At 36.7% G+C, this 72,089-nt stretch overlaps 1 protein-coding gene and 1 non-coding gene across 2 annotated transcripts; both read left to right on the plus strand.

Annotated features, from left to right (window-relative positions):
* Positions 1-13,212: 13,212 nt before the first annotated feature.
* On the plus strand, positions 13,213-42,328 carry LOC107637838 (RHOMBOID-like protein 2). Its single transcript, XM_016341124.3, has 6 exons — positions 13,213-13,764; positions 14,468-14,631; positions 17,674-17,837; positions 18,454-18,722; positions 41,645-41,780; positions 42,098-42,328. The coding sequence occupies exons 1-6, from the start codon at positions 13,451-13,453 to the stop codon at positions 42,218-42,220; spliced, it is 1,170 nt and encodes a 389-aa protein (XP_016196610.1). The 5' UTR covers positions 13,213-13,450; the 3' UTR covers positions 42,221-42,328.
* On the plus strand, positions 34,934-35,037 carry LOC148568375 (small nucleolar RNA R71). The gene has a single exon (XR_015882055.1). It is a non-coding gene; the product is annotated as a small nucleolar RNA R71 (small nucleolar RNA).
* Positions 42,329-72,089: the final 29,761 nt, after the last annotated feature.

Raw genomic sequence — 72,089 nt, forward strand, 5'->3', positions numbered from 1 at the left:
ACTTTCGGTCATCTCTCGGGAAAATGATCCAATGCCCTGTCACGGCACGGCTAATCGTCTGGAGGCATCACCCTTGTCAATGGCTTCATCTTATCCTCTCAGTGAAAATGGTCAACGCACCCTGTCACGGCACGACTATTCATCTGTCAGTTCTCGATCATGCTGGAATAGGATTTACTATCCTTTTGCGTCTGTCACTAACGCCCTGCAATCGCGAGTTTGGAGCTCGTCACGGTCATTCATTCATTGAATCCTACTCGGAATACCACAGACAAGGTTTAGACTTTCCGGATTCTCTTGAATGCCGCCATCATTCTAGCTTACGCCACGAAGATTCTGATTAAGAGATCTAAGAGATACTCATTCAGTCTAAGGTAGAACGGAAGTGGTTGTCAGGCACGCGTTCATAGGGAATGATGATGATTGTCACGTTCATCACATTCAGATTGAAGTGCGAATGAATATCTTAGAAGCGAATTAAGATGAATTGAATAGAAAACAGTAGTACTTTGCATTAATCTTTGAGGAACAGCAGAGCTCCACACCTTAATCTATGGAGTGTAAAAACTCTACCGTTAAAATTACATAAGTGAAAGGTCCAGGCATGACCGAATGGCCAGCCCCTCTAATCTAAGAACCAGGCATCCAAAGATGTCTAATACAGTAGTAAAAGGTCCTATTTATAATAAACTAGTCACTAGGGTTTACAGAAATAAGTAATTGATGCATAAATCCACTTCCGGGTCCCACTTGGTGTGTGCTTGGGCTGAGCTTGAGTGTTGCACGTGTAGAGGTCCTTCTTGGAGTTGAACGCCAGTTTTTGTGCCAGTTTGGGCGTTCAACTATGGTTTTGGATCCTTTTCTGGCGCTGGACGCCAGATTTGGGCAGAGAGCTGGCGTTGAACGCCAGTTTGAGTCGTCTAAACTTGGCCAAAGTATGGACTATTATATATTGCTGGAAAGCCCTGGATGTCTACTTTCCAACGCAATTGGAAGCGCGCCATTTCGAGTTCCGTAGCTCTAGAAAATCCATTTTGAGTGCAGGGAGGTCAGAATCCAACAGCATCAGCAGTCCTTCTTCAACCTCTGAATCTGATTTCCGCTCAAGTCCCTCAATTTCAGTCAGAAAATACCTGAAATCACAGAAAAACACACAATCTCATAGTAAAGTCCAGAAATGTGAATTTGACATAAAAACTAATGAAAACATCCCTAAAAGTAACTAGATCCTTCTAAAAACATACTAAAAACAATGTCAAAAAGCATATAAATTATCCGCTCATCAGTGTCCGACTTGTCATATCTGATTTTTGCGTGGTCTAGAAATTTGCGGATAAATCCTCGTTGCAAGTATAGTTTCTAAACCTTCAAAAGTCCTTTCATACAAACGTTTTGGTTGTCACAAGTAATAAACCCCTTTAAAATTGATAACCGAGTATTTTAAACCTCGGGTCGTCTTCTCAAGGAATTGCAGGGAAGTATGTTCTTATTATTGGTTATGAGTTTGTAAATTGAGGTTTTGGAAGTAAGGTGGGAATATGTTATATGACAAGTAAAATAAAATAATAATAATAAAAATAAACTCTTGGCAAGGTATTAGAACTGGAGGTCCTATCCTTATCAATTGTAATGAGAATTAGATTTTTCTCCCACTTTGTTAACCTCTAACTATGAAGGTAAATTAAGTGGATGAATTAATTTTTATTCCTCAGGTCCTAGTCTTTCTTTGGGAAAGACTAGAGTTATTGGAATTTGAATTAATGAAATGAAGAAATCCAATTTTCAATCAACAATGAGTTTGCCAAAAGGAAGAAAATATCTAAATTAAAAAGCATCAATATAAATAAAGCAAAGCAAAATTAAATCTGAGAATACCTCGATTAAAATACATTCAAAGTAGTAAAATCTAACATGGAAAAGTTCATAAGCCAATTGGGCAACATAAATCAAATACAAATAAAAGCATGAGGTATCTGAAAGTAAAAGAGAAATAAAAAGTAAAAGGAATATTAAACCTGGATCGAGAGTTACTCCTAAAACTAAGAGAAATCCTAAATCCTAATCCTAAGAGAGAGGAGAGAACCTCTCTCTCTAAAAACTACATCTAAAATATAAAAAGTGAATTATGAGAGCGTCCCTATGAATGGATGCAATCCCCCACTTTATAGCCTCTAATCTGTGTTTTCTGGGCCGCGAACTAGGTCGAAAACAGTCCAGAATTCGCTGGTTTCGAATTTTGCCACGCTGGTTTTTCGTTACTGCGACGCGGCCGCATGGATCACGCGGTCGCGTCGCATAGTGTCAGAGGAACCATAGCATATTATATATCAAATCGAAGCCCCGGATGTTAGCTTTCCAACGCAACTGGAACCGCATCATTTGGACCTCTGTAGCTAAAGTTATAGCCATTTGAGTGCGAAGAGGTCAGGCTGGACAGCTTAGCAATTTCTCTAACTTCTTGTATTCCTTCCACTTTTGCATGCTTCCTTTTCATCCTCTGAGCCATTCCTGCCCTGTAATCTCTGAAATCACTTATCACACATATCAAGGCATCTAATGGTAATAAGAGAGGATTTAATATTAGCAAATATAAGATCAAAGAAGCATGTTTTCCATCAAAGCACATAATTAGGAAGGAAATATAAAACCATGCAAATATTATGAATAAGTGGGTAAAGAGTTGATAAAATCCACTCAATTGAGCACAAGATAAACCATGAAATAGTGGTTTATCAACCTCCCCACACTTAAACACTAGCATGTCCTCATGCTAAGCTCAAGAGAAGCTATAAAGATGAAGAGGAATGGTAGAAAGTATGAAATGCAATCCTATCTATATGAATGCAGCTAAATGTGAAATGCTTCTACCTACTTGGTTTAAAAGTAAATAAATTCTCCAAGAATAAATATGAACTGGATTTCACTAATTCAAATCATAAAAATGAAGTACAAATAGACTTGCAAGAAGAAAATAGCTTATGAAAGCAGGGAACAAGGAATTGAGCATCGAACCCTTACTGGAAGTGTATACACTCTAATCACTCATGTGTTTAAGGTTCGATTGTCTCAATTCTCTACTATCCTTGCTTTCTAAGGCTTGCTCTTCATCTAACAATCGACAAAAATTTAATGCACCAATACACATATCAAGAGGTCTTTTAAGGGTTGTAATGGGGTTAGGGTCAAGGTAGGATTGTATTTGGTCAAGTGGACTAAAATCTGAATCCTTAATTAATCTTAAACTTTCCACCTAACTTTAGACAATCCATGTAATCATAATGCCACATCTAACTATCCATTAACCATGTTTTCCACATATTCATGCATTCTAATTTTAAGTACAACTCATATGCATTGCTTTCACCACTTACTTTGGGGCATTTTGTCCCCTTTTATTTGCTCTTTTTCTTTTCTTTTTCTCCTTTATTTTTCTTCTCTTTTTTTTTTCAAAGCATATGATTAAAGTATTGAATGCATGAACATATTCTCAACATTCTTTCACATTTTCAGAAAATTCTAACATACTCAATTCTCAAACCAATATGCTTCCAAACCCACTTTTCCCCACACTTAATTCATGAGCACTCTCACTAGTCTAAGCTAACCAAGGATTCAAATTTAAGGACATTATTGTTTTTCGCTTAGAGTTAATGATGTGCTAAAGTAAAGAACAAAGGGGTATAATAGGCTCAAATTGGTTTGCAAGGGATAATGAAGGGTTAAGGCCATATGGGTATGTAAGCTCAGTGAAACAAAGGCCTCAATCATATAAGTGTATGCATACATCAAACCATGGAAATATAGAATCAAGCAAGACAAAGATCACAATTTTAGAGAGAAAAACACACTAAAACAAAATATTGGTTGGTAAAATGCAACCAATTCAAATAGGCTCAAAGATCTCACAGGTTTTGTGTGTTCGAGCTCTAAACCATGTTCCAATATAATATTTCTTCAAACAAGTGTAACAAAAAATTTTATTCAAATTAGTGAAATACTTTAAAAGGTTTCTTGAAAAAGAAAATATTACTTTAACCAAGTGGTAAAATATGCAAAAAAAAAAATCAAATAAATATGCAATTAAATATGCAAATGCAACAACTAGCAAGAAAAAATAAACCGTTGGTGTTTGAGATAGGAAGGTACTAACCCACGGAGATCGGTATCGACCTCCCCACACTTAAAGATTGCATCGTCCTCGGTGCATGCTGAGATTTGCAAGTGGATGGGGGTTGTGGTTCCTCAGCTGGGGCTCTTTTTGTTCCTTTCCTTGCCGGTAGTTTGGGAGTAGCTTTCTCTTTACCTTTCTTGGTGGCCATCCTGAAAAAGGGAAGAGAAAGTAAATTAAATTCAAAGAGATATATATAGCAAGGAAGAGAACGGAAAAGGTGGTGATGGATGCACATTAAGATATAACTGACATTAACACATGCTCGCGAGTACATGTGAAAAAGCCATCAATGGAAAATAGCTAGTGCATATAAGGACAAGTGAATGCAAGGTGTTTATTGGCATGCAGGCAAAGGCATGAGTAGCATAGATCAAGCATTCAATGTCCAAGTTAGATTACCAAGTCTTTCAAACTAGCAACATGTTTGTAATGACAATTATAATGAATGAATATGATATGAAAAAGGGTTTTGTGAAAAACAGGCATTCAGAGTAGTAGGATAAAAGATACTGAAAAGCAGTGCATAATGCCATACGGGCGTTTTCACAAACACATAGCATGCATGGTAAATAATCTAATGAAAATAATAAATTGAACATACAAGCAACCCTTTAAAAAATAAATATATATAATTGTCAAATAATTCCTCTAATAATCCACAAGTAAAATATAGAAATAATGACCCAAATAAATTTCTAACACCAATGAAAATAATGCAATGAATGAAAGTATGCAAATAAATTAAAATGAAATAAAAAGAAAAATAAGAAGAACGAGAAGGGAAAGAAGATAAGAAAGGAAGAAGAAAGAAATAAGAAAAGATAAGAAAAATAAGGATTAGAGAAGAAAAGATAAGAAAGCTGGCTAATCTGGATATGTTGTGCGACGATGGCGACGCGGTCGCGGGGGTGACGCGGTCGCGTGGTGCGCGATAAGGTTGGGTGACGCGGACGCGTGGGGCATGCGATCGCGTGACTCGATTTGTGCTAGTGGTGCGAGTGCAGCCTCGCGGTCGCACAACTCTCTGTCCAAAACTCAGTATTGCCAAAATCCAGGGGGACGCGGTCGCGTGGTCGACGCGATCGCGCGGGTGGCCTTATTTCCAATATGATGCGGGCGCGTGGGTGACGCGTTCGCGTGGCAGGGCTTGTGCTACTAGCACGGGTCCAGCCTAATTCCAGCTCAACTTTCGGCCATACACCCTTTTTACGCCGATTTCAGGTCACGCGGCCGCGTGGGTGACGCGGTCGCGTGGGAGGCCATTATTCCCATATGACGCGGTCGCGTTAGCAATGCGGTCGCGTGGGGTGATTTGTGCCATTGGCACGCCTCCAGCGCTGCTCCTGCGAAACTCTCTGTTCATTTATTTTTTTCTTCACTCCCCTTGCGACGCGGACGCGTCGCTGATGCGATCGCGTAGCGAAATTTTTTTTTTAATGCAATATGCAGATGCAAATGCAGTGCTTAAAGTGAATGCTATGCATGATTCCAGGTTCAACAAAATAAAATAAATCTCAAAAACAAACAAAACTAAATAAAATTAAAATTGCAAAATGAACGATCATACCATGGTGGGTTGTCTCCCACCTAGCACTTTTAGTTATAGTCCTTAAGTTGGACATTTGATGAGCTTCCTGCTATGGTGGCTTGTGCTTGTACTGATCCAGGAATTTTCACCAGTGTTTGTGATTCCAGTAACCTCCGGGGTCCCAAACTAGGCATGTAAAACCCTTGAGCAGCTTCAAAAAGATTCTTAGGCTCCCGGGGTGTTGGATGTCAGAACAGATTCCAAGATCCCAAATCTTGCTTTTACACCCATCTTTGTCGGGATCTGTATTTTTCCAGCCGGGTGATAAGTAATTTGAATTCTCACTGCAGCTACCAAACAGCTTCCTAGACTCATTCAATTGAGCTCTACACCAACCTTTGCGTTTAAACTTAAAGCTTCCAACCATAATGAACCTTGCAGGACAATTCTTACCACTGGCCATCTTCCTCTTACTCTTAATGTCACAAAGAGTTCTAAGTTGACCATCCGTCTCCAGTAGCCCATATTCAAGTGGGATTAGAAAGCTATGGGATATGAATTTTACCCACTTGAATGTTGTGAAGGATGATGGCAACTTAGGGGGAGGGGTTTCCAACAACTTTGGCAAGGTGATTTCAAGCTCCACTCCCTTGTGCTCTTTGACTACTTCCACCTCTTTGCAAGCTTCTTCAATTTCAACCTCTTCCTCTTGGTAGCTTTCTTCCAATTCAATCTCTTCTTCATTGCTCACCAAGGGCATGGGAGGTTGTGCTTCTTCTTCTTTAATCTCCATCACTTGATCAACCTCTACAAAGTCTTCAACCATGATCTCTTCAACATCAACATCAAACACCATGGAAAGAGGCTCTGTGACTGGACTTTCCAATGGAGGTACAGCATCTCTTAAGTCTGCAACCACTTCTTCCTTTTTAATAATTGCTGCCTTGTCCAGTTGTTTAAGGATAAAATCGTACTCATCCTCGATGATTTTCTTTCCATGACAACTCCTTTCAACTATTCTTTCATCTTCAAGGGTCTCTCCTACCCTTACCCGTAGGGCCTCCTCTAGCTCTTTATGAAGTATGGATTCGCGAAGATGATTCCTTCTTTCCTGTTCCATATCAATAGCATAATTGGGATCATCTTGCTCTTGGATTGATGGATGTGGGTGCTCTTCCATGGATGGTGGTGATGGGATGGAGAGATTATTCTGTGGTTGACAAGAAAGTGCACTAGAGCTTGAGGGTTGATTGTTGAAGGTATTTGGTGGTCTGATTTGGGTGAAGAGAGCTTGTATAGTAGAGTTTAGATCGGCAAGTGCTTTCTCCATGGAGGTTTGGGGTAGATAGGAGGGTTCATTTGGTTCATAAGGTGGTTGGTATGGTGGATGAGGGTTAGGGTCATATGGAGGTGAGTGGCGGAAAGGGGCTTGTGAGTGTGGTGGTCCAAAGTCATGTTGAGGAAAGGGTTCATAGGCATATGGGGGTGGTTGTTGATAGTCCATTGGAGGTGGTTGTTGCCATGAGGGTTGATTAAATCCTTGTGGCTCCTCCCATCTTTGATTGTTCCAACCTTGATGCCTGTTCTCATTGTAATTTCTTCTTCCTGCAACATTATTGTAACCAGACTCATAGCCAAAGGGGTGAGAGTTCATAGTAGTAAATAAAAATTAAAAATAAAAATAAAAATAAATTTAAATTAAAAGTTTATTTAAATTTTGAATTTGAAAATTAAATTTTGAAATTTGAAATTTGAAATTTTGAATTTTGAATTTTGAATTTTGAAAATTTTTGAATTTGAATTTTGAAAAAAAAATTTTAAATTTAAATTTTTGAAAATTGATTTTTGAAATAAGATAAGATAAAATAAAAATTTTAAAATAAAAACCAATAACCTCTTAACTTAAGAAAAAGCAAAAATAAAAATAAAAACAAACAAACAAGCAAAAATAAAATATTTACAATAACCAATAATAAGGCATACGTTTGCAATTCCCCGGCAATGGTGCCATTTTGATGAGAGAACTTTTGCGTGGTCTAGAAATTTGCGGATAAATCCTCGTTGCAAGTATAGTTTCTAAACCTTCAAAAGTCCTTTCATACAAACGTTTTGGTTGTCACAAGTAACAAACCCCTTTAAAATTGATAACCGAGTATTTTAAACCTCGGGTCGTCTTCTCAAGGAATTGCAAGGAAGTATGTTCTTATTATTGGTTATGAGTTTGTAAATTGGGGTTTTGGAAGTAAGGTGGGAATATGTTATATGACAAGTAAAATAAAATAATAAAAATAAAAATAAACTCTTGGCAAGGTATTAGAACTGGAGGTCCTATCCTTATCAATTGTAATGAGAATTGGATTTTTCTCCCACTTTGTTAACCTCTAACTATGAAGGTAAGTTAAGTGGATGAATTAATTTTTATTCCTCAGGTCCTAGTCTTTGTTTGGGAAAGACTAGAGTTATTGGAATTTGAATTAATGAAATGAAGAAATCCAATTTTCAATCAACAATGAGTTTGCCAAAAGGAAGAAAATATCTAAATTAAAAAGCATCAATATAAATAAAGCAAAGCAAAATTAAATCTGAGAATACCTCGAATAAAATACATTCAAAGTAGTAAAATCTAACATGGAAAATTTCATAAGCCAATTGGGCAACATAAATCAAATACAAATAAAAGCATGAGGTATCTGAAAGTAAAAGAGAAATAAAAAGTAAAAGGAATATTAAACCTGGATCGAGAGTTACTCCTAAAACTAAGAGAAATCCTAAATCCTAATCCTAAGAGAGAGGAGAGAACCTCTCTCTCTAAAAACTACATCTAAAATATAAAAAGTGAATTATGAGAGCGTCCCTATGAATGGATGCAATCCCCCACTTTATAGCCTCTAATCCGTCTTCTGTAGAATATGTTTCATGGGTTGATTAGTTCGGGCCTTTATAATGTGAGCTTAAAAATAAGGTCAAAGCCTTCTACAAGTGATGATAAGGGCGTATGTGAACTTTCCTATCTTTTGATAGTTTAGTTTTACCCCATGTAAGGCTTTGCTCACAAAGTAGATGGGTTATTATGTGTGTTCATCTTCTCGGAATAAGGCTGAAGCTATAGTCCGAGTTATTACTACTAGGTAGAGGATAAGCTCCTCCCCTGGGAGAGGTCCGGTAAGTATTGAGGGTTGGCTTAAGAATGTTTTAAAATTTTGGAAGACTTGTTCGCATTTCTGGGTCCATTCAAATTGGTTCCCTTTTTTAAGTATTGAGAACAAAGGTAGAGACTTCAGAGCTGATCCTACTAGGAACCTGGACAACGTTGCCAACCTTCCTTTTAGTTGTTGGACTTCCTTGAGGCAAGTCGGGCTTTTCATCTCTAATATGGATGTGCACTTATCTGAGTTAGCCTCAATACCTCTTTGAGTGAGCATAAAGTCTAAGAACTTCCCGGCCTCTACTGCAAAGGTGCATTTTGAAGGATTCAATGTCATCTCATGCTTTTTTATTGTGGAGAAATGGTGCGTATTTTGAGAATATCCATAACTGAATCGGCAAGTGCACCGGGTCGTCCAAATAATACCTCAGGTAAGTGAGGGTCTATCCCACAAGGACTGAGGAACTGAGCAACAATGGTCAACTGATTGGCTTAGTCAGGCGAATAGAAAAAAGTTAGTTTTGTGGGTTTTCAAAAGCATTGAACAATAAATCAAGAGTCAAGAATGCAAATAATGAGTTTGGTGTAAAAATCAATAAAAAAACAGTTAAGGTATCGGAGATGTTTACTTTTCCAGATTAAGTTTTCTTACCAACTATTTTAATCATGTAAGATTCATTTCATGGCAAACTGTAATTGACTAAACCCTAATCTCTTAGTAATTTAGTCTCCTTTAATCTTCATCAACCGCCAATCTCTTGGTCACTTGATTCTGATTAGAGGGTTGAGTTCAAATCTAGTTTATGGCCACAAAAACCCTAATTATTCAAAGTTAAACGGATTATATGTCACGTATCCAGATTATTTCAAGCAATTAGTAATTTAGGAGGAATTTACTTTTAAGCTGTGTTCAGGTGAGGGACCTCTCCTAAGGGTCATAAGAACGCATCTAGAATAAGGGTCATACTCTCGTATCACCCAGATTCATAAAATTAAGAATAAAAGTAATCTTTGAAATTGAATCAATACATTAATTAAAATAGAAGAATAATAGTCTTAATCTATAGAAATAAACAGAGCTCCTAACCTTAACCAAAGAGGTTTAATGGCTCATGACTTATAGAGAAAACAACGATTCTGAAAAGTGCCGAAGAGAGGAGTCCCTAAAGGGTGAATCTTTTCCCTTTTATATCTAACCTAATTTGATTTGAAAATTAAATAAAATAATAAATCCTATAACTAAAAGATATTATTTGTAAATAAAAATTACAAAAATAAAATAAAACATAACTAATAAAAGCTAAATCCAACTAGAGATGCTCCAAGAGTGGGCTTTAATTCGGATTGCTTAGCGCTAAATGCCAGTTGGGCGCAAAAGGGTTGCTTCAATTCTTCTCCTTTTCATACAAAACTCTGCCAACTTACTCCAAATTTCACCTGAAATCATAAAAACACTAAAATAACTCAAAGTAGCACCCAAAGAGAATTTTTGCACTAAAATAGTATAAAACTTAATAAATTCTAACTAAAACTAACTAGAAAATAAGGGAAAAATAGGTACAAGATACTCACGCATCAAGAACACCTTGGACAAGTCGGTCAAAAGTGCAAGGTCGTCTCGGGTCTTGACGAGCATATCGTCCAGATATACCTCCTTAAGATATCTTTTACGTGAGGACTTACTAACTCCTCCTCCTGAAAATCCTCCGTTTATCTTGTGTATGTGCCTATTAGGAGTTTGTGGTGGCTGATCTTGCCGACTTCCATCTTCATTTCCTCTCTTCCTTTTTCCTAGGTTGTCTGATCTTTCAGCGAGGCACCTCTCTAGCCGACCTTCTCTGGCCAACTTTTCTATAACATTTTTCAGATTATAACAGTCATTGGTAAAATGTCGTATAGCTTGTGATATTCACAATATTCTGTCCGACTTCCGGATTTTTTGTGTTTAATGGGACGAGGAGGTAGAAGTTTTTAGTGTGACAGATCCTCTTGTAGATATCAACAAGAGAAACTCAGAGTGGGTGTAGTTATGGTACCTTCGTGGCTTCTCCGAGTTATACTCCTCTTTTTCTTTGTCTCCTTCTCCTTCCCCTTATCAACAAGAGAAACTCAGGTTTGGCCTTGGGGTTGGATTTCTGAGTCTGGAGTTCTCTTCTATGTTGATATACTTATCTTCCCGCTCCTGTACTTCATACAAGGAAGTCGGGTGTCACTTGGATATAGATTGGAAAAACGTCCCTTCTTTAAGACCGTTAACCTACTTCATTATCACTGCTTCAGGAGGTAAGTTTTGTATTTTCAAGCAAGCTTTGTTGAATCTTTCTATATAATCTCGGAGTATTTTTCCGACTTCTTGTTTGACCCCTAAGAGACTTGGAGCATGTTTTACTTTATCCTTTTGGACTAAAAATCGGGTAAAAAACTTCTTTGCCAGGTCATCAAAGCAATTCACCTATCTGGGTGGTAAGTTATCAAACCACTTCATCGCCGCTTTGGTCAGTGTTGTTGGGAAGGCCTTGCAGCGAGTTGCATTGGACGCATCAGCCAGGTACATCTGACTTTTAAAATTGTTAAGGTGATATCTCGGGTCGATCATTCCATCATAGAGATCCATGTCGGAACTTTTAAAGTTTCTGGGAACCCTAGCTTGCATGATTTCTTCAATGAACGGATCTTCCCCTCTGAGAGGACTTTCCTCCTGATCCGTCCAATTTCTCTGACTTCGAAGGTCGGCCTCTAACTTTGAGAGCTTTTTTTTCAACTCTCTTCGTTGTCGTTCTTCTTTTGTAATTCTTTTTCTGCTTCTCACTATCGTTTAACCTCCTGCTCGAGTTGTTCCAATCGGCCACAGTGCCCGTGTACGAGCCCCAGTGTCTTGTAGGATGAGGAGGCTCTTTTGTCCTCATGTGAATGTACCTCCGACTGTAGTTGTCGGGTGTAAAGATTTCGCGATGTTCCTTCCCCATTAGGATTGCTTGTTCCTTCTTGTCGCGGGGGTACAATAAGGGCTCATTCGTCGTTGTAGGGTTCTGGCTCGGACTAGGATATGGTGCGTCCGTCTTCAAATTGCTCGTCCGTCATGGTGAGGTGTAGACTTTCAGGTCCCCGACAACGGCGCCAATGTTCCGGGTTACCTGAAATGGTGTTGTAGGCCTGAACGTGAGGGCCAGACTCTCCTTCTGAGGTAGCGTCCGACTTGTGCTGATGCCGGTGTGCCACTATCCGAGTTCCTCGTGAGGTGGTAGGGGGTGGCACCTACAGGAGACTCCGATGTTTAAGTTAACAAAGGCTTTAGACAGATTTTTAGTAGATTGGGTTCTGAATATATCTGAGGGTGTTTAGTATATTTATAGCATATAGGATAGCCACCTTTCAAAGTAGTTCCACCTTTAATGGTGGATAACTATTTTCTTTTCCTAAGAAAGTTGTTGAGATCTCCCTTCTTGATGGATAGGAGATATCTTAAAAAGTAGTTACTTGATCAGATATGTAGGTTTTGGTACAACTGTTCATACACCCAACCTCTAAAAAGTCGGATAGGTACGAAGGAAGCCTGACCTCTTGAGTGAGCCTCTATTCTTTTTAAGCCTAACTTTATTTTTTGGATTAGGGTATGAACAATTATTATGGGGCAAAAACACATTACATTAAAGACATTATATATATATATATATATTTTTTTTTTTTTCTAGAAACTCAATGAGCACAAATGATCTTAATGAGTAGGTTTGTGTGGGATGATATGTTGGTAGATTAATTATATATGTTGGGTCTTTTTTATTTATTTAGTTAGATTTTCCCTATATCTATCCTACTCTTGATAAAATGTTGAAAAGAGTAAGTAGTTTTATTGGTGATTTTATTTTCCCCATTTTTGAGTCGAACTCGTTCTGAACCATCTAAAAACAAAATATTTAAATTTTTAGACAATAAAATGACAATCCTACATATTTTTTCAATAACACTTTTGGTTAAGTCAGACCCGATGTTGTTAAAAAAAAATTGAAGTTGTTTACACAGCATATCTCTTTAATTAAATACTGGTTTAAATTTCAGCCAATCTAGTTACCCTAAATTAATAATTACCTCTACGTCATGTACCCCCAAAACTTTTGTTTGTTATGGCTGGATTCATGGAATCAACCACATTCAAAATTCACCTCTTTCTCTGTATCTTATATATGTCATGTAATCCAGTGATAATGATTCTGTTTTTGTCTCTAAACTTTAAGCATCCAAATGTCAATTTGATTAAAAACAATGCCATTAATTATTAATTATTTTGTTCATTGTTTACTTGTTCCAACAACCATATAGCATGAAACATTGTTATATATGTTGGAAAACGCTCTGTTCATTTCTCAGCGAAGAAAAACTCCAACCACAACCCAACAAAACCGCTCTAACAAAGTGTGCAACAAGATAAAAGTTGCCCATTAACGTTTGACTTCACAAATTATCAATCATCTTTAATTTCTTCGTTCATTCATTGCCTTATTACCATTTTGCTATAATGCAAGCTATGTCTAGAGTTCAATCATAATTGGTCTGAATAGTAGTTCAATTACTTGGATTTCTTTTTAACTGAAGAGTTTCATTATTGTGTATGGAGGAAGAGGCACCACCATCTCTAAGTGTAAACTCTAGGAGGAGCAGGACTATGGTGCTCCCTGTGGAGATAGACCCACCTATGCCTTCAAAAGAAGCAGTTACAGTTGAAAACAAGGAAGTGAAGCATTTCATGAAATGGGTTTCTTGGTTGATACCAACCTTTGTCATTGCAAATGTGTTTGTGTTCATCATCACCATGTATGTCAACAATTGTCCCAAGAATTCATATTCCTGCATTGCCAGGTTCCTTGGCCGTTTCTGCTTTCAGTCCTTGGATGAGAATCCCCTTCTTGGGCCTTCCAGATTCACGTGAGCTTTCGGTCATGCTTCTTTGATTTGTTCTTTTGAATACTTGATCTGCTTTGAATTGAATTAAGAGAAAATACAGGAATCAACTTTTAGTTAGTTAATATTAATTAATTTTTTCTTTTTCAACTCTAAAATTTCTTTCATTTTTCAAAATTTAGAATTTAGAATTAACTCAATTAAGAGTTTATTATTTAGGGTCTTGAATTTGAATTTGAGATAAATATAATAATTTTAAAAAAATTAATTAACGTTTATTGGAAAAAAATTGGCTCTCTAACACTTGTCTTAAATCAAATTATTGTTATTTGGGACATTTTAATTTGTTTTGTTTTCACAATATTGTCATTCTTATTTGTTTTATACAAAATGTTTTATTGAATTATCAATTATAACCTTAAATTAATATCAAGTTAATGTAAATTACCATGATGTATTTTCCATATTTAAGATGTTTATTTTTAAAATAAGAATAGTTTGTAAATTTAACATGTTTTGATTTTAGATTTTTTAACATGTGTAATTAGATAAAATGACAGATAACTTGAGAATAGACTAATAACATTTAGTTTTATAAAATTGTGTTTGGTAGTGTTTCAAAACATAAAATAGAGAGATATTGAAATGCTATTGGAAAAAATATGGGATAAATATTCAGAAAAGATATAATTTGTATATTGTGACTAAACTACTAGTTGATTTTCAGGCTAGATAAAATGGGGGCTTTGGACGTGCAAAAAGTGGTTTACAGAAAGCAGGTTTGGCGCCTCATCACATGCATATGGTTACATGGAGGGGTGTTCCACTTATTGGCAAATATGTTTGGCATTATAATCATTGGAGTTCGGCTTGAGCAAGAGTTTGGGTTTGGTACGTGTGAATAATTAAAAATGAATTAAAAAACATATATGTATTGAGTGATTTGGTGGCTGATATTTTTATTTACATAACATTTTTGAATCACCACAATATAATTTGATTAGTTAAGTAAAATGAACTTACTCAAGTTAGTGACTAACACTTTGTAAAGCTTTCTAAAAAAGTGCAAAAGAACAAAATTTTTATTTTTGTATTTGGTAAATAAAAACAATTATTATGTGTTTATATTTGTATTTTTTAAAAAATAAATGTATTTTTAAAAGTATTTAAGATAAAACTTTTCAATATTAGATTATGTTTATCAAAATTAAAAAGTCTAAATAACTCCATATATTAATTAATTTTTAAATTTAGCTCATACATTTTGATGGTAATCAGTGGCTAAGAGAATGGAGTGTTGAATTTTAGCTCATTTTTTGCTGAATATTAATTTCTGTTTTTTCAAAGAAACTTCAAGAGATATTTCTGCTTTTGTCTTATAACAAGTCAAGAGACATATTCTTTTTGTCTCGTAACGGGTTAGGAGATATTTTTCATTTTTGTCTCCAACGCAACAGAAACAAAATAGGAGTAGAAGAGAAAGAGAGAATCACACCCAATATATCCTGGTTCAGCTGCTAAGTGCAATGCAGGCTACATTCAGTCTCCATCACAACAGTGACGGAATTTCACTATAATCATCAAATTACAAACACCAATTCTTCCTTAGGATCTACTCAATCCTATTTGGGACAAATCCATATTCTATCCCCAAATTTGAACTTGACTTGGACTCTTACCAAGCTTTCAACCGCAAAGTGCTAACCCAACTTGCAAGAAAATCCCACAGGAACATGAAACACAACAAACAAATGTACAAAGAAACTCTGAGACATCTATGGCTTTTTCTCTAATATTGATCACTGTCTTTTTCTTACAAACCTCACCATATTTGCCTTTTACCATGAGACTCAGACAAACAATACTAAGAAAAAGAAACTAAAATGAAACTCATTGAAGGAGTAGAAGAACTCAGGAAGCTTGGGTAGCTATGAGAACTTTGTGCTTTCACTTTTTCTCCTTAATTCCAACTCTTGGCCGTTCACCCTTAATATAGAAGGGGAAGCTTCCAAGGTTGAAACCAGTTCAACCAACCCAGCAACATCTTATCCAACAAACAACCGCGGTTCGGACAAAGAGAAGAGAGAGGAAAAACCAAAAACCAACATGCATATACCTCTCTCAACCCTTTTCATTAACCTTTTTCAATCTGAACCCTTGATCTTGACTTTGACTCCAAGAAAGAACTTCGACCCTTGATGAACCTGTGACCCAAGACAGCTTCTTGCTTTCCATATTTGCTTCTTCCTACGTGTAGCTCGGTGGCTACCTTCTTTCTTTGATGAACAAAAATGGAAATGAACTTTTGCAACTGAGATCTTCCTCTTTGATAGAGGCAGATACTTTCTTTTTTTGGTATGAAAAATCTTAAAGCTTTTCTTCAAATCTTGCCTTCAATGGCAAAAATCTTGCTAGGCCTTACTTCAGATCTTCCTTCTTCATAACCTTTTTTTCATAGGCTTCTCTGTTATTTTACTTTTTCTTCTGATAACTTCAATCTTCTTTTTCCTCTTATGGATGTGATCGAAAGACAAGAGAGAGGAGAGAGAAGAGAAAGAATGGTGAAGCTTTTGGTGGAAGCTTTGAAGGAAATTAAACTCAATTTAATTTCTAGTTCCAATTACCAAGACATGAAGACTTTTGCAAATTGAACCCCTTTTCTTGTGATCACCGAATGAGTTTCTAAAGTTTTGGGCCAATTTGATTTTCTTCCTTTTAATTGTTCAGCCACTGTTTTTCTTCTTTCTTCTTATTTGAATGAGTGATGTGATTGAAGCAAGAGAGAGGAGAGAGAGAAGAGACAAAACTTTTAATGTAATATTAAACCCAATTTAATTTTGAGTTTCGATTACCTATGCATGCAATTAATCAATTTGAATTTTGAATTCCATTCCACCATGTAGTAGGTAACCGTGGCTTACTTTGAGAACCTTTGGATTCCTTCTTTTGATCATTCAATATTGTTTAGTGGGCTTATGATATGGGTCTCTTTGGATCCTCTTTCTCTTTTAATATTCAGTCACTTGAAGTGATCAATTATTATTAGGCTAAATATATTTAGTAACCAAGCTAGGCTTTCATCACTTGGGCCAAGGAACAATTTTATTTTCTTCCTGCACACTAACAAATATATCAACCAAACAATTGGACGCCAATAATAATTTAATTTTCTAATCAATATTTAATAATGTTTAATCATCTAATTTGATACAAGTTTTCCAAACTCAACACATTTATATCTATTATAATAATATTTTTAAATTTTAAAATCTATTTTACTAAATGTAATTATATTATTGCTATTTGTATTTATTGAAAATTATTTTTAATTTAATTTATTAAATATAAATATTATAACTTTTAAAAAATTATCTTTTATAAATTACTTTAAAAAACTAAAAATTTTGCCAAACTAAATCTAAGAGTAAGAAGGTTACACCTGCAGTTTTAAAAAAAAATGTATCTTATTCAGATGTCTATGACTTAATTAGAATGAATTGATAAACATGGTATTCTCTAGGATTATTTTTTTAAATAATTTTTGTATTTCTTTTATAAGAAGTGAAGTATTTAAGTAGGTTAAATATTGATATATTCTACTAAGATCAAGATATATTTTTAAACTCCAAAAATACTTTAAAAAATTAATATATCATCTATTAAAATAATTCTCATATTAGCGATAAAAATCAGACATCCTCATTTAAATATAAGACAATTTTTTACTAATTATGATATGCTTAGTAAAAATTTTAAATAATGACATCCAAAATCTGATTTGAGCAGTGATATGTGTCATCAATGATCAAAATTCCATCAAAGATTATTTTGATTTCCTTTCTGATATAGAAGGAATTATTATATTTATTTGACAGTTTTGCTCCAAACTCATTTCTAATGCTAGCATGGTTGAATGTATCTGTATATTTGCAGTGCTCATTGGGTTGCTATATGTCATTTCTGGATTCGGGGGTAGTTTGGTCTCTTCACTTTTTATTCAACAAAACATTGCAGTTGGTGCTTCTGGTGCACTTTTTGGCTTGCTGGGTGGCATGCTCTCAGAACTCATTACTAATTGGTCTATATATGATAAGAAGGTGCTTACTATACATATATATTATGGAATGAAACACTTAAAATAAAATGTTTGGTCTCTAATATTATATGTTGGTTCTTAATTAAATTTGTTTACATATGTCTTATGCAAATTGTTACAAGCCACAACGATTTAGCCATGAGAGTGCACATTATATAAATCATTGCACCAAAATACGATATACAAAAATATTAAAATAATATAATGTAGTAATGTACACGTTTATTACTAAATCATTGTAGTTTATAACAATTTACATAAAACATGTATGTAACCGAATTTAATTCAGAATAAACATATAATATTAAAATCCAAACATTTTATTTAGGTGTTTACCCTTTAAAATGAAAACAATTTATTTTTCTTTCAAATATGTACCAATTTTTTAAAATTCTATTATTTTGTCAAAAAAATCAGGTGATATTTTCTTTTCCAGTAATTCCCATGTAAAATGAAAATAAACAGAGGAAAAGTGCGAAAAAATAGTAAATGAAAAATGAATATGAAAAGAGAAAAGTTGATGAGGATAACCGGATAAGTTTGAATACTTAAATTTTTCAATAACATTTTCAGTTTATATAATTAATTAAATTTGGATCCTTATTTGATATGTGCAGATAGGAGCTGTGTTGACCCTTGTGTTTGTGATTGTTATAAATCTAGCAATGGGGCTTCTGCCACATGTGGACAATTTTGCTCATATTGGAGGCTTCCTTTCAGGGTTTCTTCTGGGATTCGTGTTCTTGATCCGCCCCCAATCGGCATGGGTTAAGCAACAATACGCTCTCTCATCGTCAGCAAATTCTCCGCTATCTATTAAAAAACCTAAATTCAAGAAATATCAATGCTGCTTGTGGGTTCTTTCCTTGCTCCTCCTAATTGTTGGGTAAGCTCAAGTATAATATAACATGTTTTAAGGATTTAAATGTTTAATTGAAATTCAACCAATCTTAAATAAAATGTGATAAAATAAAAATATATATATATAAAATATATTTTTTAAACTGATTTTTCTAAAAAAAAAAAAAAAAACACAACCAATTCATTAGCTTTTTCGGTTTTTGACTGACTTTTCGTAATCCGTTTTTACATTAAATCAGATCAAACAATTGCTCAATACCTAATTAATCTAATCGAATGACCTAGTCTAGTTCATTAATTTTCCATATACGAATTTTTTTTTTTTTTTTTTTGGTTTTATTTTCCTATACTTGAGCTAGCAACATATGTTAACCTTGGTTGATTTTTCTATCTTAAGCCAGAATCTAAAAGCATGTTAAACCTACCAACATCTCATTTAAGGGAGCATTTGAAAAAAAGAGATGAAAATAGAAAAGTTTCAATCCCTAAACAAGAATTGAATGATGTCGTAGTTATCAAGTATCACTACAAGAAAACAACTCTATTGCCACGTTTTTAAAGCGTGACGAAAAGTTGAAAAAAAGTGTGGCAATAGTTTTTTGCCACGCTTTTTGAGCTACTGCTACGCTTTTGAAAGGGTTACGTCTGAAAGAGTGGCGGTTGCTCTATCGCCACGTTTTTTGAGCCTATCACCACGCTTTTTACAAATTGCCACTTTTAAAAGCGTGGATTTAAGTGGGAGATATGACCACGCTTTTAAAGCGTGACCGTATGTGGAGGATAAGGCCACGCTTTAGAAGCGTGGCAATAGATAAAGATATGGCTACGTTTAAAAAGCGTGGCAATAGACAAAGATATGGCCACGTAAAAGATGGTCAGTAACCTAATTATTCTTTTTAATCTTCATAAATAAAACCTTACATAAATTCGTAGATAATTTTATAATTTAGTCAATGACCAATAATTTTAAATTAAGTAATCCAACTTTTATAAAGTTGTCACTAAAATAAGTGTGTGATCACATAACAACATGCTCTAATAAAATACCAAAAATCAAAGTCATAACAACTACTCATGAATTTCTAATACATGAATTAAAATTCCTAATCAAAGTCATAACATCTACTTCTTGTACTTCATTACAAGATATAAAAACTTTATGTATCATTCATTGCAAGCGAAATTGTTTTTACCACTATCCTACAAAATAAAAAACACAAATGAACACCTACAAATAAAAAATAGATGATGTAGTAAACTAAACTAATATTACAAGCCAAAGAACAAAGAACCATTTGTGAGCTATGGAACAGTAAACTAGTATTACCCGCAACAAGTTCTTTTCATTATTGATGATTTTCAGCATATATATATATATACCCACAACAAGTTATTATTATAATTAGTTAAAGAAGAAAATTTTGAGCATTATATATCTACCTAAAGCGGCTTCACCCTAATCATCAGCTTGATTTATATACAATATATACAGCATAAACTTTCTCCACTTTATCACTTTATATATATATCTTGTGCATTCAGCCTTCATTAGAATATTAATACATAAATAAATAAAAGCATTCTAACAATCAGATTTAATTTGTTTGGTTTTCTTTTGTATTTTGGATGAAAGGACTTAGATATTTGCAATGATGATGCAGCAAAAATTGAATTTTCCAACACATTGCATGACAAATTTCCCGTAAACGTTACGATCTTAAGGATTACACTGCCACTGCTTACTATTTGCTATATATAATTATACCTTTTTTGGTATATCAACACACTAGTTTGTTGGCGTGGCTGTTCAAATGATTTTAAATAAATGAGGAATTCTCAACCATACTATTAATTTAAGGAAAAGTTAAGGTAGCTTTGATTTGAGTAATTTTTCATACTTTACTGTTACTTGTACTAAACGTTTTTGATACGGGTTGTAAGATGGATTGGGGACTTGCAAGTCGAGACGGTTGCTTGGTCGTCTTCTTGGAGTGGCGGGGGATGGTACCTGTAAAGACACTTCGATGCTCAATTCAAAATGAATCTGAGAGGTATAAGGTGTGTAGAATGAATGACGTACCTGAGGGGGCCTCTGGCTCCCTTTTTATATAGTTGGTGGTAATTATCTCATCTTATCTTAACTGGCTAAGATAAGGGAGGTACTTAAATTCAAATATTGGTTAGAGGATGTGAGTCCGTTTTTGGGATTTCTAGAGGAAAAAGGGGGCCGACCTCGGGTATCCGGGTCGAAGGTCGTTCCGGTGCGGGTCCCGAGGATCGGGTCCATAACAGTTGCCCCCGCAGCAAGAAAATGAGCAAGGTCGGTCTCATCGCTGGAAGATTTTTCTAGCCATTGTGGCTTTATTAGGGTTTTGGGCTCACTAAAAAAAAGAAGGGGCTCAAGCCTGAGTAGCCGGTCTAGAGGCCGTTCCAATGAGGGATCCGGGGACCAGGTCCATCAGCAAGAGTGAGTGTGCTTGGTGCTCGGGCTCGTAATCCGGATTCGTCAGTCGAGGTTGGGAGCCGCGAGAGTTTCCTGGCTACTTTACGGTTTACAACGTGGGAGACCGGTTCGGATCTTTGGTCAGTTTGGGCATCTTATCATGTACCCATAATTCTTTTCGAAGGGGAGCCTGTCAGTCGAGTTTCCTAAGATGTCATAATGGCATTAAATGTGAGGGAGCATTTTGGTCTTTTCCTCTATTTTTGCCTTTTGTCTCTTCATTTTTTTAAAAAATGTTTGGTAACTGCTTTCACTTCTTCTTTTTATTTCCCTCGCTTCTGGGTTTATCTCTTTATTAGAGCCGTTTCACATTCTTCTCTCAGTGGCTTTGAATTTTTTTGGATCGTTCGTGCATTTGTCATGTGCCTTTGCATTTTTGGCTTTGCTTCAATATTCATCACGTTGGTGTTTTTCCTCTTTCTTTATTCAATTGCTTTGCTTTCTACTTGATTTTGCGTTTCCACATTCTTCGTGCTGGGATTGTGTTTTGGGTAGGAGTAGCGAGCTACTAGTGGGGATGAGCACCACTGTTCTTGGGTGTGGCTTTAGCTAGTAGTAGATGGTAGATTTTGGTGTTTTGTGATTTTCCACCGTATGGTTCTGGTGGGTTGATGGTGGTGCTCCACTCTTTTTTTTAGGTATGTCACGGCGGAGGAGTGAGGGTGTTGGTGCTCCAGTAGTCCCATCCGGTGGCGTCCCCTCGACGTATTACTAGGTGACTTCCGACTTTTGGGGGACGCTGCCTCAGATGACGGAGGCCGATCTCCAGTGACTCCGCGATCACGGGCGATTTGCGGAGGCGGCGACGCCGAGCATCAGTATGATCTCGCGCTCTCCGAGATTGACGAGAGGGTTTGTTACATAAACCATGACTCCCCCACCGTGCCGGATTGGATATAGGTATATGAGTCGATGTTTACTCGACTCGGCATGCGATTTCCTTTCTCTAATTTTGTTTAGCCGCTGCTGAATTGGTGTTCCATGGTGCCGTCTCAATTACATCCAAACAGCTGGGCAGCCATTCGGACTTTCGAGCTCGTATGCGAGTATTTGGAGCTCCCAACTTCATTTGATGTCTTTTTATTCTTTTTCTTGTGCACCCTGCCAACCAAGGAGGGGAAGCACAAGAAGGGATATGTGCCGTTTAGGGCCCAGCCTAACCGGCGCATATTCAGTTTGTTCGAGGACTCTTTTTGCAGATTTAAGCGAGAGTACTTCAAGGTGTGCCCAGCTGGGGGACACCATCCCTTTTGGTTGACTATAGAGGGGGAGCGTTGCTTTGCGATGTATTGAAATTTTGGTGCCGGGGTGTCGTATCTGACGTGGGTTACTTATGAAGGGTTGTCCCCGGAGAATAAGGATATCACTGATGTCCTATGGCATGTCTTTGGGGAGTGTCCATTGAACCCTCGGGACATTATGGGGGATCTGGCGACGTGCCAGACTTATATCGGTGTGTAACTCTTCCTTTGTGTTTCTTTATTTTCCCGGGCTTGTGACTTACGTTTTTCCTTTGGTTCTTTCAGTTCAAATGGCTGGCGGCTTGAGTACTTTGGTGAGGTTGAAGGCCGCCTGGATCAGGAGTCAAGTTCGGATGCTTCTCCTTCCACTCCTCTATATCAACCTTAAGCAGACTCTCTGACGTCGGCAAGCTGAAGGAAAAATTGGAAGTGGCGGAGACAGCTAGACTGAAGGCCATCAAGGACGCCGAGGATGCAGAGGCCGAGCTGCTCCATTTATCCGAGGTCAAAACTTTGCTTTTGTCCCAGCTGGGGGCGAGCGTAAGTGGGCCTCAGATGCTTAGTCTCAAGCTGCCGTTCTCCTTGCCAGGGTTGATGCTTTAAGAGCTGAGGTGGCAAGCTTAAAGAAGCAGAAGGAGGAGTTGCTGGCGGACGTGAAGGGGGCGATTTCTGCTACCGAGGAGGCGATGAGGGCCCAGGCTTTGGTTCTTGCGCTGTGTGCGGATGTGTCCATGATGGGGGCGTTCAAGACTGTGCAAGATGGCCAAATCGTCGATTTAGAGTAGATTTCCTTTTTTTGATATTTGTCAGTTTGAAGGCCGATTTTAAGACTTGTCTTATTTGCGATGGGGCCATCTAGGCCGTTACTTTGCTTACTTTGTGATGGGGCCATTTAGGCTGTTTTCTCTAAGCCGTTTTCCTGACTTTGTTTGTTTTTATGGGGCCGTTTGGGCCATTTTATGCCGTTTTTGTGACTTTGGGTCTTTCTAGTGGATCATTTGTAACATACCCTTTGTGGGTCGTCTTGGTTTAACATTTTTTGTGGATATCCGTGTTCAAAGGCCTCGGGGTTGATCGGTTCCGGGGGATAACCGTGCGTAGTTTGTGTCATCGGTTGAGGTAGTATTTATGAGAAAAGAAAAATGAATAATTTTTTTAAGATGTTGGGCCTCGTTAAAACCTCCAGAAGTGGGTAGGAAATAGTACCCGATGATGATAAATGCAAGAATAGGCAAATAGAAAAATTAAAAGGAAATGCAAAGGAATTTTAAACACGATGTTTCCCGGTTTGGGGTGATTTTTACTTCCCCGGGAGTAGGGGGACCGGTGTTGTTTCATCGTAAGACGAGGTCATCGGGTCCGAAGTCCCGCCGGATCAAGCCGCAATTGTATCTTAGGCTTATTCTCTGTTTTAGGGCTAGCTCTCATAGGTGGGTTATGCTTCTGACCTCGTCAGTGAGGTCCCACTCTACTTCTCCGTCATTACCTCCGACGGTTCTTCATGAGCTGGAGTTTCCGACTTCCACCAGAATGATGGCTTCTAGGTCGTAAGTAAGCCGAAAGGGGGTTTCTCCTGTGGTGGTTTGGAGGGGGGTCTGTATGACCAGAGGATTGACCCGAGTTCGTCGGCCTAAAGTCCTTTGGCTTCATCGAGCCTTTTCTTAAGGCCTTTCACTATTATCTTGTTGGCCTATTTAACTTGTCCATTTGTCTGTGGGTGCTCCACTGAACTGAACTGGTGAGAGATGTGTAGTCTGTCTAGAAATTCTCTGAACCGCTTGTCCGCGAATTGCATCCCGTTGTCCGTGATTACGACCTCGGAAATCCCAAATTGGGTCACGATGTGTCTCTAGAAGAACTTCCGACATTTGGTGGCCGTGATGGAGGCCAAGGGTTCGGCTTCGATCCACTTAGTGTAGTAGTTGATGGTGACAATGAGGTATCGGAGCTATCCGGGAGCCGTAGGGAAGGGGCCAACGAGGTCGAGTGGAAGTCAGAGTGGATTTGGCACTTGCCGCAACTTTTGACTAGTTGGAGGGAGTCCTGTATGATGGAAGGCCAGAAGTAGCCTACTCGGATGACTTTTTGGGCCAAGGTTTCCCTCCTACATGGTGGCTACAACATCCTTCATAGATTTCACAGAGTATGTAGTCTATTTCGTTGGGTTTTATGCACTTGAGGAAGGGTGGTGAGAGTTCACACTTATAAAGCTGTCCCACTATTGTGGTGTAGTTCGAGGCTTCCCGTTTCAGGCATTTTGCTTCCTTGAGATCCTCGGGTAATGTTCCATTCATGAGGTATTGAAGTATTGGGGAGGTCCATGAGTTTCAACTTGAGATCGGAAGGTCGACCGCGGTCGTGACCGAGATGGACGGTGTTTTGATGGCCTCTTGGATCAGTGAACGATTTCCCTAGCCTGGCTTAGTGCTCGCTAGTTTTGAGAGTAAGTCTGCCCTTGTGTCCGTTCTATGAGAACGTGTTGGACGGTTACTTGCTCGAACTTAGCCATCAGTTCTTTTACTTTTGCTAGGTATTGTTGTAGCAGGGGGTCCCATGTTTATTTGTCCCCGTTAATTTGGGAGCTGCTTGGGAGTCGCTGAAAATTTCTAGAGCTCTTATCCCAACTTCCTTGGTTAATGTTAGTTTGGCCAGGAGAGCCTCGTATTTTGCTTGATTGTTGGATATCGGGAATTTGTATCAAAAGGACTGTTCAATGATGATTCTGTTCTTGTTTTCTAGTATCACCCTGCTCCTCCCAAGCTGGTGTTAGATGAGCCATCCACATGTAGCTTCCAAGCTTCTATGGGTTCATTTTCCAAGGTGATTTCGGCGAGAAAGTCTTCCATAGCTTGTGCCTTGATGGCCTTCCTAGACTCGAATCCGATATGGTATTGTGATAGTTCGACAGACCATGTGAGCATTCTTCCTACCAGGTCCGGCTTTTGCAGCACCTGCCTAACCACCTGGTCGATTTGAACCGTAATGGGGTGGGCCTAGAGGAATTGTTGAAGGCGTCATGAGCCCATGAGTAGCACAAAGGCGAGTTTTTTAAATCAGAAGAGGGCAGATAGTCATCCAGTTAGTCTTTGGACGTCCTTGAGATTTACCGGACTGCTCATCTCAATGATGGCTCTACAATTTTCTAGATTTGCTTCAACCCCCGTTGGGTAATCATGAAGCCCAAGAATTTTTCTGCTTCCATTCCGAACGTGCATTTTGTTGGGTTGAGGTGCATTCGATGTTCCCTTAAGGTATTCAGCACAAGTTCGAGGTCACTGATGAGCTCTTCGCTGTTTTAGGTTTTGGCAAGCATGTCATCGATGTAGACCTCCAACTTGGTTCCAGAGAAGTGTTGAAAAATCTTGGTGACGAGTTTCTGGTAGGTGGCTCCTGCATTTTTTAGTCCGAATGGAATGACTATGTAACAGTACGTGCTGTTGGGAGTTACAAAGGTTGTCTTGTCCCTGTCGGGTCGATGCATAGGTATTTGGTTATACCCCGAGTAGGCATCCATGAAGCTAAGGTATTGGTGCCCAGATGTGGCGTCGACAAGTCTATCAATGCTTGGAAGGGGGAAGGTGTCTTTGGGACAAGCTTTGTTCAAGTCTGTGTAATCGACACACATTCGCCACTTGCCGTTTGCTTTCTTGACTAATACGATGTTTGCTAACCAGGTTGCGTAAGATATCTCCTGGATGAAGCCTGCTTCGAGAAAGGATTTGACTTGTTTCCTGACTTCAGCAGCTCGATCTAGTGACATTTTCCTTCTTCTTTGGGTGACGGGCTTGGCTTTTGGATCGATGGCCAAGCAGTGGGACCCTATGCCCGGCATGTCGGTCGGGGTAAATGCAAACAGGTTCATGTTTCGCTTTAGGAGTTCTATTAGGTACCCTTTCAGGTCGTAGGGCAAGCTCTTGTTGATGAACATGTATTCTTCCTTGGTTTGCCTTATTTGTAATTTTTTCATGTCCCCTACTGGTTTTGGTCGGGGCTGGCCATCCTGATGTGCGTCGAGGTCGGCAAGGAAGATGTCGGCTGCGTCGTGGGACCTCTTACGGAGGGCCAGACTTCTATTGTCACATTCTACCGCGACTTTCCAGTCCCCGTGTATTGTTCCAATGGTGCCGTTATTAGCTTGGAACTTCATGAGGAGGAATTTGGTGAAGATGACAGCGGAAAGGTCATTGATTGTTTTTCTTTCGAGGATAATATTGTAGGCAGTGGAGTCTTTGAGGACCACAAAATCAGAGAGGATGGTCTTCCTCTGGCTCCCGGTCTCGATGGTGAGTGGTAACACTATGGAACCGTTTGGTTTGAGGAAGTAGTCCCCGAGTTTGGTTGCCCCGTGGCGGTGGGTGGTGCACGAAACTGGCTCCATAGAATTCGCACAGATAGACCGGCAAGTATACCAGGTCGACCAAGTAATACCTGAGGTGAGTCAGGGTCGATTCCATGAGGATTGTTGTTTTGAGCAAGCAGTGAACACCTTGTAGATCTTAGTTGGCGGAATGAAAAGATGAGTGTTGTTGGAAAATGCATAAAATAAATAAAGATAGAAATACCGGATGAATTTGTGAAAACAGTGATGGACGAACAATTAAGGCTTCAGAGATGCTTGGTCTTTTCGGATTAACTTTACTTACTGTCTATCCCAATAGCTTTTTGATTTATTCAACGGTAGCTGTAAGTGATTAACTCATGTCCTCTCATCAAGCCACCTCTAGGTTTCTCACTGTAGCAGAAGATGAAGCTCTGAGCAAGCCACTCCCCTTCGCGATCCTACTTAAGGTGCCACAGACAAGGCAGATCTTCCGGATCAGAGAGGATTGCTTCTTTGACTCTTGCCTTAGCGCCACAAAGACGTTACGCACCCGTAGACAACGGGATTATATGTCACATATCTAAAGTTGCTCAGATGCTCTATATGAATCCGCAATGTAAACTCTAGCTTTAGTTCAACACTATCCAAGCCAGGAATCGCATGGAACCCAAGTAGAACAAGAGTGATTGTCATGGGTCACTCTCATTCATGAGATGAAGAACGAGTGTGCATAAGAGAATAGAATCAGAATTGTATTGAAAATAGAACAGTAATATTATTAATCCATGAAACTCAACAGAGCTCCTAACCCTAACTTAGGAGGTTAGTGACTCATACTGTACATAATAGTGTTCGAAAATAATGGGGGAGGAAGAAGATCCTAAACATGAGTGATCTTCTCCTATATATACTACTCTAGTGACTAAGGATTATAGAAATAAGATAAACTAAGTTGATAGTGCGAAAATCCACTTCTGGAGCCCACTTGGTGTTTGTTTGGGCTGAGCTTGAGTGTCTCCCACGTGCTAATGTCCCTTACGGGCATTGAACACTGGCTAGGGACCCCCTTTTGGGCGTTGAACTCCAGTTGCTCCCCTGTGGGTGCTGGACGTCAGGAATGGGGCTGGTGGCTGGTGTTGAACGCCAGTTTTGAGCCTTCATTTCTAAAACACAGTATGAACTATTATATATTTCTGGAAAGCCCTAGATGTTAGCTTTCCATAGCCATTAAGAGCGCGCCATGTGAACTTCTGTAGCTCTAGAAAAGCTCCTTTGAGTGCACGGAGGTTAGATCCTGACAGCATCTGTAGTCCTTTCTCTGCTTCTGAATTAGACTTCTGCTCAAGCCCCTCAATTTCAGCCAGAAAATACCTGAAATCACCATAAAACACACAAACTTAAATTACAATCCAAAAATGTGAAATTTGCACTAAAACCTATGAAAACTTAATAAAACTTAAACAAAACATAATGAAAACTATATGAAAACAATGCCAAAAAGCGTATAAAATATCCTCTCATCAAAACACCAAACTTAACTGTTGCTTGTCTCCAAGCAACCAAAAATAAAGTAGGATAAAAAGAAGAGAAGAATACAATAAATCTCAGAGTTTTCAATGAAGCTCAGTTTCGATTAGATGAGTGGGACTTAATAGCTTTTTGCTTCTGAACAGTTTTGGCATCTCACTTTCGATTGAAGCTAAGAGTGATTAGCATCTTTAGGAAATGAAAATCCAGATGATATTATTGATTATCCTAGTTAAGTTCTTTTTAATTCTTGAACATATCTTCTTTAGAGTCTTGGCCGTGACCGTAAGCACTTTGTTTTCCAATATTACCACCGAATACATAAATGCCACAGACACTTTAACTAGGTGAACCCTTTTGGATTGTGACTCAACTTTGCTAGAATCTCCAGCCAGTGGTGTCTAGAGTTCTTAAGCACACTCGTTTGCTTTGGATCACGACTTTAACTGCTTAGTCTCAAGTTTTTCACTTGACACCTTCACACCACAAGCATATAGTTAGGGAACCAGCTCAATTGAACTGTTTAGGCTATGATATTTCTTGTAGGCCCTCCTAACCATTGATGCTCAATGCCTTGGATCCTTGCTCTTACCGTTTGGTTTAAAGAGCTATTGGTTTTTTGCTCTTGCCTTTTGGTTTTAAGAGCTATTGGCTTTTTCTGCTTGTTTTTTTTTTCTTCTTTTTTTCACATAAGCATATATATTTTTTCTTTTATTGCTTTTTGCTGCTTTTTCTTGTTTCAAGAATCAATTTTTGGAGATTTTTCATATTACCAACAATATTTCACTTTTATCATCATTCTTTCAAGTGCTAACTTTCTTTACTCCAATATCAAATATGCACTGTTCATTCATACATTCAGAAAACAAAAGCAATGCCACCACATCAACTAATTGAACTATTCCTAATATAAAACTTGAAATTCATACATCTTACTTTTCTCTCAATTAAAATAATTTTTCTTTTTAAGCAAGGTGAGAGATGCATGGAATATTTCGTAGCTTTAAGACATAAAAACAGATGATCATGCACTAGAAACAGACAATAAAAATAAAATACATGGAAAAAATATAAGCAACAGGGGAGTAAAGAGAACGAATCCACCTTAGTGATTTTGAAGAACTGAAGATTGATGGTTTAGAAGTTATAGTAAATACTCGTTGCAAGTATAGTTACTAAACCAAGCAATCAACCTTTCTTACAAAAGTTTTGGTTGTCACAAGTAACAAACCCCTTTGAAATTGATAACCGAGTATTCAAACCTCGGGTCGTCTTCTCAAGGAATTGTAGGGAAGTATGTTCTTATTATTGGTTATGGAGATTGTAAATTTGGGGTTTTAAGAAGTAAGGTGGGAATATGTTATATGACAAGTAAAATAAAATAATACTAATAAAATCTCTTGGCAAGATATGAAGAACTGGAAGTCCTATCCTTATCAATTGTGATGAGAATTGGATTTTAATCCCACTTTGTTAACGTTTACTAAACAAAGGAAAGTTAAGTGGACTGATTAGCTTGATTCTCAAGTCCTAGTCAACTCTTGTGGAGAGACTAGCTTTAGAGCAATCCTAGTGCAATCAGAATCTGCCAATTTCAACCACTGTTTTATTTGACAGCTCAAGTGTTACCAATTACTTGACCCAAGCCAAAAAGGGGGAAAATATCTAAATTATTTATAAAAGAAAGCAATCATAAATCTGAAATACCTCAATTAACTCTAATAAAGATATCAAATATAACATGGAAGAGTTCATAAAATTAGGAAAATAAATAAAAATAAAGAACCTGGGATTGAGAGTCACTCATAAAACTAAGAGAAGTCCTAAATCCTAATCCTAAGAGTGAGGAAAGAACCTCTCTCTCTAAAAACTACATCTACTCCTAAAATTGTGAATATGAGAGCCTCCCTTATGAATGGATGCGTTCTCCCACTTTATAGCCTCTAATCTGTGTTTTCTGGTCCACAAACTGGGTCAGAAATAGCCCAGAATTCGCTGGTCTCGAATTCAACCACGCTGGATTTCCGTCACTGCGACGCGGCCGCATGGATCACGTGGTCACGTCGCTAGCGTCAGGGGAACTATAGCATATTATATATCAAATCGAAACCCCGAACGTTAGCTTTCCAATGCAACTGGAACCGCATCGTTTGGACCTCTGTAGCTAAAGTTATAGCCGTTTGAGTGCGAAGAGGTCAGGCTGGACAGCTTAGCAATTTCTCCAACTTCTTGTATTCTTTCCACTTTTGCATGCTTCCTTTCTACCCTCTGAGCCATTCCTGCCCTGTAATCTCTGAAATTACTTAACACACATATCAAGGCATCTAATGGTAATAAGAGAGGATTTAATATTAGAAAATATAAGGCCAAAGAAACATGTTTTCAATTAAAGCACATAATTAGGAAGGCAAATGTAAAACCATGCAAATAGTATGAATAAGTGGGTAAAGAATAGATAAAAACCACTCAATTAAGCACAAGATAAACCATAAAATAGTGGTTTATCAGTGATGGCGGCTACTACTCCTTCTGGAGGATCCAATGGAGTGCTTGATCTCTTCTATGTCACACCCCTGCCTCTGTTGTTCTTCCCTCATGACTCTTTGATCTTCTCTTATGTCATGGAGGATGGTGGAGTGTTCTTGATGTTCCATCCTTAGTTGACCCATGCTAGAGCTCGGTTCTCCTAAAGAAGTGTGAAATTGGTCCCAATAGCCTTGGGGAAAAAATGTATCCCTTGAGGTATCTCAGGGTTTTCTTGTTGAGGCATCTCCACATGCTCTTGTTGAGGTGCACGTGTGGGCTCTCTAGTTTGCTCCATCCTCTTCTTGGTGATAGGCTTGTCCTCCTCAATGGAGATGTCTCCTTCTATGACAATTCCAGCTGAATTGCACAGATGACAGATAAGGTGGAGGAAAGTCAACCTTGCTAAGGTGGAAGGCTTGTCAGCTACCTTGTACAGTTCTTGAGGTATTACCTCATGTACCTCCACCTCACTTCTAAGCATGATACAGTGAATCATTATGGCTTGGTTAATGATCACTTCTGACCAGTTGATAGTAGGGATGATAGAGCATTGGATAAATTATAACCATCCTCTAGCTATGGGCTTGAGGTCAAGCCTTATCAGTTGGACAGGCTTGCCTTGAGCATCCTTCTTCCACTGAGCTCCTTCCACACAAATGTCTGAAAGGACTTGGTCCAGCCTTGGTCAAAATTGACTCTCCTAGTGTAAGGATGTGGGTCTCCTTGCATCATTGGAAATTGGAGCACTAACCTTACACTTTTCGAGCTGAAATCCAAAAGTCACCCTCGGACCATGGTGTGCCAATTTTTGGGACTGGGGTTTACGCTAGTGTCATGGTTTTTAGTAACCTATGCATTAGCATAGAACTCTTGCACCATTAATATTCCAACTTCCGAAATAAGATTGGTTAGGACTTTGCAACCTCTCCTCTGGATTTGTCTTTGGATCTCTGGATACTCATTCTTTATGAGCTTAAAGGGGACTTTAGGAATCACCCTTTTCTTTACCACTACTTCATAGAAGTGGTCTTGATAGGCTTTGGTGATGAATCTCTCCATCTTCCAAAATTCGGAGGTAGAAGCAACTACTTTTCCTTTCCTCTTTCTAGAGGATTCTCCGACTTTGGATGCCATAAGTGGGAATGGAAAGCAAAAAGCAAGGCTTTTCCAACACCAAAATTAAAAGCTTTGCTCATCCTCGAGCAAAATATGAAGAAAAGAGTAGAAGAAGAAGAGAATTGGTAGAGAAAGGAGGAGAGGAGGATTCGGCCAAGGGGGCTTTAGTGTATGAATGGTGTGTGTATGAAGGGTATAAAGAAAGGGTATTTATAGGGGTGGGATAGGGTAGGGTTCAGTTATGGGAAGGGTAAATAGAAGGGAAAGTTTGAATTTGAAGTGGGTGAAGATTGGTGAGAGTTATGATGATTTTGGGAAGAGGTATGGACGTGATTGGGTTAGGGTTTATAGGGAAGAGTGTGTAAGGAAGAGTGAAAGTAAGAGAGTGAAGAATGTGGGGTAGGTGGAGATTCTGCGGGACCCACTGGTCCTGAGAGGCTAGGAAAGTCAAGTTCCCTACCCCTTCTGGCGTTGAACGCCTAGCTCTTGCTCCTGGCTGGCGTTCAACGCCAGCTATGTACCTCTTATTGGGCGTCGAACGCCTTTGAGGGCAATCCTGCCTGGCGTTCAACGCTAGGTCTATGCCTCTGTTGGGGCGTTGAACGCCCATGGCTGCCCCCTGACTGGTGTTCAATGCTAGCTTCAGATTCCCTGGCTGGTGTTCAACTTCAACAATATGCTCCCTGGCTGGCGTTCAACGCTAGCAATGCACTCCCTGGTAGGCGTTGAACGCCAGCAAGGTCTTTGCTTCAAGGTGTTCTATTTCCAGCTCCAATGGTTTCTGTTTTGTTCTAACTACTGCCCATGATCACAAGCTTAAACAAAAATGAAAATTAAACTGAAATAACTTAAATAAACTTAAAGAAAAATAAGAAAAACATTAATTATTGATGTGTTGCTTCCCAACAAGCGCTTCTTTAACGTCTCTACCTTGACGGTTAGCTCCTTACAGAGATGGATAAGGGCCCAGAATTTTGCTCCTTATAGTGAACTTCTTGCCTGTGCTCTCATGGATAAGTTCCACATGTTCTAGAGACAGGATTCTATTCACAGTGTATGAAATGACAGGATTGTCAGTGAAGATAACTCTCATGCCAGGTGAGAGGCCTTCAGTGGGAATTTTCTTATCCCTTCAGCCTTTAGGTACTTTCTTCTTAGTACCTTTGTTCTCAGTGCTTGATAATGGCTGCCCAACACCAAACTTAGAATTGGTGTCTGTGGGCTCTGTATAACTCTGCACTGAGAGAAAAAGTTGAAGCACTTCATGTTTATGAATAGTGCTTCTTTCAATTGAGGTAGAATTAGGTTTATGAACCTTGAATACAAGACAGTCCTCATCTAATTGAAGGATAGTTCTCCTCTATCTATATCAATCACAGCCTTGGCTATAGCTAGAAAGGGTCTTCCAAGGATGATGGATTCATCCTCTTCCTCCCCAATATCCAGGATTATGAAGTCAGCAGGGATGTAAAGTCTTCAACCTTCACGAAGACATCCTCTACTAGTCTATAAGCCTTTTTCATGGACTTGTTTGCCATCTTTAGAGAGATTCTTGCAGCTTGTACCTCAAAGATTCCCAACCTCTCCATTACAGAGAGAAGCATGAGGTTTATGCTTGACCCTAGGTCACACAGAGCCTTATCAAAGGTCATGGTACCTATGGTGCAAGGGATTAAGAAGCATCCAAGATCTAGCTTCTTCTGAGGTAACTTATGCTGAACCAAGGTATTGAGTTCCTTGGTGAGCACCGGAGGTTCTTCCTCCAGTGTCTCTATACCAAATAGCTTGGCATTCAGCTTCATCAGAATTCTTAGGTACTGAGCAACTTTCTCTTCTCTAGTTTCCTTTTCCTCATCAGAGGAGGAGTACTCTGTAGATTCTATGATCTTCAACCAAGCATTCAAGAGAACTTCAATTGGCTCCTCATGAACCTTTGGTTCCATCAACTCTTTAATAGGGAAGTTCTCAGTGGGCTGAGGGTTGCCAACTATCCCTATTGTGGCGTTCAATGCGAGAATCTGTGTTTCTTTGGGAGTTAAACGCCCATCATGCATCCCTTCACTGGCGTTCAACACCAGTGGTTGTGCCTTTTTGGGCGTTGAATGCCCAGTAAGGTCCTCCTTACTGGCGTTCAACGCCAGTGATGGTGCCTTTGTGGGCGTTGAACGCCCTGTAAGGTCTTCCTTACTGGCGTTCAATACCAAATCATCTCCTTCAGATTTGGCCTCAATGTCCATTGTGATGGCCTTGCACTCTTCTCTTCGTTTACTTTAGTTTTACTAGGAAGAGTGTTAGAAGGAATTTCAGGGATTTTCTTGCTCAGTTGACCAACTTGTACCTCCAGATTTCTAATGGAGGACCTTGTTTTAGTTATGAAACTATGAGTGGTGTTAGAGAGGTTGGAGACTGTTGCGACTAAGTCAGAAAGGTTCTGCCTAGGAGTCTCCATATGTTCCTGAAAAGATGGGAATGGTGGTCTGTTGTTGAACCTATTTTGGTTTCTTTCACCTTGATTATTGTTGAAGCCTTATTGAGACTTCTGTTGATCCTTCCATGAAAAGTTAGGATGATTCCTCCATGATGGATTGTAGGTGTTTCCATAGGGTTCTCCCATGTAATTCACCTCTTCCATTGTAGGTTGATCTGGATCATAAACTTTTCATTCATAGGAGGCTTTGTGAGTGCTGCCAGTTGCAGCTTGTGATCCAGTCAAATGATGAAAGATCATATTGACCTGCTGGGTCAAGATCTTGTTCTGAGTCAATATGGTATTTAGAGTGTCAACCTCTAGAACTCCTTTATTCTGAGCTACCCCATTGTTCACAGGGTTTCTCTCAGAAGTGTAGATGAATTGGTTGTTTGCAACCATTTCAATGAGTTCCTGTGCCTCTTTAGGCGTTTTCTTCATGTGGAGTGATCCACCAGCAGAATAGTCTAAGGACATCTTAGAAAGCTCAGATAGGCAATCATAGAAGATTCCTAGGATAGACCACTTTGAGAGCATGTCAGGAGGGCACCTCCAGATTAGTTTCTTGTATCTTTCCCAAGCTTCATAGAGGGTTTCACCCTCCTTTTGTCTGAATGTTTGAACTTCCACCCTGAGCTTGCTCATCTTTTGAGGTGGAAAGAACTTGGCCAAAAAAGTATTGACCAACTTTTTCCAAGAGTCTAGGCTTTCTTTAGGTTGAGAATCCAACCATATCCTAGCTTTTTCTCTAACAGCAAAGGAAAAAAGCATAGTCTGTAGACCTCAGGATCCACTCCATTGTTCTTAACAGTATCACAGATTTTAAAGAATTCAGATAAGAACTGATGTGGATCTTCTAGTGGAAGTCCATGGAACTTGCAATTCTGTTGCATTAGAGAGACTAACTGAGGCTTTAGCTCAAAGTTATTAGCTCTAATGGCAGGTATAGAGATACTTCTGCCATAGAGGTCAGAAGTTGGTGCAATGAAGTCACCAAGAACCTTCCTTACATCTCCTCCATTATTCGGTTCAGCTGTCATATTTGTGTTTTCAGTTTCTTATTCGAATAGTTCTGTGAGGTTTCCTCCGGAGTGTTGTGCTTTAGCTTGTTGCAAACGCTTCCTTAGGATCCTCTCAGGTTCAGGATCAAGATCAAAGAAAGGTTCTTTATCCTTATTCGTGCTCATAAACAAGAAAAGGAAAACAAGAAAGAGGAAGAACGGAAGTCTCTATGTCACAGTATAGAGAATTCCTTGTGAGATGTGAAGAATAAAGAAGAATGAAGATAGAGAAGAGAGAGAAAGAATTCGGCTATGAGGGGAATAAGAATTCGAAAATTAAGAAGTAAAAAGAGAAACTAGAATTAAAATATCTTTTTATTTTTATTTTATTTATTAATTGAATTCGAAAATAAAAGCTAATTAAATAAAAATATTTGAAAATTAAATGATGAATTTCAAAAAAAGAAGAGAGAGAAATAGAAGGAAAGTTTTCGAAAATAGAGAGAGAGGAATTAATTAGGAAGTTTTGAAAAAGAAAGAAAGAGAAAACAAGAAACTAATTAAGAAAGATTTGAAATTAAGATAAGATAGAAGATTAGAAAAAGATTTGATTTTAAAATTTGAAATTATGAAAGATAAGATAAGAATTGAAGAGATTTGATTTTGAAAATTTTGAAATTAAAATTTAAAAGAAGATAAGATAGAAAAAGTTTTAAATTAAAAAGATATGACAAGATTTGAAAAGGATTTGAATTTTAAAATTTTAAAGAAAGATAAGATAAGATAGTGATTTGAAATTAAAATATGAAAAATCTTTGGAATTTTCGGAAATTAAGATAAAAAAGATGTTTTTTTTTAATTAATGAAGAGAGAGAAAAACAACCAAAAAACACCAAACTTAAAATTTTTAGATCAAGACACTAAAGTTTTCGAAAATTCAAAAAGAAAAATACCAAAAGACATGAAACTTAAAAATTTTAAGATCAAAACAAGAAAAGAAACAAGAACAACTTGAACACCAAGAAAGAACACAAAGAACACTTTTCAAAAATTCAAAGCAAATAAAGAATAATCAAAGGACACCAAATTTAAAAATTTTGAAAATCAAGGATAGTAATTTCGAAAATTTTAAAGGAAAATACTCAAAGACACCAAACTTAAGAATTTTGAAATCAAAGACTCTAATTTTAGAAAAGAAAAGAAAAGAAACTTAGAGACTCAAGATGACTCAAAAAGACACCAAACTTAAAGATTGATACAAGACTCAAACAAAAGACACTATTTTTGAAAATTTTTGGAAAGAAAGTAAGAAAATTCGAAACTTTAACAAGAACAAGAACGAAAGACTCAAACAAAAAGATACAGATAAAAAAGAAAAGGTTTTGAAAAATTTTTTATTTTTTTCGAAAAAGAAAGTAAAAAGACTCAAACAAAATAGTAAAAAGTACCTAATTTAAGCAACAAGATAATCTGGTTGTTTGTCAAATCTGAACAATCCCCAGCAACGGCACCAAAAACTTGGTGGACAAAACTGGCTCCGCAGAATTCGCACAGATAGACTGGCAAGTATACCGGGTCGACCAAGTAATACCTGAGGTGAGTCAGGGTTGATCCCACGAGGATTGTTGTTTTGAGCAAGCAGTCGACACCTTGTAGATCTTAGTCAGGCGGAATGAAAAGATGAGTGTTGTTGGAAAACGCATAAAATAAATAAAGATAAAAATACCGGATTTATTTGTGAAAATAGTGATGGACGAACAGTTAATGCTTCGGAGATGCTTTGTCTTTCCGGATTAACTTTTCTTATTGTCTATCCCAATAGCTTTCTGATTTATTCAATGGCAACCGTAAGTGATTAACTCATGTCCTCTTATCAAGTTAACTTCCGCTACTACAGCAATCCACCATGTTGAAGTGACTCATGTCCTCTCATCAAGCCACCTCTAGGTTTCTCACTGTAGTAGAAGATGAAGCTCTAAGCAAGCCACTCCCCTTCGCGATCCTACTCAAGGTACCACAGACAAGGCAGATCTTCCGGATCAGAGAGGGTTGCTTCTCTGATTCTAGCCTTAGCACCATAGAGACCTCAGACACCCATAGACAACGGGATTATATGTCACATATCCAAAGTTGCTCAGATGCTCTATACGAATCCGCAATGCAAACTCTAGCTTTAGTTCAACGCTATCCGGGTCAGGAATCGCACGGAACCCAAGTAGAACAAGAGTGATTGTCACGGGTCACTCTCATTCATGAGATGGAGAACGAGTGTGCATAAGAGAATAGAATCAGAATTGTATTGAAAATAGAACAGTAATATTATTAATCCATGAAACTCAGCAGAGCTCCTAACCCTAACTTAGGAGGTTAGTGACTTATATTGCATATAATAGTGTTCAAAAATAATGGGGGAGGAAGAAGATCTTAAACATGGGTGATCTTCTCCTATATATACTACTCTAGTGAGTAAGGATTACAGAAATAACATACTAAGTTGATAGTACAAAAATCCACTTCTGGAGCCCACTTGGTGAGTGTTTGGGCTGAGCTTGAGTGTTTTCCACGTGCTAATGTCCCTTAGGGGCTTTGAACGCTGTTTAGGGACCCCCTTTTGGGCGTTGAACTCCAGTTGCTCCCCTGTGGGCGCTGGATGCCAGAAATGGAGCTAGTTACTGGCGTTGAACGCCAGTTTTGGGCCTTCATTTCTGAAACAAATTATAAAAAATTATATATTTCTAGAAAGCCCTGGATGTTAGCTTTCCATAGCCATTGCGAGAACGCCATTCGGACTTCTGTAACTCTAGAAAAGCTCATTCGAGTGCACAGAGGTCAGATCCTGACAGCATCTGCAGTCCTTTCTCTACTTCTGAATCAGATTTCTGCTCAAACTTCTCAATTTCAGCCAGAAAATACCTGAAATCACCATAAAACACACAAACTCAAAGTAGAATCTAAAAATGAGAATTTTGCACTAAAACCTATGAAAACTTAATAAAACTTAACAAAACATAATGAAAACTATATGAAAACAATGCCGAAAAGTATATAAAATATATGCTCATCAGTGGGTTTGCACCTAGCTTGTCGAAGGCTCCTCTGAAGAGGATATTGGAGTCTACTCCAATTTCGACCAGTATCCTGTTTATGATCCGGTCCCGACTCTTGTGGAGATGACGAATGGGGCGTCTTCCTCAGAGGTGCCATGTTGGCAGTCATTAGGGGAGAATGTAATCGCCTCTACGACTGGGGAGGTTAGGGCCTGGTTTCCCACGGCCAGGATTTTAACATCTTTTTTTAGTGCTGATTTTGAATTTTCCGGGGCGTCCTTCCCGTTGATGACGTTCACGATTATGGTGGGGTCAGCTTCTGGGCTTTCTTTTGGTGCGTGTCGTAACATCCTTAGATTGCGCCCTTCGCACTCTGATAATTTTCCTTTCTTCGTCCTTCTGGATTCCCAGATGATTTTGTCAAACTCGGAAGCTTATCGTCTCGGATGGCCTGTTTGAGGGTGTCTTTTAGGTCAAAGTAGTCTTGGGTTGTGTCTGTATCCTCGGTGATAGTCACAGTACAGGCTCTTGTTACCTCCTGTCCGTTCCTTTAGTTGTTGCGCTTTTGGGAGGATGCCTTGTTCTGCTATTTGATGGTAGATCTCAGTGATGGGAGCGAGTAGGGGTGTAGTGTGAGAACTTTCCAACATGGGGTGTTCTATTGGTGTTTGCCGATTTGGAGTGTTCTTTCTGAGTTTTTCTTGGTGGCGGGTTATTACGAGGTGTCGTGCTGCCGTTTGTTGGCTGCTACGACTTGGCTCACATCTTCGTCATTTATATACTCCCTTGCGACGCTTTTACTTTCATGCATAGTCTAGACTGGCTTAGTGGTGAGGTGTTTCCGGAAGTCCTCGTTCATGAGGCCGTTGGTCAGACAGAGACTTGCGACTGAGTTTGTGAGTCCGTCGACTGTTAGACACTCATCGTTGAACCTATCGAGGTGTTTCCTCGTGGATTCATCTTGTCTCTGGGTGACTCCGAGCAGGCTAATGAGGTGTTTGGCTTTGGTAATTCTGGTGGTGAACTAGGCCTAAATTTTCTGGAAATGTCGTGAAAGGTGGGCTTTGGAGCTGTTTGGGAGGGCGTTGAACCGTTTGATTGCGGGGCCGGCTAAGGTTACCGAGAAGGACCTGCATCGGACCGCATCGGCGGCTCCTTCCGGGTTCATCCTAGTCTCGAAGGCTTTTTGCTATTCCTGGGGCCCTTTGGTTCTGTTGTATTTCATATTTGTGGGCTTGTCAAAGCCCTTTGGAAGCTTGGCTCTTAAAATTTTTTCGGTGAACGAGGTGGCTCCCATTATCACATACTTGCTTCGTGCTCGTTTGGCTTCCCGATGGTGTCGTCGGTTGTCTTCTTCATGTTGGCATTCTGGGTCTCGAAAAATGCTGCGGTCATGTCTCTTACTGTGTCGCTGTTCAGGGGACATGTTCTTGGTTTTGCGGTAAGATCGGGTTCTGGAGGTCGCATGACTTCCATGTTCCGCGTGATACCGTTCCTTGGTCATAACCTGGCCTTCAAGGTTTTGTACCCTGAGGCATAGTTCTTGGATTATTTGGACTGTCTTTTCTCCCAGGCCGTCAGGAGACCGGATTTCAGGGGGTAGGCAGTTGTCTTTCAGTTGTTGCTAGGGTGGGATTGGTAGGCGATGCACAATGCTTGTTATCCTCCCGTGGGTGGGAGGGGTGGTATCTCGATATTCGGAGGTTGGACTTCGCAGGTTTGAGTTGTGGTAGTGGCTTGAGGATTGCTCCTCGAGGTTTTTCGTCCTGCCGTCACGACTTGGCAGTCTCCAAAGAAGGCGCCAATGTACTAGTGGTCTTTAGTATGGGTTGTGAGATGGATTGGAGACTTGCGAGTTGAGATGGTTGCCGGGTCGTCCTCTTGGAGCGGCGGGGGTTGGTACCTGCAAAGATACTCCGACGCTCAAGTTAGAATGGATCTGAGAGGTATAAGGTGTGTAGAATGAATGACGTACTTGAGCGGGCCTCTGACTCCCCTTTATATAGTTGGTGGTAATTATCTCATTTTATCTTATTTGGCTAAGATAAAGGAGGTACTTAAATTCGAATATTGGTTAGAGGATGTGGGGCCGTTTTTGGACCTTCTAGAAAAAAAAAGAAAGCCAACCTTGGGTATCTGAGTCGAAGGCCGTTCCAGTATAGGACCCGAGGGGGTTTGTAACATTACTAAATGCTAGCAATCAAGTATACCGACAAAACAACCCTCAATGTATTGTAGACATTATTAATTGCCTTATAATGAAAATCAATTTTGTGCATAACCGAATTGCAATCACAAATTAATCCTTGCTATTCCTTTTCAGTCTTGGTTTATGTGTATGCATAGTTTCAACAACCGGATCGCACTAATCAGTTCGACTTTAAAATTGATGAATCGATTGATTCGGTTCAATGTTATGACTGTTTAAGGATGAAAATTGGTCAGAATCTGTCAAAATTAGTCCAACTAAATCGAGAGAAAATTACAAAATTGATGTAGATGTGAGTTAAATATGGAATTTTCATTTTATTGTATGCTCTATTTACCTCTAAATTATGTTATTTCTTATTATTTTATATGTTAATTATTAATTATATAATAAAAATATACAATAATTTTGTTAATATTATTTTAATTTTTACTCACTTATATTTAAATTAATTATATTTTTTATTATTCATAATTAGTAATATAAATATTTTTAAACATGTATAAATAAAAATATAAAATATTTTTATTAATTATAATATTATTATTTTTTATGATTATATAATATTTATTAAATATCATTTTTCAATATATACATATAGTATATAATAATATAATAAATACAAACTAGTTAGTTAGTTATTAAAATAAAAAAATAATTACTTTAGTATAAAAAGTTAAAAAAATCTTTGTTATGACAAAATACTAGAGCTTTATATATTTATTTAATGATAATTAAATTATAATTTATTTATTATAATTTATTAAAATTTGATTATTAAAATATTAATGAAAATATATATTTTAAATTTTATAAATTTAAATTTTGGTTATTTTAATTTTTTTATTTATGTACGATTGATTCTATCGAGTCAGTTACTTATTGATTGAACTAAATCAATAAATTAGTAATTTAATCTGTTTAATTATCAATTCGATTCTTGACAACTATGCTAATATATGTAAAAATTAAAATTATTTACTTGGCAGGTTCACTTTAGGCTTAGTTGCACTTCTTCGTGGTGTTAACGTAAACGATCATTGCTCCTGGTGCAAATATTTGTCTTGTCTTCCAATTTCCAAATGGCACTGCGACACTCAAATTAAAAAAGCTGCATTTTGTACGGTACGCATTTTGGCCCAAATATTCCTGTTTTGAGAATTATTTCACTAATTCACTTAAATAAATATGAAAGATTTAAATTATTTTATATATATTAATTTATTAGATAATAATAATTTTTAAATAAAATTTTTATTTATAATAAATTAATTTTTAGTTTGTTAGACTAAAAAATACTATAAGATAAAAAAATTATTCCATCATAGATAGAGTGTTATGAACCGTTTTTTAGGTGATTTACATCTAAACTTCAAAAATTCGATATAATTTTATTTTATTTTATTTTGTGTATTAATGTTGTTTAAATGGCATAAATGCAGGTAGAAGAGACTGGCAGCGAATTGAACATGACATGTTTAACAAATGGTATATCCAAGCCATTTTATTTGCCAGATCAAACCTATGACCGAATTGCAGAATTATGTAAACAGATTTGTCAGTAGCTATTGACAAAAGGAATGGTATTAAACCAAAACCTTGCCTACTACTTACTGTGTTTAATTTATTTATGTCCCTCACCGTATATAATACATAGCTATCATATTTATAGGCTTCCAGCTGAATGTTATATAGGTTGAACTGATCTGGATTTACTATATTATATTTCAGTTCATTTATGAAGTTATCCTAAGTTCAATACTTACGTAGATAATATATAGAGTTAATAGTCAAAATCGTTCCTGAAAAATATCTCGATTTTTATTTTGGTTTTCGAAAGATAAAATTAATCGAAATCGTCCTCGAAAGATACACGACTTGGTCACGTTAGTCCTTCTATCAGTTTGATGATGATATGTTACGTTAAGTGTCACGTAGCATGATGACGTAGTGAGTTAATGCCACGTGTCAGATCAGTGACACGTGACGTGTCACTTGACATGTAAAAAAGTTATTTATAATCAAAATAGTCATTGAAAGTTCAGACGTAAGTCATTTTCAACCTTAAAATTTTAAAAATTAATCAAATTAATCTTTATATAATTTTTTTTATTTTTTTTGATAATATTAAATTTAAAATATTTTTTGATACTATTAATTTTAATAGAAATATAATTGACAAACAAAAAATTAGTAATTGTATATTTTTTTCTTAAAATTTTTTTAATAAAATTATCTCTCTCCTTTAATTTTTCTCAAAATCTCTTTTATTCTTTTCTATTCTAAAACATTTTTCTTATATCATTACATTTTTGTTAGAATATATATATATATATACTCAAAATTGAAATGTATGTATTTGTTAACTTAAACAAAGTTATATGCTCAAAATCAAAATTTATATATGTTAACCTAAACAAAGTTATACCACTATTTTTTTCTACTACATCTTTTTTCTTCCATTACGGTATTACTTACATATAGGATGTAATGGTAGTGATATTAAAAGAAAAATTATATAATCTATCTCAAACGTATGAAACACACAAAAATTTATTATGATCTTTGCATGTAGTACGCTTAAGAAGCAATTCGTTTAATATATATAATAATAATAATTAAGCAACAAATTTTTAATATTTTGTAAAGTTTGAAACTAAAGCAAAATTTGTGGATCTTCTTGAATTTTGACTTTTAATATCACTACCATTACATCCTATGTGTAAGTAATACTGTAATAGAAAAAAAAAGATGTAGTAAAAAAAAATAGTGGTATAACTTTGTTTAGGTTAACATACATAAATTTGATTTTGAGCATATAAAAACTATTTTGATTATAAATAATTTTTTTAAATGTCAAGTGTGATCTGACACGTGGCGTGCCAGGTGTCACTGATCTGACACGTCAACCAATCATCTTGTGACACGTGACATTAACCCACCATGTCATCATGCCACATGACAATTAACGTAACACATCATCCAACTGACGAAAGGACTAACGTGATTAAATCGTGTATCTTTCGGAGACGATTTCGATTAATTTTCTCTTTCGAGAATCAAAATAGAGATTGAGATATCTTTCAGAAACAATATAAAGTATTAACTCACAATATATATGTAAGCCCATCACCGGCAAATAATAGTTAAGATTAATTAATTCTTTTAATTTTAATGGAAAAACAAGTGTGTCACACTCCGGAAATTTAAGGTTAATCATTACAATAACAAAAATTAACTACATTTCCACTATTTTCAATAACTACTCCAATACATAACTATTGATAACATAAAACTACTAATAAAAGAATAACAATAATATCAAAAAATTTAGTAACCAAAATTTTTCAGCCATAATTAGTTAAAATTTTTCATAATTTATTTTATTTACATCACTTAATAATAGTTTTATTTTTTATTCTACTCTCTTATTATTCCACTTATCATATTCTTATCAAATTCACTTATTAATAATATTAATTATAAAATTATATAACTTTTTATTAGACATTCTTGTAATCAATACTTAATATTCTTTTTTATAATTTGATTTTTATATATAAGAATACAATAAAGATTAATAATAATTATAATTAAGAACGGTAATTATAATATCAATTACATTAAATAATTGCAATTGATTCTTTGTATGTTATGGTATTTATCATTAATTATTGGAGATATGAAACATGAAACCTACCCTAATATGTACCTTATGTTAATTCAATCATGTTCATTCAAAAATCACAAGAATAACACCATTGCAAGTACAATAGTGTATAAGCCAAGAAATTTTACAAGAAATCGTCTTTGTCATTGTAATTTGTATGGCAATTGATTTCGACCTTAATACAGTACCTATGGCAGAAGGTGCTGAAGAATTTGAGCAACAGACGGACTCACCCGACAAGATTGTTGTCAGTCAATCAATTTCTAAGAATATGAAAAACTACACTAGCTCTGATGAGGTATGGTAATAACCCGGATTATTTTTTGTGTATTTTTTAGCACTTTAGTTATATGCATAACATTCTTGATCATTATTTGTTTGCTATTTTTATGTAAAGAAAAATAAATTTTTTATTATTTTTGTTATTTTTTTAATTTTTAAAAATATTTTTATCATGTTGATCTCTAAAATAGAAGTATTTTTTGTTGAGTATTTAAAATTTTTTTAGTAATTAGTATTTAAATTCTTTGATTTTGCTCATTAATTTTTTTGGTTAAATAGAAAAAAGAAACAAATAAGATAACAAGAGAGAAAGATTAAGCAATATAACTTATTAGTCTAAAATCCCGTCAATTATGACCTTTTTGTTTATGCTGTTTATTTTTTTTTGTGTATATATGGATGAAGGAAATAATATTTATTTAAATAAATACTTATGTTATTTTTAATATAATTAATCATGCTTTTAATTTCTTCTTCTTATGATTAATTAGTTATCAAATTATGGATTTTTTTAATTTGCTTTATAACAATATTTTTTTAGAAAATTCAAAATAAATAAATATATAAAAATTATTTTATCATGATCAGCCCATTAATCCATAAAAAACTATAAAATTTTTATATTGTCTTTTTAAAAGATTGGAACATTTTATTTTATTTATTGACAAATTTTTATTAGACAAGAAAAAATCAAAATAGACATATTATGTTTGTATGTCTATATATAAATTATTATTTCTATTGTTATTATTATTTGAACTACCAGCACAGTCATACAATGTTCGCTGTATTGAGTACGATACTAATTATATCCTCATTTATACTTATATTGTACTATTTAGTAAACTGCCAATTTTGGCACTTTAGTTATATGCATAACATTCGTGTAAAGTTCATGCTTTATGCAATCAATAAGTTCATATGAATAACATCCATAATTATACGAAGTTAACATCCACGTTAACATACATAATAAAACGAAATTAGCACCTAAAAGTACAATAGTGTGTTTTATTTATTATACTCGATAGTGAAATTAGCCACTTTTGTATAGTTAACTATTAGGTAGAGTTTCATTTGTTTTTTTTTCCAGGTCATAAACCAAGCTATTGGTGACGAGGAGCTAGAGCCCGAGGAGGGAATGTGCTTTGGCACATTAGAAGATGCGCGTGCATATTATTACCGATATGTGGCTAGGACTGGTTTTGTCGTCAAAATAAGAACCGCCCTTGAAGACTAGAAATGGTTAGAGGATGGTTGTTAATCAAGCTTTGCATTGTAACAGAGATGGATACCGCACATCTTGTGTAAAGGCACCCAAGAGAAGGAAAACGGTGGCCTCAACAAACTGCAAAGCCCGTTGCTATTTGGCATTAGATAAGATGACAAGGCAGTGGAGAATTTCTTGAGTAGAGGTATCCCACTCACACCCGCTTAATCCGAAGCTATCTGGAATGTTCTCAGCAAACCGTCAGCTAAGTATGCGTGTGAAGCACCTGATAAGCAAAACGACCAAGCTGGCATTAGACCGAGTAAGACGTACCAGGCACTAGCCAATGCCGCTGGTGGCCCTGCCAATCTCACCTTTACAGAGAAGGATGTTAGAAATTACATTAGTCGTCACTTACGCATTTTCGAGGATGAGACGGATCCAAAAGAGTTACTTAAACACTTCTCACAGATGAAGGAGCTCAATCCGAACTTTTTCTTTGAAATAGATGTGGACAAAAACCATAGCATTAGAAATGTGTTTTGGGCCGATGCTTGGTGTAGAGATGCATGGGAATATTTTGGTAATGTCGTGATGTTTGACACTACTTACAAGACTAATAGGTACCAAATTATTGTTTTTTTGTTCGACTTAATTAGATTTTTTTTTCAGCTAAGGCATTTGGAGTTTACACCTACGTTACATATTTTTATATTTTCATTCTTTAGGTATGACATGCTGTTCGGGTATTTCGTAGGTGTCAACCACCATGAGATGTCTACGCTTCTTGGGTGCGATTATTGCGGAATAAGGACACTCGTACATTCCAATGGCTTTTTCATACTTGGTTGAAGTGCATGGGTAAGGCCCCATATGTGTTATAAAAGATCAATCCCTGCAGATGCGTTCTGCGTTAGAGACCACATTACCACACACACGCCATAGATGGTGCATATGGCATATCCTAAAGAAGATATCAAACAAGCTGGTAGATTACCGTTGTTTCGATCAGCTCAACACATGCATGAAGAAGATTGTGTTTGAATCCAAATCTAAGGACTGATTGAGAGAGATTGGCACGATTTATTGAAGAGTACAATTCTTGGTGGCTAAATGGTAGTATAATCTTCTGGTTTATTGCTACCTCTGTGTGGCTTCTTTATAGATTTTATTTTATAGTCAATATGGATGTTGCACTTATGGGTTAACTTACGCTATTTTTTTTTTTATTTTTTGTTTTGCCCATTCATTGACAGATATGTTTGCTGACTGACATATGCGGGTGCCAGTATTTTTCAAGGACGAATTCTGGGCTGGCATGAGGAGCACACAGCGTAGTGAGAGCATGCATTCAGTTTTCGATAAGTACTTAAACAGTAAGAGCTCTTTGTTGCAATTTGTTCGCCAATACCAAATCTATGTTATAGACAAGGAGCAAAAGGAGCTTGAGTGTGACGCTACTGATTTAAGAGGGATTATCCTGTGTGTTTCCAGCTCACCAATAGAGAAGCAGTTCCAGAGAGAATATACAAACTCCATGTTTCGAGACGTCCAGGATCAATTTATAAAAAAGGCCGATTGTGACATCTCTTCAATCAACCATCATGGCACAAGTATAGTTTGTGAAGTTGACCAACAAAAGATGGTATTTGACATGTTAGTGTATAGCAGATACCAAATCGTGTATTGCTCGCAGTCATCAGAAGTTCAATGTGATTGCTTTATGTTCCAATCGAATGGTATTCTATGCTTCCACAGTCTTGCTGTTCTTCTATATTTTTGTGTAATAGCAGTGTCCTCACAATACATTCTATCCCAATGGAGTAAGAATGTTAGTTAGAGACACACATACATCAGGAGTAGCATTGACATGGACCATTCCGATGAAAGCATGACCATTTTTAGGGAATTGTGTTCTGATTTTTACAACGTCGCTCAGAATTTTGTGGCTACTCCAGAGGTTGCTGCTATATTGGGTGATGCCATGGACAGTGCTCGACACAAGCTCAAAGAACACAAGGAATCCGAGCATCAAGCTGCAGATGTACCAAGTGCAATTAACTCACATACGCATGATGAGTGTCCCGTTAGCATGGATGAGCTACAGGGCCCATGTCGTGTTCCTACGCAAGGTCATCCAACGTCCACCAGACTTGGGGCAGATCTTAAAAAATCTATTAAAAAGAGGACACGCAAACACAAGAACACTCACAATCACAACAAGGTAAATATGAGATCTACCCTTTTTCACGTCATTTGTTTATTTTAAGTGTGTTGAATAGATGATAAGTTATGATGTTATTTTTCAATATGATTTGTGTGTTAAGGGACCTAATGGTAATGCACAACCATCTCCTACCAATGTGGCATCTTCCTACAAAGATACGCAATAGGCTTGTTCAGAAATGACAGACAATTTGGCTACGCACTCTGGTTCCTTCATGTCACTATTGAATTCATCCCATAACGCCGAACAATTGTGTATGTGTACCTAGTGTATTTTTCATAGCATTAATGTCATGTCCATTTATTTATTGTTTCCTCTTTGTTTTGTTTTTAAATTATTTTCCACAGGAAGTATTTTTGGAGGATTCAAAGTTTAACAGCACTACATATCATAAGCATTAGAGTTTAGCAACTACTTTGTACTTTGCCCATGCTTCAACGTTTCCTCTTTGTTTTGTTTTTAAATTATTTTCCACAGGAAGCATTTTTGGAGGATTCAAAGTTTAACAGCACTACATATCATAAGCATTAGAGTTTAGCAACTACTTTGTACTTTGCCCATGCTTCAACGTTATTTTACGTTATCATGATTTGGTGGTTTATTGGGTTTGTTTTATATATTTTAATATACTCAACTTTATTTTACCTTGCTACAACTTCATATACCATTATTAAACAAAATATAATAACAGACTTGGGCAACTAATATACAACTTTTTTCTTCTTTTACTCTTTTTTATCGTTATTATTTTTTACTAATATTTAAAATAATAAATGTTCAGTTGATAATTTGATTATTATGATAATTTGGTGCATTACATGAAGTTTAAACTTGAATTTTAAAAGTATTCGTACATAATAAGGTCTTTATTTTATTATTTAAAAATTAGACATAAAAAAGGCATATCCAGGCATGTATTTTGTTTACATCCAATAACATCCTCTAATTTATTAGAATAACAACCACAATCGAGCATTTATTGCTTGGGCATAGATATTTTTACCTCGCTGTTAAGTATGGATAATTTTAAAGTTCAATTAAAAAATTTTCAGTAGATATACGAAAGAAAGTTCAAACTTCAATCAACGTGTTTGATGCACCACTATTTTGTGGTACATTTTACGCTTAATTTGAGTGAATTTCATCCATTATTCCCGCATTTACTCAATGAAATAGCATGGTTTCATAATTTTCTTCTAATTTGTGCTTAAGTGTGAAAATATGCTTTTTAGGCCCTTAATTGGTTAATTTTAAATCACCTTTGATTCCACTAGATGCCTTGATGTGTTTGTTAGTGAATTCAGGTTAAAAAGGCTAGGAATGGATCAAAGGAGTGAAGAGAAAAACATGCAAAGTGGAGAACTCATGGAAAATCAAGGATTGGGAGAGTATTCATCGACGCGCACGCGCAACAGACGCGCACGCGTGGAATGTGAAGTCGCATGGTGACGCGTACGCGTGACATGACATGACACGACACGTACGCGTGGAAAGCAAATTGCCAAGCGACGCGTGCACTTGACCCACGCGTACACGTCGATGTTCACATGTGACCTCACTAAAGTGAAAACGCTGGGGGTGATTTCTGGGCTTCCCAGGCCTAAATCCAACTCACTTCTGAGACTATTACATGCAAAGATCAAGAGGAGTCAAGGGGGGAGAACACATAGTTTAGTTTCATCATGCTTTAGTTAGTTTCTAGAGAGAGAAGCTCTCTCTTCTCTCTAGAATTAGGTTAGATGTAGATTAGGATTTTTTAGATCTAGGTTTAATTCATACTTGGATTTACTTTTCCTTTACAATTTCTTGTTCCTCTACCTTTTCTCTCTCTAGTTTTGTACTTTAATCCTTGTAATTGTTCACTTTGTTGTTGATGCACTCTTGTTCCTTCTACTTCTCTTTAATGCAATTCATGTTTGATTTCCTTTATTGTTGATTTAAATTGTAGTTGTTAATTTTCTTGCAATTGGTAGTGTAGATCTACTTTTCTTGCAATTTTATCCTGCTTTCCTTTTATGCCTTCCAAGTGTTTGATTGAATGCTTGGAAGGATGTTAGAGTAGATTTTGTGTTCTTGGCTTGGGATGGTAACTTAGGTGAAATTGAGTTGCTAATGTCCAAGTCTTGATAATTGGTGTCCATTGACTCTAGCTTCCACTAAGTTAATTAGTGAGAAAGTTAGGACTTATGGATTAGGATTGGTATAGCTCATTTGAATTTCCTTCACTTGTTAGAGGATGACTTAATGAGATTGATCCTTGCGATTATCATGTTGTGGTTAGTAACAAGGATATAGATCCTTAACCATCAACCCTTACCAAGACCTTTTTATCATTTGACTTTTCATTTACTTTCTTGTAATTTATCTTTAATGTTTCTTATTCAAGACCCCAAAATATACATCCCATAACTAATAACAAGAACACTTCCCTGCAATTCCTTTGAGAGACAACCCGAGGTTTGAATACTTCGGTTATTTTTATTGGGGTTTGTTACTTGTGACAACCAAATTTTTGCATGAGAGGATTCTTTGTTGGTTTAGAAACTATACTTGCAACGATAATTCATTGAGAAATTCTAAACCGTAAAAAATCCATTCTTCAAAATGGCGCCGTTGTGACTTCACATTCCACGCGTGCGCGTTTGTTGCGCGTGCCGTCGATGAATACTCTCCCAATCCTTGATTTTCCATGAGTTCTCCGCTTTGCATGCTTTTCTCTTCACTAATTTGATCCATTCATAGCCTTTTTAACCTGAATTTACTAACAAACACATCAAGGCATCTAGTGGAATCAAAGGTGATTTAAGATTAACCAATTAAGGGCCTAAAAAGCATGTTTTCACACTTAAACACAAATTAGGAGAAAATTATGAAACCATGCTATTTCATTGAGTAAATGCGGGAATAATGGATGAAATCTACTCAAATTAAGCATAAAATATACCACGAAATAGTGGTGCATCGGTGTTCTCGATCTGAGCAAAAACAAGCCAAACACATAAAAAAATAAACTAAGAATTTAAGAACAATTTTTTTCATACATAATTATTTACTGTGATATTGAATTCTTGTGTTTTTTTTCATTCCTAATTAATTGTTTGTAGATACATTTACCCTGCTGTCCAATATAGGTAACCTTTTAAAAAAGATTCACCCATTTTTGGTTTAAATCCAATAACATCCATCTGTATTCCATGATAACATCCATTAAATTATGAAATTAAATTAACAGAAAACACACATAGACCAACTCTAATCTCAATTTATGGCTTATAGTTCCATTTAGCTTTCTTAGCCCGTTCACCCTTCGAACCAGTGATATTGTTCTTGGATTTGTCCAAGGGTCTTCAATATTTTTCTTCTTTCTCCTATCCTCCACATGACGACATGGCACATTAAGTACACCCTCTACCTCATTCCTAGAGATGTTGTCTTTGCAAATTAGTATGTCAGTTACAATTTCTTTCCGAATTTGTTGCAGCTGGGCGTGTGGTGACAAATAGATGTATATGTGTTTGGTATAAAATACTTTAAAGAAGCAAATATAAATCCAGCCATCATAATTATAATTCATTAAAAAAGAGTTATTTATCAATTATTAAATATGCAAATAAGCATCAGCATATGTTTTGGATTTCACTAACCGTCGTCCAAATAGGCATGTTCAATTTATCCTCTGCCAAGCTCTTTGGATCCCACATTTTCATCCATTTAATGACATATATGCCACAGTCCCACCTATGCAACACAAACAACAAAAAAAGTCATGCCAACATATTAAAATTTTTGTGTGGGTTGAATTTTTAAACCCTTCTTCGTTTTCATATCTAGACTTACCCATTTGGTTGTTTTTGGATCCTTGTTTCATAGCAACACTCATAGCCTTCAGCTATGAATACTACACTCGGGTTTACAGTTGTTGTCAACTCTTGGAGAAGAAAGCCCTTTGACAAGCCAGATAGAAAAAATTAGGGAGGAAAATATAAAAAAAAATACATGGAAGGCAACACCAAACACCCAAAAAAATATGCATCATCAAATCTATTCTCACTTACTACATATTTATCTATTTTCTCTTGGCACTCGAAGTGTGGGCCATTGTGCATGGAGTCTAACACCCATAGGTTATCAGTATGCCAATGGAGTACATATAGCCACCAGTGATCATCTTGACACACTAGAACAAACCACTTCATCGTTGAATAAAGCATGTTAACATATAGTTATTTTTTTCTGCATTCTTGTAATGAAAAATAGATTTTGTATGTGGATAAGTAAGTACGTGAATTACTTACATATTTAACTTGTTTTGCCTTCCCCGTATTGAACTAGTGTTGCCCGTGGCCCATGAAGCTGATAAGAACAGGGACAAAACCAGTGTTCGTACCGGCACATCGTTCAATATTATCATTAGTCAATATTAGGGCCTGCAAACCCATTTTGCATTAGTTAAACACCTAACAAAATAATTTAGAGTATCCTTCACCGAGACAATTATGGGTATTAATTAATATTAAGTGGGTAAGGACAGATTGCACTAACCATTAGTCTCGGCAGAATACAGTAAAACTCCGTGCAGAACCTTGCATTGCTCAAAGCATTGAACATGGCACAACAGTAATTAACCACCTGAATAGAATAAACGCATTGTATTTCATAGCACTTTAATGCAGAACACATACTCACCAATTGATTACAGTTTTTTTGTTCGGTCTTACTGTATCGGTTACTCTTCTACGCCATCCCATTGATTGAAGGTCCGCTCGCTGCAGCTGAACATCATCACCATTACGAATCCACGCGAGCGTGGCATTTTTTGCACCCCTACGATCTGCCACCCACTTGTATATCCTGTTCATGTCATCACCTGTAAGCCTTGCAGCACCCCCTGATGGCATTAATGTGTCCACGACATCTTTTATTTTTCTTATGTTTTCTGGTGCTTCAAGTTCAGGAGTCGCATTTCGTTCATTTGTTACTGAAGATCCCGGCCTTGAATCCGGTATGTGCATCTGAGTGATGCCAAGTGAGAATGACGGGATTGGAAAGTCAACTTGAACTGGGTCCTCTGGCGCAACATACACTAGCATTGCAAGTTCTCCGGATTCTCTGCACATTCATTAACAATTAAGTGCTCTTAACTAAGTGGTCTTAACAATTAAGTGCTCTTAACTGAGCGCAAACTAAAATAAAGAAAGTTGTGTAACCAGCATAAGATTAGATGGATAACATCTATTATTGATTAAACATTCCACCTGAGAAGTAGGAAAGAGTCAGAGATAAAAAGTCATGCACCTACTATAATTATCAATACTTCGTATTATTGTTAAATTCATCTAACTTGCCTTTTTTTTGAAGGTCCTTCATCAACATTATCATCTGTTCCGTTTCCAACAGGTGTGTCAGGCATTGTCTCATCCCCTGTGGGCGTCTCAGCACATGTATTCTTCATACTCACAGTATTTCCCCTAATGGACCTGTTTTGAGACTCTTGACTGTAGTTTCTGTTTAAATAAATTAGAAGTTGAGCAGCCATATGTGATAATAACAAAAGACACCTAACACAAATCTGATCTGATCAAGTAAATATAGCATGCTTAAATGTGTAAATGATATTAATTCAAAAGTTTACCCAATGCTTCTTCGTGCAGAATAAAGTAAAGAATGGATAGTAGCATCCGCAGTGCCAACCAGTTAGTAACCATAATGCCACACAGATAACATCGGGTACGAAGCATGCATAACATCCGAATTTAAATGATAAATATTAGCTATTCAAACTCCTATTTAAGATAAATCTACAAGTTACAACACCAAATATTGCCATCCTTCTCAATTAAGCACAATATTATACGTAGGTAACGTATATTAAAATTACTTTATAGATGGTAAAATTTTATGTACAAACAAATGTAATGATTAATTATGCCAATGCAGATGGCCAAATGAAAAAATTTATACTAGTATACTATTAAAATGAGGCAGGTTAGAGCATTAAAATTTCATACTATAACTTAAAAATCAGTAACTTGCCTTTCCTCGGAAGGCCCTTCATCAACATTAACATCTGTTGCATTTACCATTGCCTTGTCGGCCAATGTCTCCTCTCCTGTGGGCGTTTCTATACATGTCTTGTTCATACACACTTTATCCCCCCCAATACATCCGTTTTGTGAATCTTGGCTACAATTTCTATTTAAATAAATTGGAGGATGAACAACTATAAGTGATAATAAAAAAGGTCACCTAGCACAAATATAATCCGATCAACTAAATCTAGTACACCCAAATATATAAATGAGTTTAATTCGAAATTTTACCCAAGGTTGCTTCGTGCCGAGTAAAGTACAGAATGGACAATAATATCTGTAATTCCAATCAGTTAAAATCCATAAGGCCACACGGATAACATCAGGTGTCAGGCATACATAACATTCCAACTAATAAGACAAAAATTAGCTATTCAAAATACTATTTAAAGTAACTAGTATTGCCATTACTTAGGTCTTTATTTAATTGGAATAACGCTAATAAAACAGTCTTCCATGTTGTACATTAAAACCAAAGCAGCTTAGTAAATTATGTTTAGTTATGCACATAAGGGAGAGGAGACATAGTTTTCAAAGTTATTATGTTATGAAGTGAATGCTAAAACCCAAAAAGATGTATTTACATGTGTAAGGTCTATTGCCATGCTCAAGATAAGTAGCTCCAACAGTTTTTTAAAGATAGATCTACAAGTTACAGCATCAATATCACACTTCTAAAATTAGATAAATAATTATTCTATACATGGTAAAACTTTATATACGATTAAAAAGACGCAAAATCTAAAAAATATTTATACTAGAATACTATTAAAAAGACGCAGGTTAGAGCAATAAAATTTTGTAACAAAACTGAAAAACATTGAATTTCCTTTTTTTGGAAGTATGTTCATCAAATTTAGCAGGTGATGCATGACCAGCTGGTATGTCGGTCTCATTTTCATCTACCGTGCGAGCTTCTTTATGAGTCTTTCTATTAGACTTTCTTTTTTTCCTAATGCATCATCTTTTTGATACACGGTTGTGCTTTTTCGGTAACACAGACATCTTCCCAAGTGGACAAAGTATAAGTTTTATTTTCATTAGAGCTTAAAAGAAGTGATCCGATTAACATATCTTTCACACTTATCACTATTAAAAGATTATTTATCTATCATATGCCTATCTATCATATGCCTCACCGAGTGAGATGTGCTTTCCTCTTCATCCATCTTCTTCAGATCAGCAAGCGACCAGTCTCTGATCCATGGTTCTCTCCCATTATATCTTCATAAATCTCCATTCTTGTTAGCATGGAGATATATAATCTGAAAGTTATAGTAATTGCTATAAACAAGGTATACTATAGAATAACAAATAACAAATCAAAGGTTAGGGATATACGGCTCACTAGTAATGCGAACATATATCCATCCACTGTCTTCTTCCCTACATCCTGAAACCTCAGCACTCCCTCAATTAGAAAATCATAAATGTACCTCGCCTAATATATCTTCCTTGGGTTTGATACATCAATGGCAGCCCATATATGTATGTTTGAAATGGTGGCCTTTGGGGAGGGAAAGAACAAACACTTCGCTATCAACATGATGAACTATCTCCAGAAGTTGATTCTATCAGCATCGGACTGCATCGAGCATGTGATAACATCCCTTTTCAAATCTGCTTGTGTCTCTCCTGTGAAGCTGTTAACAAGTCGGTGCTCTGCTGGTGTTTCTGGAATTTTGAAATTATTCCCTGCCAAATACAAAATGAGTCGATGCAGTCCAAATCTTTAATGGCTAATTTTACCAAAAACATATACTCAACAAGATTATTGTGGATACTTTTTTTTTTTCCTTTTCTCCCTATTTTATTTGGGGGATTGCTTACCATGGTTCGGTAGTCCAAAACACCGCATAATGGACTAAACCGATATGGAGATTTTTCTTGTTCCGATGATCAAAGACTTCTCATCCCGACTATATGATGATGCTAATGCCACCACCATATCTTGGTTGACAGCCCATTCAGGCTCATATTGCAGCCAGCCAAATCCCATGTTCTGCACCTCCATTATTTTCTCTCTGCCTGCATCTGAACCTAATTGCTTCATAATGAAGCCACACAATATGGCGAGCACCTAGATACCAGTGTTTTCTACACAAACATTCATAATCAGCACAAAATAACAACGAAGGAGAATGTCAGTTTTAACATTTACTATTAACATACAACAACCCGAGTTTATAGTTAATTCACGCTAAGCATTCAACGTACCTTTTTTGGTCCACCAGTTTTTTTTTGCGGTCCTCTTTCGGGAGTTTTATTCTTATGTGTCTCTTTTTTGCTCCTGGTACGAGCCATGCCTATTTCTTATTTTTTGAACACCTGTTCATGAGCAACTGCTATATATACTTAAATAACCCACTTAAATTAATCATAACATACCAACATGTTTATCAATAGCATAGATACGCTAATAACTTTGCTTAGTATAACATCTATGATTGAAACATATCTTGCTCTATCATTATACTATCACAATGGCCCCTCAAAATACCATTTACATGTCCAACTGTTTGAAAGTTTACTATTAATCTCTATAAAATTTTAAATTCGATACCCACCTGACCTAACAACTTTGCTTGCAAATAACTTTGAACATAAGTATGATATCAAGAGATTGCATATGAAATTATGATCCTCCCCATATCCCACTCTTTATTTCTACCGTGATTGTTGTGATAACCAGACTAATTAGGTTAGTTCAATACAAAAATCATGATTATTTACTGTGTATCTATCAATCTCATAATCATTTCACTAAAGTAACTAATCAAAATTGAGTGAATTAATTTGTTTAACTATATACCATTATTTAAATAGTCATATATGTATGTATGTATGTTCAGTTCTTAGCAGACACCAATTATGTAGGAATGTGTACTAATCCATAAATTCTAATGCAACCTTTTATAAAGATAAAGTAATTCACACTAAAAAAATATCAAAAGCATAACATCTCTATTTGCATCCGTATCTAGAAACATTTTTTTTCTTTACATGAATAAAAACAGAAATCTAAAAAAAAATTTTTTTTCCACTAACCTTAAGTACTCCTAATGTACTCCCATTATAATTAACTACCATAATCAGTCAACTATTAAAAAAATACATAATCTAAGTGACAGACATGAAAAAAATACTTTATTAATATTTTTCTGTCTCATAGTAGAATTGACAAAGAGAAAAAATAAATGAAAGGTACCTGAAGCAGCTAGAATGAAAGCGATTTCGTTCTTGCTTTACTCCTTTGCCTCAACTTTATCATCTAGAGACACAATCGCGACTTTTTCAATGGAGACCTTCGAAGTATGGAGGCAATCTGAACGAAATAGCTACTTTACATTTGTCACACAGTTAATAACTTGAAAGAAAGCACAACACCAAGCACGCAAAATAGCAAATCAATCCACGGTTGAAAAGATAAAAAATTAGTGGAACCGTAACACCCCAGAAAAAATTATGGATGCTTATCAAAATGAAAAAAAAACCCTTTTTTGATGCCTTCCTTTCATCTCCACCCCAAAATGCCATCTTTGCAAGTTTTTCCCTTTTCCCAAACCCATCAACGTGAGATAAAGACCAAAATTTTATCGTTAACATCGAATCCAGCCACATACAACAACTGATAATGGAGCCCCAATATGCCAATTAATCGAAACATGAAACTATATAACATACCTATAGGAGTCGGAGACAAGGCTATGCGATGCTTGACTTTTCCAGTGGAGACCTTCGAAGTTTGGAGGCAACTTGAACGAAATGGTTGCTTCATATTTGTCATGTTATTAACTACTTGAAAGAAAGCACAACACCAAGCACACAAAATAGCAATTCAAACCACGGTTGAACAGAAAAAAATCAGGGGAACTGTAACACACCAGAAAAATCATGGCTGCTTATGAAAACGAAAAAACCCCTTTTTTTTATACCTTCCCTTCATCTCCACCCCCAAAACGCCCTCTTTGCAAGCTTTTCCCTTTCTCCTTTTCCCAAACCCATCAACGTGAGATAAAGACCAAAACTTTCATCGTTAACATCAACTCCAGCCACATGCAATAACAGATAATGGAGCCCCAATATGCCAATTTAATCGAAACATGAAACTAGATAACATACCTATAGGAGTCGGAGACAAGGCTATGCGATGCTCCGATGACGAAGCTGCTGGGTTTTCTCCTCTCTGTGTTTTTTTGTTTTTCTTAGTTGTGGGGTTATGGATCAAATGAAATGGAGAGAAAATTCTTGATCTTTCACTCGGGTTAATTTCGTAGTGTTTTCGGATGTTAATCCACTAGACAGAAATTGCATTTTAATTGATATAAATGTAGATGGGAGATTTTTAGGGATTTGATTGAGAGGAAACTGAAATTAATTTTTGGAATGAAATTAATTACTCCAGGCATGGAGAAGAAGGTTGAGTGATAAGTATGTTATTGATAAGCAGGTGTACTCCACTCGCTTATCATGAGACTGTTATTTATTCTGTACTATATCTATATTATACATTATTTTTTAGCTACCTAGCACTACTCTTTAGGATTATTGACACGTGAAATAATATGAATTTTTGATAATGTAAAATCATATACCATCTCCAAGTTATAAAAAAAAAACTATAGATCAAATATAATTTTTTCAACTCTAAAAATAAAAACTAAAATTTGAACTCTCAAAATAAAATCACCAATCATTAGTTTTACTGTATTTTGAACACGAGTTTCTTTTTCTCCAAAAGGTCTCAAACTTCTTCTCCTCCAACGCTCTTCGGTGGTGACTGGTGACATTGTTCTTTCTATCCTTGTAGCATTCTTTTTAACTTTTCTCTCTACTTATTTACTCTACTATCGAACAACTTATAGTGCCACTGTTGCATGTGGGACGTGTCACCATTTCACTCTTTTTGCCCCTTGCGAAAAGTGAGCTTTTTCGCCTTAAAAAAAAAGCAAATAAAATAAAAATAAGGTAGTGTTTGTGGTAGCTAAGGCAAAATGGTGGTTAAGATGGTCAAGAATGGTTCTCGAATAAGATTTTTATTCATAGCAATTTTAGAGAGAAAAAACTAACATTGACTGTGCCAAGAATGATAAATTTTTAATGAAAACTGGGTAAATGTTTTGTGTATGTAATAGAAATTAATTAAAAAGTTAATTATAGATATTAAAATATTCAGGCTCCAAAACATATCTAAACCGGCAGATCTCCTAACCTCAACCCAAAGACGACGCCTTTCCTATCCTTCTCCATGGCTGCCACTGTGCTACGAAGAAGACCACTCCTCGAGCGCTTTCACTTCTAGCGTCTTCATCTACCGTCATCAGCTATTGGTATTCACCGTTGCCAATCGGTTATGCAACGATCCAATTTTCAGTATAGCATGTTCATACCGAAACATCGAGTGTTACCAACTTAAAACTACACTAACACTGTTATTAATAATATCAAACCTGTAATCGAGTTAACGGAACTCAATTTTTATGAAAAACCTTCCTTAAAGAAAATAAAATCGCAACCAAAACGATAAACAGATACATACACAAACAAGATAATAAACTAATATATATATATATATATATATATATATATATATATATATATATATATATATATATATATATATATATTACTCCCTCACAGTCATGAACGTATATACAACTCAAAACATCTCCGGAGTCTAGCCATGTAGGAAGCCCCTAATCTAACATCCAGACTAGCCTAGTCTTCTAACTTGATCTATTGAAAAAAAAGTGAGAGTCTAAGACAAAAGAAATACTAAACCGGAGAGCTGTCAAAAGAAGATATTGATGTCGTTACCTAATCGTTGTCAGAAGTTAAGTCCACGATTTCTATATCCATCTCAGGATCCTCATCGTCCTTAGAAGTTAGATCCACAATCTCTATCTCCTTGATGTCCTCGTTGTCAGAAATAATGAAGACCTCTGATGTACTCTAGGGACTACTATCACTGCTATCGCCTGCGAAAACTGTACCACTAGAAAAAATCTGCTCAACTGTTGAGGGCTAACCAAAAGTTGCGGTGAAAGTCCCGATAGGCTCTATAGTGAAAGGGTCAGAGGAGCGAGTAGAAAGAGACTCTATCGACATATCCAAACTTACTAGAGGATATTGAGGGATGTAGTTATTGATGACAGGGCCAGGCGCAGGCACCGCCTGACCCTCCTACTATGCTGGAACAAGACCTCCATGCACCTGATTAAAAGGATGATGAACAGAATTGGGATGTAATCAAGATAGTGAGTGCTGAAAGAGATGATCTCTAACTACGTATTCATGGACTCGAGACTTAGCAGCCACCACATAGAAGCTGCGAAGGGAAGGATCCTCATACACATAAGGCTACTCGAACTCATAGAAAAATGACACCCGTCTCTATCTGAAGCGGGGTAGGAAGATAAGGGGGCAAGAACTGGAGAGTTTTTAGTAAGGTCGGGGTGAAATAAGTTAATTTACTTTTTGTATAACGACCATGTGTCCCAGATCATTCAAACCACAACAAAAGAATATAGAGCAAACAACAAACAAAAGTAAATAGCAACATAACATACAACTACAAAAACTAATTCAACACACACAAGTGATATGCACAACCAAGTATGATGCATGTCTAGCTCTAGTGCAGGTAATGAGCTCATCCGTCGGTTTTCGACCCGCGCTTGACATTATATCCTTATGGACGTTGTCTCTCATTGCCATCACTTTAGGGTATAGTGTCTGGTACACTCTTGGGTTATAGCGCTCGCACGTTCTTGGGCCATAGTTCCCGTATTGGTCTTTGGCAAATCGCCGGATAAATCGATGATAAGAAGAGTCATTGGTGTAGCACTTCCAACCATAATTATCTCATCACATAATCAAGTAACTTTCAAGATATGGTAATTCTTTATCCAGAATTCCACAATTTCTCTAAAATAATAAACTGAAACAGAGTGAGTCATGAGATTTAACTTTAGAATCACTTTTCTGAATATCTCAGAGTTATGCTTAAATTCTATAAATACTTTTAAAATATATGCATAAATATGCCTACTGGACTAAAATATATAAATATACTTAAATTTTGAAAAATGACATATTCTGTAAGTTACTTTGATTAAATTTACATACTTTAAAAATTACTCTAAATAACTCTGAACTTCTATAAAAAGACCCAGTCTTCACTGGTTACTTTATAAATTATTCAAAATATTGTACAATTTTCAAATACTCAAAACTTCATTAAAATAAGTAAATTAGGCACGGTTATTCCATTTTCAAAGTAAAACCTGTTTCGTCAATTAGAGTCATTATTTCCAAAGCCATCTTCCAGTTTAAACCCTTTATTTCAAACCAATTATTTTTCTTCAAAAACCCTTTATTTGAACAACAAACATCAACAGACAATAATCCAATTACATATATCAATTAATTCATAATTTTAACCAATTAAAGAGTCAAACCCTACCTCTGTGAAGTGCAGAACACACACAAAATACCGGAGGAGGTTTCTGATCGGTCAAACAGAGCAAAAACGTCAAAAACTCGGTACTTTCTCCCCTCTTTTGGTTCGGTTGAACTAGTTCTTGGCAGGGGCAGCTCAACTTCATAATTCCATCGAACAAAATGCATGTCACTGCGTAGAAGAGGAAGACACGTTCACTTCTATCATATCAAAATTATTGTGGGGGTCACAGATATCAAGAAATCAAGCCCAGAAAGTTAGAAATCAACCAAAATCTTTTGTTTTCTCTCCACGCATGCCTCAACTGTTCCTTGAGGAAAGAGAGAGAATTTTGTGCTTTTATATAGCTTGATTAGTGATTAAGTGTCGCTTAATCAAGGAGAAGGAGGAATGTGTCGTTACACGTGGTATATTAAGTGTTACGTGTTTTGATTTTAAACCGCTAAGTCTGCGAGGTCAATTTTTAAATATCTTGGAAGGTAATTAAGGTAATTGGACATGGTAAAAAATCAATTAATTATCTCAAGTGGTGGTACTTAATTAAAATAAGGATTGGATAAATTATTAATGTAAATGACATTACTGAAGCCGAGCTTTGACAATCTTTCGGGCCCAATATGAGGTGACCATCCTTCATCAGATAAAATAAATAATAACATAATATTAATATTAAATTATTATTTATTTTATTTGAGGATCGTAGAAAAACTTATCATTATGCGAATAAAACGTAAAATTCGCATACGTAAATCTATAGCAAAAAAACTAGAATGTTACAGGTTGTGAGATGAGATTTCTCGAAGAGGACTTGACGATACTGCTGAGATTTTCTCCTAGATGCAACTTCAAAGACATTGCTGTTGTTGATATTTGAAATCTTGTTAACTATGGCCACCGTTGTTCAAATTTAATGTTCAAACTAGTTTTTTGTCGGAAATTGCTAACGATGATTTTGTCCCTGACTGCAGTCTTTTTTTTTAGGTATGAAGTTAAGTGCAAGTCATTTTTAAAACTCATATAAACTACGATGAGCGGATATCATTGTCACTAGAATTTATGGAATGAATCAAGCAACGTCTAATTGAATCTCTAATTAGATCAATCAAACCTTGACAAGAAGATTGTGAATCTTGAAGTAGAGCAAAGAACATTGAAGAGAGAATATTGGTGACAGAAAGGAGGTTTAGAGATTTAGGAAAGTAATAAAAGATTGAGAATGTTAAAGGCTTCAGAGATGTTTAATTCTTAGAAAAAGCAATGCTTGTATTTTCCTACTTTGACTCATGGAAAAATCTTTCTAATCTAATTTCAATTCCTTAGCAATCTAATTTCTCTTAACGTAATTAATCGCCAATTCCTTGATTAACTAATCAAGAGAAGAGCTGAAGAACGGTTTCAATTTAAAGCCACACAATATTCAAAGACTATCTCTAGCTGAATTAAATGTCACATACTCACAGACTAGTTCTAAATAATTAAAGATTATGAGATGAGTTTCAAGAAAATTTTAATATTAAATTTTCCAAAGTAATAACATAATCGAAGATAGAATTAGAATATTTTCCAATACTTCTAACCATTAATGATAAAGAACGAAACTCAATCTTTAAAAAGTAGAAAATCATGAATCAAAATAATGAAAACACTTACATTACTAATCTATAAAATAAAATAGAGCTCCTAACATTTAACTAATGAGGTGCTGAATGGCTCCAGTGATGATTCAATCCTTCATGTGAACCTTGTTCACTTGTTTATATCCTAACTTCCTAATTATTTGAAATTTAAAAGCTAATCTTATCTTCCAAAGAGAAAGATAACAACTTATTCAAATTCAAATCTAAACTAATCTAAATTTTAAGAACCAAATCTTATCTTTCTAGAAGATGTTGTTGCTAACTAATCATTTAAATCTTGAAACTTGACTTGAATTTATAGCTTCCTGGGAGTTGAAATTGGTTCTAGCGCTAGGCTTTCTTGGTTGGGCATTGAGCTTGAAGGACCTGGCACTAGACTTGAGGTTTGAGCGCCTAGCTTGGGTGCAGGGGCACTAGTCACCACTCCCAGGAGTTTGGTGCTAGCCCACTTTGCCATCTCCTAAGCACTAAGGCACTGGGCTTAGAAAGGTGGAGTTGAGCATCCAATTTGGGTGCTGGACTTGGGGATAAGGTGTTGGGCACCACTTCTTTGGAGTTGGGTTTGGAGGTTGGGCACCCAACTTGGAGCACGGGCGCTGGGCGCCAATCCTTGGAGCTAGGCTTGGGATTTTGGGCGTTGATAAACCCCCTTTTGATGGTTTATCTTGTGTTGAATTTAGAGCATTTTGATAACCTTTCGTCACATTTATTCAATGAAATAGTATGGTTTTGTGATTGTCTCCGTATTTGTGCTTAGATGTGAAAATATGCTTTTTAGACCTTTAATTTGATAGTTTTAATCTTCCTTTGATTCCACTAGATGTCTTGATGTGTTTGCTAGTGATTTCAGATTGGAAAGGGCTAGGAAATGATCAAAGGAGTGAAAGGAAAGCCTACAAAGTGGAGAAATCATGAAAAGTCAAAGATTTGGAAAAAGCTCATGGACGCGCGCGTGCACTATACGCACGGATTGCGAAATGCTCCAGGGACGCGTACGCGCACTGTGCGCGTACGCGCCGAAGGCCCACGTGATTTTTAAAGAAGAACTCATGCCTGGCAATTTTGGGGCGTTTCTGGCCCCATTTGGAGCTGAGTTTTTGGCGGGAAAAGGCTAAATAGACCAAGGAATGAAGGGGAATACATGATTGCAACACACAACACACTTTAGGCTTGGTTTTAGTTAGTTTTAGAGAGAGAAGCTCTCACTTCTCTCTAGGATTAGGAGTAGGATTAGGTTTAGGTCAATAATCTTAGATCTAGGCTTTAATTCATGCTTTCATCTTCTTCTACTCTTGAATTCTTTGTTGTTACATTCATCATTCTTCTATTATTTGTTATAATTTCTTCTACTTTGTTTGTAGATCTACTTTTGTTCATTCTATTTTCTTTCAATTCAATTTGAGTTAATTCATGATATTTGTGTTTCTTTTGATTGTTGTTATTAACTCCTTGCAATAATTGTAGTGTAGATTTACATTCCTTGCAATTTTATTATGCTTTCCTTTTATGCCTTCCAAGTGTTTGATAAAATGCTTGGTTAGATTTTAGTGTAGATTTTGTTCCTCTTGGCTTAGGTAGAGTAATTAGTGACGCTTGAATTGTCTAATTCCTTTGTTGATTGACAATTAGAAGTTGTTAATTGATTTGGATACCACTAAAGCTAGTCTTTCCCTTGGGAGTTGGCTAGGACTTGTGGAATCAAGTTGATTCATCCACTTGACTTTCCTCCATGGTTAGAGGTTAACTAAGTGGTAGCAATGGACAATTCTCATCACAATTGAGGAGGATAATGAGGATAGGACTTCCAATTCTCATAACCTTGCCAAGAGCTTTCATAGTTGTTAGTTTATTTTCTTTGCCACTTACATTTCTTGTTTCTTATCCCAAAAACTCCAAAATATCTCATAACCAATAACAAGACACTTCATCGCAATTCCTAGGGAGAACGACCCGAGGTTCCAATACTTCGATTTATAAATTTAGGGGTTTGTTTTAGTGACAAACAATCTTTTGTATGAAAGGACTATTGTTTGGTTTAGAAACTATACTTGCAACGAGAATTCATTTGTGAATTCTAAACCGTCAAAAAATACGATCATCAAAGTGGCACCGTTGCCGGGGAATTGCACTGGTATTATGTTATTGGTTATTGTATATATGTGAATAGTGTGAATATGTTTGTCTTTCGCTTGTTTTCTAGATTTTATTAGTTTTATTTTGTTCTTCCACTATGAATTCTCACTTTGGCTATAAGTTTGGTTCTCACTATGTTGTAGGAAATGTGGACTTTAATGACAACATGTACCAAAGATGAAACAACTCAAGATGGGAGGAGCCTCAAGGAATTGATCACTCCTATTGGCAACAACCTCCGGATACTTATAGGTATAACCACCATCCTAATGCATGTCAATTTGATGGCTATGGTGACCCTTTTTGTGATAATCAAGTACCACCACCATATGCTTATGAACCTTATCCTCAACATGACTATCAACCATGCTCACAAGCCCAATTTTACCAAGCACCTTCTTGTGACCCACATCCATTTTATGACCAACCACCCATACCATATTCTTATGACCATTATGAGCAAGAACCTTTAGAACCACCACAACCCCATCGTGATTTCTACCATGAACCACCTCAATACTCACCATCTCCATACCCTTATCAAGAAGAATCACCTTCCTACTATGAACTCTCTCTCCAAAATAATGAACCTTCCTATCCACCCCAAGCCCCAATAGATGATTCTCTTACCTTGCTACTTCAAAGGCAAGCGGATATGCAAAGGAACACCCTAGAGTTTGTCACTAATTTGACTAAGGTAGTGCATACTTTATCCTACCAATGTTTGAATACTCAAGGTGTTTCCGTGGCTACATGTGAGAAATCAAAAGATGAGCAAAGCATGAAAGAGAGATTGGAAAATCCGGTGGAGAAGAAGGAAGAGTCGAGCTTTGTATTGGAGCAATTAGAGACGCCTAGGGTCATTGAAGAAAAAGAAGAAGTGGTTGAGGATTTAGGAGATAAGGAACCACCATGGATGTCTCAACAACCTCCGAAGCATATAAAGATTGAAGAATATGAGAAGGTTGATCAAGAGATGGACTCAATCACCAATGACTTCTTATCATCAATTGAATCCTCTCCCATGGGACATGAAAGTGACACTATTGAAGACAACTCAACACCAAATGATGTTAGTGATCTCATTGAAGACTCTTCCATTGGAGGTGAAGTTGATATGGAAGTAGATTTCACACAACCTCCTAAGTTTGACTTGATTGATGATGAGGATGAATTGGAAGAAGTCAACAAGCAAGAAGAAGATGAAAGAAGTTGTCAAGAAGTGGAAATACCCAAGGAAGAGCATAAGGAAGTCGACCTTGCATTGTCTAAGTGTGGGGAGGTTGATGTGTTGAAAACAGATTTCCAACACCTAAAACTCACCGGCAAGTGTACCGGGTCGCATCAAGTAGTAAAACTCACTTAAAGTGAGGTTGATCCCACAGTGATTGATGGATCAAGCAACTTTAGTGGGTGATTAGTTTAGTCAAGCTAACATTGATGATTTGAGTGAAAATTGAAGCAACAGAATGTAAATGACAAGAAATTTAAAGTGCAGAAAGTAAAATTGCAGAAATTTAAAGTGCAAGAAATTTAAATTGCTGAATCTAAATTGCTGGGAATCTTAAATTTCTTGAAGAATAAAGGATTTGGGGACTGGGATTCAAAATAAAACTGAGCAAGAAAATATACATTGCAGTGAACCAGAGAAATGTAAGATGAAGGGAATAGCAGAAAAACTAAAAAGAATTTAAATTTAGCTCATTTGTGAAATCTAAAGGAGAAATTTAAGATCTCAGGAAATCAATGAGACTAGAAAATAAGTCTAGATCTCAATTCCTTCCTTGATACAATAGAGAACAATTTGCAGATGAAAAGTAAATGGAACAGCAAATAAAACTTGGATCCAATTCTTAGAACAATTGAGAAGAGAGGTAAAAGATGATTCTCAAACTTAGAATCAGTGAAGCTCTTCAATCTCAATTTAAATTCCAAGAACAGATAGAAAGAGTTGCAGAAGAAATAAAAGTGAAAACAGAAAGCTAAATCCAATTCCCAAAACTTAGAATTATGCAGAAAAAAACAAAGATGAATTGTAGATCAAGGATTGAAACAGAATTCCTTCAATCTCTATCCACAATTCAAAAACAGAAAGCAAGAGATACAAAAGTAAGAACCAGGAGGAGAGGACTCAGCTCTCAATCCCAATTCATAGCTAAAATTTTAAAAGTCAGCTCTCTATTCTGCTTGCTCCCTATTGGAGCCAACCTCCTTAATGAAATGAAGTTGATACCTTTATATAGGGTTTACAAAATGAAATTGAAATTGAAAACAAATTAAAATTCAAATGAAAATCCTAATCTAGCTGATCCTTGTGCCTTTGAGTCAATGGGCTTTGCTTGCTTTGGATTTGAAGAGGAGTGGATCCAGTTGGCTTTTGATTGAAATTGGAAAATGGACCAAGGCACCTCTAGGGGAGCGTTCAGTTAACTAGTCCAACTGAGCGCCCCTTTTGCTTTTGGCCTTCAAAAATTTGTTGCGTCCAAGCTCCTTGTGCGTGCCTTGAGGTTCCCAGCTTCGAATCCTTGCTGAGGCCACTTTGGGGCCAATTTCCCTTGGAGTTAAAGTAGTGGCGCTTCCTCTTGGTTCCTCATGTGCAAGGTTCGATCCTTGGTAGCTTCACTAGCAACTATTGCGCCTTGCATTTTCTCTTACCAAGCCACGATAAAGTTAACTCTCTTAACTGAGCGCTATTGATTTTCTTGGGTTCCTTGGGCGCTCAGTTAAGAGAGTTCACTTAGCGCTAAGCCTTTGCTCCCTTGGCCTTGGTGAAACAAACTTGATGCCAATAATTCATGAGGAGTGGCACTCAGTGAAGTAAGGGAACTGAGAGCCCTTTGTTGTGGAATGGAGCTCCAACTTCGAGCCTTGCCTCCAATATTTTCCTTGTGCCAATTTCCTTGTGAAGCATTGGCGCGCAGTTAAAACATTTAACTTAACGCCCTTGCTTTCCCTTGGTCTCCACTTTGAATCCTGGCTCTCCAAATTTGGCAAATTTCCTTGCACACTAATAGCGCTACTTTGCTTTGGAGAGAGGCTCCCACTTCGAGCCTTGCTGGTTGCATTTTGTGGTTGATTTTTGGGCCTTTAAGACGCCTTTCACTTTTGTATCAATTTCATGTCAAATATGGATTCCTATATATCGTTGGAAAGCTTTGGATGTCAGCTTTCTAATGCAACTAGAAGCACATCAATTGGACATTTGTAACTCAAGTTATGCCCTTTGAAGGAGGCATGATCATGCTGTCACAAGGCTGGAAAAAAACCGAAAAAGTTAACAAAGTTAACTTAACGCTACATGCTGATGCCTTGTGTTGTACCCTTCCTTTGATTTACTTGTAGCGCTCAGTTGGATCAATTAACTTAGCGCCATTGGCCTTGTGTTCATGGTCATGGTCCACGCTTTTAAAAGTGTGGCCTAAGGCCTCAAAGTGTGCCTAACTTCAAAGTGTGCTCCAAAACTCTTTTTTTCCCTTTTAGTTTGTTTTGTGCTTTTTTTTGCTTCTTTTTCTTCTTATTTCCTACAGAGTTTATCAAATCAAAATATCAAGGAAATATATCATTTAAACACAAAAGAATGCAATATTTAAGCACTAATTATCAATTTCTTGTATGAAAAAGCATAGAAAAACATGACATGATGACATGTCATCACAACACCAAACTTAAACCTTGTTTGTCCCCAAGCAAGAAAAGAATCATGCAATTAAGATTGACAATCCAAGGTATGAGGAATAGCAACTCAATGTTCATGATTGGCTAGTTTTCTATGCATGCCACAATCACAAAAGAAATATAAATGATTGATGCTTCTATCTAGCTCAATTTATGAAATCTTTTCCTTATACTTCTTCCTTGAAGCAAGCTTTTGATTTTCTTATTAGATTCTCCTTTTGGGTGCTTTGCCCCATGAGTTGATAACAAAACTATGACTCTAAATGCTTTGTCTTCAAGTATTACCACTTGATACATAAGCACCACAAGCATTTAATTAGAGGACTTCATTAAGCTCATTTGTTTCTTTTCTTGACTCTCTAATCATTGATGCTCAGAGCCTTGAGCTTTGAGGGAGTGCTTTTTGCACTTGAGCCTAACCTTGACTTTTAAGTGTTTTGTTTTCAAGCTTTTTGCTTGATACATAAACACCACAAGTACTTAACAACTTAATTGTCATTGGTACTCAGAGCCTTTAGCTTTCTTATTCTTTCCCTTTTTCTTTTCTTGCATTAATTTGCAATTGCTTCTTCAAGGTTTTCATGATTTCAAAAGATTTCACAAAATGTCCTAGATGAAAACTTCAATTAAATAAAATCTAATGCAATTGAGCAACAATTAACCATACTAGCCTTCCAATACTTGTATGCACATGCTAAATTCTTCTTTAATGATCTTGTTTGTTTATGATCATGATGCTTTATTACTTTTGAATTCACAAAACTCAAGTTGGTAGTCATAATATCACAGCAACATATTGCAAATCAAAATTCAGGCTATGCTTATTCATACCACACATGCATACAAAGAAGATAAAGACAATCATGCAATTTAAAGTGCTGGAAACAAATGTACAACCTTGTAATTCATCTTCTCTATTGTTGTCATTTTCCTCTTATTCTTCCCTTTCCCTTGCCAAACTCAGAATGCTTGTTCTTCCTCAAGCAACAATTAGAACAATGGCTATGGGGCTAACATGGGTCATGAATGTCTTACACAATGAAATGTCAGCAGTACATGCGTTTTAAGCAAGCAAAATTGAGGATAACAATCAAGGCATAGGAAACAGAGACATTGCGATTGCAAACTTAAGAAGGTGAGCACAATACATTGCATAAAAGATAAGTGGCACACCAAACTTAGTGTGACACTTTCACTTGGAATTAATGCAAGTATCCAGTAAAGATTGGAAGCAAATTTTGTTGCATAGCAACACCAAACTTAGAATGCAATCCTATGTCCATTTTGTTTGAAATAAGACTAAATGAAACTGTTGTATGTTAAATACAATCACCAAGCCAAGAATCTTGTCATGAATAAGGATCTCTTGGTAATGTATTAACAAAAACAGTTAATAAAAGCAGGCATTAAAAACAAGGAAATGACTCAAACAAAGAGACAACTAAAATTATCCACTAAGAAGAAAAATAACACTGCAAAGAGCATTATGATTATGCAGACAAGTGGTGTTGCTGAATGAATTGCATAGAAAAATAAGTGGCACACCAAACTTAGAATCTTAGTGTGACACTTCCATGTAGAATTGATGCAATCATCTAAAGGGATTGAAAACAAATTCTTGCAGGGCAACACCAAACTTAGAATGTAACCAAATGACAATTTATTGAATTTAAACAAAGCAAAGAAAGAAAACAAAGCAGAAAAGATAAACGTTACCTACGGTTGACATGTTGTTCACTTTCTTCCTCTTCTTCCAGTTTGTTAAGAGGAATGACCTCAAGGGAGAAAAGACTCAGCCATTGTCCCTTGTCTTGGCCTCTCCTCAGCAAGCTTACTTTTGTAAATGGCTTGATTGATCTTGCTTGCTGGATCAGGGATAGGATTGGTGCTCTTGTTAGTTGCCTTCACTTCTTTAATTTCAGGACATGGTTGCTGTGTTATTATTAGAGTTTTGTCTTCATCAAGAGTCCCTTGCAATGGTAGTTCAATGAGCCCTTCCTCTATGCACTTTTCTACTTCACTTGAGTGTGAATTCTCTTGAGTATCTTCCTCTATTTCTTCTTCATGATTTTCCATTAATTCCTTTGGGAGGAAATCTTTATGTTTCATTGTCACCTCAAGTAGCTTTTGTGAATGTAAAATCCTTGGCTCATGTTCCTCATCCTTCATTGCCATTTCACTTGACACATGGACCTTTTGTTCTTATTTTTCCACTTCCTCACCCACAAATTGGTCTTCATCCTCACTGTTTGATGGTTCTAAGTTCCTCCTTGTTTGCTCCAAGGGCCCATTCATCTTCTTGAAGAGGATTTCTTTCCAGGATTGGGATTGTGTGTGTCTTTTCACGAGTTGTCTGTGTATTTCAATCGCTTAGCATCGACTTTCTAAGGGTTCTTTGGACAATTGAAGGTAATCCTCAACTGCTAGTTCAAGAGATGAAGGTTGAGAGTAATTTTGGTGACATGGATGTGTTGTGGTGAAGTTGTGTTGAGGGGTGTGGAATGAGTTTTGTGAGTTGTGGGATGAATTTTGTGGTTGGTGGGATGACTTGTATGGATCTTGGAGGAAACTTTGTGTTGAGGCATAATCAAATGATGAAGAACTTTCAAATAAGAAACTGGGAAGTGAGGGTGGACAGTTTTTCATGACTGTATTGAGAGTATACTCCAGGGAAGATGTCTCTTGATGAATGGAACATGAATCATTGAAATTCCCTTCCCAGCCACGATTTGTGTAACTGTCATCATAGTGGGAGTCACTTTGTGGCTCTGGGAGGTGTTCACGCTCTTTCATTCCTTGGTGATACTCCCATCCACCATGAGGATAATGATATGAATCATTTTGTGGTGGTGGTTGGTATCCCATATGATTCTCTTGCTCATCTTGTGTCTCTGAAGCAAATCTCCATGAATTGGAGTGCTCAGAATTTGTATTTTCTTGGTGATATTCCCAGCCACCATTAGAGAATGGTGATGGTGGATAATATCCCATAAAATTTGTTTGATTATAAGATGAGTTGAACTCCATTTGAATTTTGTAAAACACAACA

The sequence above is a fragment of the Arachis ipaensis genome, chromosome B4, assembly GCF_059453495.1.
Source record: "Arachis ipaensis isolate K30076 ecotype BB chromosome B4, ASM5945349v1, whole genome shotgun sequence".
In the NCBI taxonomy this organism is placed as follows: domain Eukaryota; kingdom Viridiplantae; phylum Streptophyta; class Magnoliopsida; order Fabales; family Fabaceae; genus Arachis; species Arachis ipaensis.

Bases quoted from the DNA above. Each gene is read 5' to 3' on its own strand.
- LOC107637838 (XM_016341124.3), top strand. From the start codon at position 13,451: ATGGAGGAAGAGGCACCACCATCTCTAAGTGTAAACTCTAGGAGGAGC. The intron at 13,765-14,467 runs GTGAGCTTTCGG...GTTGATTTTCAG, and splicing joins CTTGGGCCTTCCAGATTCAC to GCTAGATAAAATGGGGGCTT. The intron at 18,723-41,644 runs GTAAGCTCAAGT...TTTACTTGGCAG, and splicing joins TTGCTCCTCCTAATTGTTGG to GTTCACTTTAGGCTTAGTTG.